Source organism: Girardinichthys multiradiatus, chromosome 1, assembly GCF_021462225.1.
Source record: "Girardinichthys multiradiatus isolate DD_20200921_A chromosome 1, DD_fGirMul_XY1, whole genome shotgun sequence".
In the NCBI taxonomy this organism is placed as follows: domain Eukaryota; kingdom Metazoa; phylum Chordata; class Actinopteri; order Cyprinodontiformes; family Goodeidae; genus Girardinichthys; species Girardinichthys multiradiatus.
The window spans coordinates 47,420,656-47,492,744 of NC_061794.1; the positions used below are offsets into that span (position 1 = coordinate 47,420,656).

The 72,089-nt window shown below is 39.9% G+C and overlaps 2 protein-coding genes and 1 long non-coding RNA gene across 13 annotated transcripts; 2 read left to right on the forward strand and 1 right to left on the reverse strand.

Annotated features, from left to right (window-relative positions):
- Nucleotides 1-9,265: 9,265 nt before the first annotated feature.
- LOC124871503 lies at nucleotides 9,266-9,727 on the reverse strand. The gene is made up of 2 exons (XR_007039034.1): nucleotides 9,624-9,727; nucleotides 9,266-9,485 (listed from the first exon to the last, which is right to left on the reverse strand). It is a non-coding gene; the product is annotated as an uncharacterized LOC124871503 (long non-coding RNA).
- On the forward strand, nucleotides 9,479-16,627 carry LOC124871480 (tripartite motif-containing protein 16-like). 7 transcript variants are annotated; one of them, XR_007039031.1, is made up of 4 exons: nucleotides 9,479-9,916; nucleotides 10,454-10,619; nucleotides 11,869-11,998; nucleotides 15,941-16,627. XR_007039031.1 is itself a non-coding variant. In XM_047370815.1 (3 exons), the coding sequence occupies exon 3, from the start codon at nucleotides 13,213-13,215 to the stop codon at nucleotides 14,878-14,880; it is 1,668 nt and encodes a 555-aa protein (XP_047226771.1). In that variant the 5' UTR covers nucleotides 10,403-10,619; nucleotides 11,869-11,998; nucleotides 13,180-13,212; the 3' UTR covers nucleotides 14,881-15,370. The 7 variants fall into 7 exon arrangements, 3 of the variants coding, with proteins under 3 accessions (XP_047226771.1, XP_047226790.1, XP_047226781.1); XR_007039032.1 differs by lacking the exon at nucleotides 15,941-16,627 and adding an exon at nucleotides 12,191-13,172; XR_007039033.1 differs by lacking the exon at nucleotides 11,869-11,998.
- An 8,271-nt stretch (nucleotides 16,628-24,898) lies between these two features.
- On the forward strand, nucleotides 24,899-52,665 carry LOC124875334 (tyrosine-protein phosphatase non-receptor type 7-like). Of its 5 annotated transcripts, XM_047377560.1 has the most exons (12): nucleotides 31,400-31,563; nucleotides 36,385-36,584; nucleotides 37,914-38,058; nucleotides 38,705-38,885; nucleotides 41,988-42,072; nucleotides 42,151-42,230; nucleotides 46,961-47,098; nucleotides 47,240-47,431; nucleotides 49,776-49,972; nucleotides 51,001-51,114; nucleotides 51,686-51,770; nucleotides 52,232-52,665. In XM_047377560.1, exons 3-12 carry the CDS (start codon nucleotides 37,964-37,966, stop codon nucleotides 52,325-52,327), a joined length of 1,263 nt encoding a protein of 420 aa, XP_047233516.1. In that variant the 5' UTR covers nucleotides 31,400-31,563; nucleotides 36,385-36,584; nucleotides 37,914-37,963; the 3' UTR covers nucleotides 52,328-52,665. The 5 variants fall into 5 exon arrangements, 4 of the variants coding, with proteins under 4 accessions (XP_047233597.1, XP_047233516.1, XP_047233438.1 ...); XM_047377641.1 differs by lacking the exons at nucleotides 31,400-31,563; nucleotides 36,385-36,584 and adding an exon at nucleotides 24,899-25,044; XR_007040042.1 differs by lacking the exon at nucleotides 31,400-31,563 and having other exon boundaries at nucleotides 36,312-36,584; nucleotides 51,006-51,114; nucleotides 52,232-52,288.
- Nucleotides 52,666-72,089: the final 19,424 nt, after the last annotated feature.

The window sequence follows — 72,089 nt, forward strand, 5'->3', positions numbered from 1 at the left end:
TTGAGAGAAGCAAGGTGTTACAAACTGTGTACGGCCTTCGTCTCGAAGTCATATGGGAGCATGAGTGGATTGAAATGAAAAAATCAGACCCAGGGGTGATCAGCTTTCTTGAGAAAGTTAATGCACCCGAACCGCTATCCCCCCGGGATGCGCTGTATGGTGGACGCACCTGTCCTATGAAGTTGAGGTACACAGCGGAACCGGATGAAACTGTACACTATGTGGATTACACATCTCTGTACCCTTATGTAAACGCCAACTGCGTTTTCCCCCTCGGACACCCCACCATCATTTACAAAGATTTTGATGACCCCAGCAGCTACTTCGGTATAATCAAAGCTGTGGTCTACCCACCACGTAACCTGTTGTTCCCTGTTTTACCTTACAGAACATCCCAAGGTAAACTTGTGTTCACTCTCTGCTGCACATGCGCTGAAATAAATAACCAGTCAGGTCCCTGCATGCATAATGATGAGGACCGAGCTCTGACGGGTGTTTGGGTGAGTGTAGAACTCTGTAAAGCGTTACAATGTGGGTATCGTCTTGCTAAAATCACAGAGGTGTGGCATTTTGAAAAGAGAAGTGATACAATTTTTAAAGGTTACATTCATTGCTTTTTAAAGGGTAAGCAGGAGGCTTCAGGCTATCCGTCTGAAGCAGTGGATCAGGAGAGTAAGTCAAAGTATATAAGCGACTACAAACTGCATCAGGGCATCCAATTAGACCCTGAGAAAATCGAGATGAATCCTGCCAAAAGGCAGGTTGCAAAATTGTGTTTAAACAGTTTTTGGGGGAAATTTGCACAAAGAAGTGATCTGTCTCAGACCACAGTCATCATTAACCCTGAAGACTTTTTCAGCTTCATGTTCTCGAGTAAATACAGGGTTAACTATTTTCATTTTTTCAACCCTGAAATGTGTGTAGTGCAGTGGAACTACAGCAAACGTGTCATATATCCACCAAGTAAGACAAATAATGTGTTTATAGCAGCATTCACCACCGCTTATGCACGTTTAAAACTTCTCAGCAGCATGGAGAAGTTACAGGACAGATTGATTTATATTGACACGGACAGTTTGATTTATGTGACAAAAAGTGGTGAAACTCCTCTGGAATTGGGGAATTATCTGGGTGATCTTACTGACGAGTTAGATGGTGACAGCATTTCGGAGTTTGCATCGACAGGACCCAAGAGTTATGCATACCAGACCAAAAACCGTAAAAATGTAATGATACGTGCTAAAGGCATCACTCAGACGCATGAATGCAGCGAGAGGGTCAATTTTGACAGCATCAAAGGGCTGGTCGAGGGCTACTTACAGGGGTCAAGTGAGGGTGTCATTGAAATCCCTCAACACACGATCAGGAGGGATAAAAAGAGATTCCGTTTGACAAACGCGACATTTCTTAAAAAGTTTCGACTGGTGTATGATAAGAGACGTCTTTTTTCTGACGGGACAACTCTGCCTTTCGGTTATTAGAGTTGAAGAAGAAATAAAATAAAAAGTCACATGGATTTACAGGAGATTGATTTTGATCCTAGATTTAGAGTCCCTTTCTCATGTATGATAGTTGGACCCAGCGGCTGCGGGAAAACTTTCTTTGTAAAAAGTATTTTACAAAACTGTAATCATGTCATGGATATTGTTCCAGAAAATATTGTATGGATTTACACATCTTTTCAACCCATGTATGCTGAATTGCAGAAGATGAATAAAAATATTACCTTTGTGGAAGGATTGCCTCATTCTTTTGAAGATGAAAACCTGTTTCCTCCTGATCAGAATCATTTGATCATTCTAGACGATGTTATCGCTCAAGCCTCAGATGATGAAAACGTGATGAAGGTCTTTACCCAGTTTCGTCACCATCGTAATATGAGTGTTATGATGTTGACTCAGAATGTTTTTCATCAGGGAAAGTTCAGTCGCACTATTAGTTTGAACTGTAATTATATGGTGTTGTTTAAGAACCCGAGAGATAAACTCCAGCTGAACATATTGGCCCGCCAAATGTTTCCATCTCAAAAGGGTCTCTTCTTGGAGAGTTTTGAAGACGCAACGAGAGAAGCTCATGGATATTTAATCATTGATTTTACGCCTACCTGCCCAGAACATTTCAGACTGAGAACGGGGATACTTCCTCAGCAGTGGCCTGCTGTGTACGTACCCAGAACAAAGTAAGTCATCATGTCAGCGCGTATAAAAAGGAATTTACCATTATTCAGAGCTTTGTACCAGGCCTGTCCACAGAAACGTAAAGATATTCTCGCACACTGCTCTCCCGACTTTATTCAGGCTCTGTGCGAGATTGCACTGAATATCCTAAAAGGTAACATTAAACTATCACCCTCTCAACACCAACAATTGAAGAAACAAAGAAATATCATCAGATTGTTGGGTGATAAAAGAACCGGGATAAAAACTAAACAGTTGGCTCTCAAAAAGCAACGAGGTGGTTTTATTCTCCCCATCTTAACGGCTCTTGCACCCTTGATCGGTGATCTAGTGGGTGGAATCATCAGGAGATAATGTCTCTCAGAACATCGCAGAAGATGTTTCTCATTTCACCTCATCAATTCAAGCGTCTGACCCAGTCAGACACGTCCATCAGACAGACGGCGGAGGAGAATTTGAATGCTGAAATGAGAGCGATATTAAACGAGCCGGGTTTGACTTCTTATGAAAAAATCAAGAGATACGATGCTCTTCTCCAGAGGTATCTGACTTTACTTAAGCAAGGTGTCAAAGAAGAAAAACAGCGAGTCAGTTTAACGCTGCAGCGTGACACAGAGGTTCCTGAACATGAGCGGTCCCAAGAAAAACAAGGCCCAGGGCAGGACGAGGCCCCTAAGGATCAGGTTCTTACGGAAGTACTGAAAAGCCTTCCTAAACACAATCGTAAAAATGCCGAGTACATTTTGAAGAAATTATCCGAAAGAAGTGAGAGTTGGACTTCGCGAGGTGAATTTGTATTTAAAGGAAATGTTATAAAAGGGTCCCACATGATTGATTTGTTGAAAAATCTCATGCTTCCGTTTAAAAAATCTGGAGCATCACAAACCCGAGGATGGTCTGATTTTCTACACTCCATGTCAGAAGTAAACATATCTATATCTTCAGTCATTAACCCTTATGCTCGTGAAGAATATAGACGTTTCAAAACAGAGGGTACATCGATTGAAAATGGGGGTACACCCCCCAGCGTTAAGCAGAGAAGAAAAAGAAGAAGAAGGCAGATAACTCATTCTCCCTACTGGTCGAGATCTGAGCTGGAAGATCCAAAAAATGCTGATGGGAGATCAAAAAGGTCTCTTCGTAAGACGACACTACCACCCCGATGGATTACATTTTCACCATAAACCGTTATAAGAAAAAATGAAACATGTAGCCTATTTCTTTTATTCAATAAAATATTTATTGATTATATTTTTCAAGTCTAACTTCGTTCTCTACTTCACACACTAACATATGATATCATTACACAAATATTAAATCATAAGAAGAAAAAAAACAAACAATGAAAAAAAAAATAAGACATTTTAAATTCCATAACAATCCAGAAACATCTCCAAAGAGCATGTTCCGTGAGTATAAAATGTACAACTTTGATTAATGACACATTTCTGATATTTTTTCACAAAGTTAGATACCATTAAATCATTCTTAATCACATCTCCGGTGTATTTCGACAACACTTGCTGCAGTGATAATCCGCACGCTATATGACATAGATAAAAAATGCAATGGTGACCGCACACAGTGGACAGAGTGTTTTGAAGCTGATTATTATGATACAATATTTTTGAGGATCTGTCTTCTAAAAATGTTACGATGCTTGACGGGTAGAACTCGAAATCCGGAGAGAATCCATAAGAGTCAAAAAAGCTGGCTTGACCATTCTCATCCAATGTCAGAGCTAGCCAGTGTTCTCCAGGCATGTGTGAAGGATGTGTATTCACAATAAAGTAGGCCGGCCCTGGGAATTTGTCAGCTAGCAGCGGCAGCTGGTCGCACGGCCACACACCGCAAAACAAATCTCCCAGCAGATGACGCATCAGGCTCTCAATTTCATGATTATTCATGCCTGATTAGATTAATAATAATCCACCAGCACACGCCTCTTTGAATCAATCTCTAAAATAGAATCATAACAAGCGTAGATGATCAGCGTGGTGGTATGAGGCAACGGGTTTCTGAAGCGCATTTCCAATCTTAAATTCCCACTGGAAACTGGAGATAGAGCATCTGTGTCCTCGCCCGGGTTAAGATTAAATGTGAATAGAGAGTATCCTTGATTAAATTCCTGACGTGTTATACTCAGCGGAAGATCTTTTAGATGTCGTCCTGTAGCCGTAAACAAGTTGTAATACTCTCTCACTGAATGACCTTGGTTAAAATTTGGCTGGAAGGCTTTAGCAGGAATTTGTCTGCCATCCTTACACAAAGCTAAATATTCCATATCAAAATGATTAAAGTCAAACGGATTGAGATCACGTGTTCCTGAAAAAGCATCATGATCCAGTAACGCAATCACCACATACTTGGGAAAGATACCTAAGAAAAGATTCTCTTGGTTGCATACCCTTGAATTTTCAGGGATGGAATATGTTTTTACATTCACACGTAAAAGTGGATACAGAGCATTTGCTTTCATTAAAGCTGAAGCGTGCCCCAGTCGTACAGCTGGAGAGACAGTAACTTTTTTGATAAAAAGAGATGCTCCTAATATCCTGAGTTTGTAAGTGGAGTCTCTTGCGGCCATGAGACAAAAGGCATCGTTGGCTCTTGTAAGTTTAATTTTAAGGTCAACAGAGTTTAAAAGAAGTCTCTCGCAGAAAATATGTCTGCATGCAGGGGGCCTAGGAGATGTACCTCCCTGGAATTTGCCGTAAAGCCTGCTCTGCTGTTAAGACCTTGGTTAGGGCCGTTAGTTGTAACAATAGAGTTCAGAGCACCTGCAGTGTCTTTATAAAAAAGACCAGAGCTAAACTGGGTTTTTAAAGAATCCTCAGAAAAGTTTAACAATGTCTCAATCATGGCTCTATATGGATGTGTAGCGCTGGATTGTGAAATCAATCGATCTCCGAGAGTGACGTCACACTGACTGAAGATGGTGTTTAACGGGTAATTGATGAGCCCTACAGGTGCATCATCTGGCAGGTTTGTTCCATTCTCGTTAGTAATTTTCACTCTGAGATGCAACAGCGTATCGTTGAGATCCAGATACTTTTCTCCGTCTCCCGGAATGAAAAACTCGATCGGCCCTCCATCAGTGATTGCTGATAAAGGCTGGATCTCGGTGTAAATTTTATCTTCGATCGATAGCTGTGTCATCGGGGCAGAAAATAAGTCCAACTCTGCCAGCGTGCACTCTGATGATTTGTTATGTAAAAGAGTCATTATTTAAATATATCAAAACTTGCGGATGACTTCCTTCCTCTTCGTTTGTCAGCTGCGACTGATCTCCTTTTTCGCGTTTGTCGTTGTTTTTTAACCGTCCTTAAACGATCACCAGGGGGTCTTGTTCTGGGTCTTTTGGATAAAACCATAATTCCTGAACCTTCTTGACCTTCGGTGTGTGCAGAACCACTCATTTTACTCACGGCTCTACCGATGACATCCGAAGCGATATTTGATGCAGCTGTTTTAAGATGGGGTTTTGCAATAGCAAATCCTTTTTTAACCAGAGGGGATACGAAGCGGAATAATTTTGAAAATAATGATCCGATTCCGCGTCCGTACATCACCGGGGCCCCATAAAACCCTGGTAGATTACCGCCTGATTGACTTACATAGTAATTTACAAAGCGATTTGGATCACGTCTCAGACTTAGCTGTGCCATGTTCTCTCTTGCCTGCTTGATGCAGTGTTGAAGGACCAGCGTAATATGAATGATAACCAATCAATCTTAGAGGTTATATACATATCTCTGGAATAGTTTATACAAATAAAATTTATCTCAGGCTACGTTGTGATATCACCGGTCTGAAGTGTAGTCTTATGACGGTCTTTCCATAGACGAAATTTACAGGAACGTTTTGGTCCGATTTAATTTCTATATTGATATTTTCAATATGTCTTCTGGAGACTGGAAGGTAGTGGGCGGGGTTAAACGTCTGAGTAATCATATCACTGAATTTGCCTTGTACTTTGATGGTCCGCAGTAAAGGTGCAAAAGTGTCGCCTACTATTTGTGGGCTGACCACGTCGCTGTAACAGTATAGGTGATAGAAACCAGCCTTTATATCCGCCGGAAAAGGAGCCAGTTTTGGTTCAGAAACATGAATCCATTCCCCTGGTTTCACGCCCATCATATAAGCTAGAGTGCTGAAGAAGCGTATTTCATACGGACTATTTGCTTGAAATGCAAATCTCTTTTGAACTTTGCTGAATTTAATGCGTAAACCCGATTTCAATTTTTTGAAAAACATTTCCATCTCTGTCTCGAGTTGAACAACGCTGTTATAGTAGCCACTTCTGATCCTTTGCGTATTGATCTCTACATCACCAGCCTTCCTCCATTCAAAGTAGGCATCATGATCCGGTAAATTATGCCATGTATGAGGGTATGAAATCTCGGCTAATGCAACCATCCATCGGCCTTCTAAATCAATATGTTGAGCTAAATTTACACGGAAACTTGAACTGGTATTATTTTTAAACACTTCCATGCTAGCTTTAGATGGAAGAGTAACGTAAAAGCCATCATCCTCTACCTGACGGTTCATGATGCTGTGTCAACTGTGAGGTTTAGTGCAAACCTTTTTTATACATTTCGAAGTTCATCAAACTTGATCCAACTGTTGAATTTCTCAGGCCAGTTTTTCCAGCTTACAAAAACCTGTTTGACTCCCTTGATGGTACGTCGTTTTAATATTTTTTCCACTTGATACATCTTGTCGTTAAATATTTTTACTTTTTGAAGTTCCTCAGCGTGAAAAGAACCCTCGATAGGTTCTCCATCCAAATCTTTGAGTTTGTATACAGGAGGAGAACGGGGTATCCGGTCATACACTGTAAACACTTCATCCGTAAAACTCTGTTCGTATTTTTTGTCAAACACTCCACGGACCTTGGATATTCTGACAAAATCCCCTTGTTTAAACGTTGTCACTGAGTCCTTGCAATATCTGTTGGACTTGACATCATACAGATTCTGAAACACTTGAAAGGCATTTTCTGGGGTCACTTCCATAGGGCTCATTTTAATGCTGGAATGGTAGGAATGGTTGTAGCTTCTAGCTAGGTTTTGCAGTACATCGACGTACCGCCGGGTATTGTTAGCTGTAAAATATCTCCACATCCTTGTTTTTAATGTGCGGTTAAATCTCTCAACCACTGAAGCTTTTGCTTCACTCGCTGTGGCAAAATGTTCAATACCGTGTTTCTCCATTAAAACCTTAAATTTCTTGTTAAACAATTCTTTACCGGCATCAATCTGAAGTTTTTTGGGGATCTGACTTTCTGTAAAAACTGATTCAAATGCCTTTACCACCTCAGCGGCTGTTTTCCTCTTCAAAACTCGTACATATGCCCTTTTTGAAAAGATGTCAATGACTGTTAATAAATAATTATAACCATCATTTTCCATGGCCAGAGCTTGCATGTCACAGAGATCAGCCTGGAACTGCCTCAATGGTCTGGTGACAAAAACTCTGTTTCTCGGGAACTTTATTCTTGCAGGTTTATGTAGAGTATAGGTATCTTCTCCTGATAAAAAATCTTTAACTTTTTCAACCGCAACCTTCTTTCCCGTTTCATCTTGCATAACCACTGGTAGTGCTAAGACTATTATACTAACATGACATAACTATCCTAGCCCTATTATGAAAATATATATTTTACTGATAGTTTATTGGTTTACTAAAACAATACTAACACTAATACTTTATTTAGACTGAAGATGATCCAGCTACTGATAGCGAAAGCCAAGTCCAGGAAGTCAGTGCCCTCTCTTCAAAAGTAGATGTTTTTACAAGACCAAAACCAGAAGACTTGGACTGTTTCTTGAGTCATCGTCCTCAGCAGAGAGCAGAGAAGGTTGTAGTGCAGAGAGCTTTTTCCAGCAAAGATGTTACAAATAGAAAATGGCTTTCATACTGTGAAGGCAGACAAGCACTCTTCTGCTTTCTTTGTATGTTCTTTGCTAAGCCTACAGATAGCAGTTTGTTCATCACTGGGATGACAGACCTGAAACACAGACATCGTGCAGAAGCATATTTCCTTAGGTCCTCAAAATGCGATGTCCAGCACCTTCTCATGGGACATCAGATGTCTCTTCGTAAAGCGCAGGTGCGCAAGAGACGTCAAGTGTTGGAGCGCATCATAGATGTGGTGAAGCTCATTGGAAAAAGAGGTCTGAGCTACAGAGGGTCACAGTCAGAGGCAGCATACATGCTTAATGATGACACAGTGGATCGTGGCAACTTGTTAGAAATGATTGTGTTGCTTTCAAAATATGATGTTTGCCTCAAGGAACACCTCACTATCTGCATAGAAAAGAGTAATGTCATTTAAATCCCATATTAAACAGGTTTCTGGGATTTCCTTCTTTCATCTCCAGAACATTGCCAAAATTAGAAATATCCTGTCCAGGAGTGACGCTGAAAAACTAGTCCATGCATTTGTTACTTCAAGGCTGGATTATTGTAATTCTTTACTATCAGGATGTCCACAAAATGCAGTTAAAAGCCTTCAGCTGATTCAAAATGCTGCAGCAAGAGTTCTGATGAAAATTAAAAAGAGAGATCATATTTCTCCTATTTTAGCTTCCCTTCATTGGCTCCCTGTTAAATCCAGAATATAATTTAAACTTCTCCTCCTCACATATAAAGCCCTTAATGATCTAGCTCCATCATACATCAGAGATCTGATTGGTCCATATGTTCCTAACAGAGCACTTCATGAATTGTTTTACTGGTATATTTTACATTTCCTTCTTTGCAATCAGTGGATTAAGCTGTGAAATCAGTTCCATTTTATCTAAAAAGTTTCCTTTATTCTGTGGCGTATCTGCCTCAAGGTGACCCCTTAGAGGGAGGTTTTGCACAGCTGTAAGGAGCAGCTTCAGCAACAGTTTTAATGTAGATGTGATTCTCATCAACCTTTTTTTGTACGTCTCGTCCAAAGCATCACGCACAGATGAATCTGTAAGAATTTCCTTTTTATGTTCTTCTCCAAGCATACATGGCATTTACATGAGCTTCAGATTCCTCATGGCTCTTAAACCCCATCTTTATACGTTGCCTTTTTCCAGTTTGAGTTCCCTTCATGTGATGTGAAAGGAGTCTCAGAAGCATTTGGAAGAGAAAAGTGTCTGCATGCAAAATAAAAGACAGAGTCCTGATTCTGTGAATATTCAAGCCATTTGTGCTGTGAATACCAGGTCTTGTTAAAGGTCCTCTTCTTGTCACCCAGCACTGATCGGGGAAATACCTTCAAGTGTGGCTGTCTAGGTCCATCTGCTGGATGTTGAGATATATCTAGGGAAGGACAGATTCAATCCATGAAGATTCAGTTGAATCTAAAACAACAATAATATAGATTATTTTCTGCACAATATTAGCTATAATTTCATTTTCACAGGTTTTTGATATGAATCTTAAATTGTAGTTAAATACCATGTGGATGGCTCTGTGTTGTATATGATGTTGGAGGAGAAGATGTCTCACATGGTTCCACATTCTTCTGATCTGGGTGATCATGATCAGGTGAAGAAGTTCCTGAGATGATTTAAGAATATTAAATTTAATTCAAACTAAAATATATATATTATTTTCTTTTTCTTTACAATTATGTACAACAATACATACCTTTGCTTGGTGAGAACTGAAGTGACTGGTCTTCATTTTCTTCCACAGTGGCATCCTCCCTTACAGATCCTGAGATGAATAATAAAGATGTCTTACTGCAAGTATATGACCAGCATCATCTTTCATTTCTATTTAAATGAACTGAGACTGAATAAATATCTACATTCCTGAATATTAGTATTGCTTCCCCCTGGTTATACATTCCTATAGGTTGACCCCATATGTAGCGTATAAACATCCCTTCCTGGTGTTTTCTTTGCTCATTCTCACATACCTTGATTTGCAGAACTCACTGTGGACAATGGCGACTGCTGCTCAGTCCACCTCTCCCTGACCATGTTCTCTGCTTCTGGTTGTACTTTACTCTTCTTAACACTGAACAATTTCTCAATATTTGGAGATCTTTTCATTCTTGCTATTCTCTTTCCCCATGTTTACTGGCTGGTTCTGATGAAAAAAGCTCATTTTTACATGGTTTACATGGTTGTATGTGGCTATAGGTTCCTATTTGTCTTAAATATCCTTTTCATCATTGTACACAATGTGTCAGTAAAATTTACATTACACATTATGAAGTACCGGTATACATAGAAACAATTAATGAGTTATATTTTTACTGAATGTTGCATGTTGTGCAGCTCAGCAACAAGACCGTGTCTGTGGTACCGCATTCGTGGTACGATGAAGGAATCACGCGGTGGCCCAATTACTCCACTGATGGGAGAATAAACAGGGCTGTAGGTTCTGGAGAACCCCCCAATCCCAACTGGACGCAACATCCAGTCCAACTTTGAAAGACCTGTGGTAAGTTTAACTAAAGACCTGGAGTCTGTGTTGTAACCTACTAATAAATCTTTTTGATACATCCCTGAGAACATCCTAAAATTAACCAGGTACTGGTGATCAATTGCTGGTGTGTACTTGGTATCATGGTGCTGAAATCTGTGTGATGAAGAGGAGTATCTGCTTCCTTGCTTCAGCAAACTGTATTTTCACCTTCAAACACAGTGGAAAAAACTGTAGTTGGGTTAACAGTGTAAATACAAGTATTTTGTCAGCATAGTATAACTAAAAACAAAAAGATTTAAAAAATCTTTACCAAATAGGGTTACTGGGTGTGACCAAATTAATATATACTGGTGTATTTAAAAAATACCAATAGTATCTCTTCCACTAGCCTGATATTTAAATTCTGCTGTGTAATGTGATATGGTTTATAATAATCCTATAAATGAGTAGAACTGTTCATGATATTTTAAACATGAGTAAAAGCAGCTAATACATGTTTGTAAAATATACATTGCTCCAAAAGTCAGTGCTCCTTAACTTTATGTGACGAGCATATTGTTGTGTCAAATGGCAGAACTGCCTAAAACTGTTGAATTATTCTTGATCCATTTTATTTACCTGGTTCAGACAGCAGGGGGCAGCACATGTGGCTTATGGCACTGATTGGGTTTTAAAAGCAGGTCTGCATCCTTTGTTTGAATCAATGCTGGAGAGAAGTGTAGACATGCACCGGTGAGTAAGAACCTTAGTTCTAGCAAAGTACATTTATTAAACTGCTTAGAACTTTGGAGAAGTTCTTTAAATTTAAGTTGGGTTTATGGTCAGAGGTGTTTGTAGTGCACAATAGGCTGTGTGTATTTAATAGGCCTGGTGAAGTCTGTGTTGATTTGATGCTGCTGTAAGTTGTTTGGTTCATTCTAATAGTGATTTTGTTTCAACATATGGGTTAAATGGATTAAAGCATTATTTTGCTGTATAAAATGTTAATGGGAGATTTAGCCGGCAGATAGTTCAGGTTTTGGTTTCATTGATTGTAATGAATATTTCTTTATTGAGATTCAATTTAGAACAAATGTAGCTTTGTTTGCTTGCAAGGTTTTCAACCTGCTGATGCTGCTGATAAATCTGCTGTTGCAAACCTCATCTTGAATTAAAGTAATAAAGGATGATAAGAAGAGTTGAACCCTGTCTACTTCCTTCTCGATCCCATCAAGTCGGATCAGCGTTGGTTTAAAAAGACTTGACACATATTGTCCTCTTTCAGATGACTTCATGGCAGCCTGGCAGTTTTTGAAGAAATCTCTAACATGTGAGACGTCTGAATTAGACTCGGGCGACAACAAAGATGCACATGAGCGCATGGAAAGAAAACCCAAACCAATGCAGGTGTTCAAGTATGTACTCTGTGTGTTAATTAGTGTGTACTTGTAAATAGTTAACTGACATCAATGAGCTGTTACATGAAAATGACATAAATAATACATATAACTATGTTCTGATGTTTCTTTCTACATGAACATGGAGCTCTACTATATGCAGGCCTGAGATGTTGTTTTAGAAGCTAACTCTGCTTTAAACTTCTCCAGAACTTTCTCCATGACCCGTCTGCTGTGTTCCTTGGTCTTCATGATGCTGTTTGTTCTCTCATGTTCTCTAACAAACCTCTGAGGCCAGAAACAGAACAGCTGCATTTCTACACAGATAACATGTCATACAAGTGGACACTAGAGCATCCTGAAAGTATTCACAGCGCTGCACTTTTTCCACATTTAGTTATGTAACAGCTTTATTCCAAACGGTATCAAATTCATCTGTTTCCTCAAAACTCTCCACACAATACCCCATTATGACAATGTGAACTAAGTTTGATTGAGATTCATTTATTACAAATAGAAAACTAAGAAATCACATTTACGTAAGTATTTACAGCCTTTGCCATGAAGCTCAAAATTGAGCTGAAGTGTTTTCTGTTTCCACTGATCATCCTTGAGATGTTTCTACAGCTTAAATAGAGAACAAAAAACCCAACACCTAGACCTGCAGACGGCTTCTATAAACATCTGTGAAAGAATGGGTCGCTCTCAGGAGCTCAGTGAATTCCAGCTTGGTACCGTGACAGGATGCCACTGGGCACTGGGTCCAGTCATTACATTTCAATCATGTTTCCTTTTCTATGCTTAGTTCTCATGAACTGTAGTCCCCATTCAAATCCATAAAGATAGCTTTTAGGTCAGACCTTGGCAGGATTACTTCAACCTGACCTGACTTAGGTGCTCCTCTTCAGACATGATTGTAGTTCACCAAAACCAACTAAGTTCTGCTGATGAGGACTGCTGAATCCCAGCTACCTGTTCTTATCCAGGACTGCTCTATTCTACTTCAGTGAAACAGACTCCTGCATTTAAACGCAGCGGCTCCTGTATGTCCCCAGATTTCCTTGTTCCCTCCCCTTCAGATCTGCAGCTTAAAGCTGGGTGTAGCCAACGCTCCCTGAAGGTGAAAGCTGATTGGCTGCAGCCTCTCTGCACTGACACGTGATTCATAGATCAGAGCTCAAAGTTGTTTCTGTTTTCAGGAAGTGAAACTCTCACAGTCACTGAGACGAGAAATGGAGCAGAATCAGCTGGACCGAGAAACCTTCTCCTGTTCGATCTGTCTGGATCTACTGAAGGATCCAGTGGCTATTCCCTGTGGACACAGTTACTGTATGAACTGTATTAGAAGCTTCTGGGATGAGAAGGAGGAGAAGAAAAGCTACCACTGTCCTCAGTGCAGGCAGGCCTTCATACCGAGGCCTGTCCTCCAGAAAAACACCATGTTAGCAGCTTTAGTGGAGCAGCTGAAGAAGACTGGACTCCAAGCTGCTCCTGCTGATCACTGCTATGCTGGACCTGAAGATGTGGCCTGTGATTTCTGCACTGGAAGAAAACTGAAAGCCATCAAGTCCTGTTTATTCTGTCTGGCCTCTTACTGTGAGAAACACCTTCAGCCTCATTATGATTCAGCTCCATTTAAGAAACACAAGCTGGTGGAGCCCTCCAAGAACCTCCAGGAGAACATCTGCTCTCGTCATGATGAGGTGATGAAGATGTTCTGTCGTACTGATCAGAAGTGTATCTGTTATCTCTGCTCTGTGGATGAACATAAAGGTCACGACACAGTCTCAGCTGCAGCAGAAAGGACTGAGAGGCAGAGAGAGCTGGAGGTGAGACGAGAAGAAATCCAGCAGAGAATCCAGGACAGAGAGAAAGATGTGAAGCTGCTTCAACAGGAGGTGGAGGCCATCAATCACTCTGCTGATAAAACAGTGGAGGACAGTGAGAAGATCTTCACTGAGCTGATCCGTCTCATCCAGAAAAGAAGCTCTGATGTGAAGCAGCAGATCAGATCCCAGCAGGAAACTGAAGTGAGTCGAGTCAAAGAGCTTCAGGAGAAGCTGGAGCAGGAGATCACTGAGCTGAAGAGGAAAGACGCTGAGCTGAAGCAGCTCTCAAACACAGAAGATCACAACCAGTTTCTCCACAACTACCCCTCACTGTCAGCACTCAGTGAGTCTACACACTCATCCAGCATCAATATCCGTCCTCTGAGATACTTTGAGGATGTGACAGCAGCTGTGTCAGAGCTCAGAGATAAACTACAGGACATCCTGAGAGACACATGGACAAACATCTCACTGACCCTCACTGAGGTGGAGGTTTTACTGTCAGAACCAGAACCAAAGAGCAGAGCTGGATTCTTAAAATATTCATGTGAAATCACACTGGATCCAAACACAGCAAACACAGGGCTGTTACTATCAGAGGAGAACAGGAAGGTGACATGGATGGATCAACATCAGTCTTATTCTAGTCATCCAGACAGATTCACTGATTGTTCTCAGGTTCTGAGTAGAGAGAGTCTGACTGGACGTTGTTACTGGGAGGTGGAGTGGAGAGGGTTTCTAGTTTATGTAGCAGTCGCATACAAGAACATCAGCAGAGCAGGAAGTGGGAATGAATGTAGATTTGGATTTAATGACAAATCTTGGTCATTAGATTGTTCCCAAGAAGGTTATAAATTTGGTCACAACAAGATCTGGACCTCCATCTCAGGTCCTGGTTCCTCCAGAGTAGGAGTGTACCTGGATCACAGAGCAGGTCTTCTGTCCTTCTACAGCGTCTCTGAAACCATGACTCTCCTCCACAGAGTCCAGACCACATTCACTCAGCCGCTACATGCTGGACTTTCGGTTTACTGGGGCGGAGGTTCTGCAGAGTTGTATAAACCCAAATAGATGTTCTGTCTTGTTTCTGATTGTTGATCAGGGTTCATGGTTCTGATGTCTCTGCTCTGCTGTTCTGTTCTTCTTCATTGTTCTTGTTTAAATGTAGTTCTCTGTGTCTGTGTTCCAGGAACCAGAAAGGATTTCACTGCTGATGTTTTCTTTCATTCTTATTTGACACAGAAATATTTCTCCACATGAAAATCTAAACTTCTCTGGGCTCTAATGGTTCTGGTTTCATATTTGTATTGATGTATTTGGATCTTCTGGTTTCTCTTCCACTGTTCTGCAGAACAAATGTTGTTCTTGTTTAAATCAGTTGAGATTGAAGTGAACTGAACTTGCTTCTGGTTTCTTTATTGTGATCTAAAGAAGAAAACTGAAACTAACATCAACTTAGAACTGATGCTGTTTTCTTCTGAATCCTTTAGATTTAGATCAGAAAAATATATGTCTGCTGTTCTGTCTCTTTGGATTTCTTCAATAAAACAACTTGATTCCAGAGAAATGTGGAAAGTTTTCTTTTCATTCTAACAATAAATTGTGAGTTTTGTCGTCTAAAGAGCAGAAACATTTCCTTCAGAGTGTCTCATGTGATGCTGGATCAGATCAGATGTTTGGTTTCACCTTCATTCATCAAGAACATCCTCTGCTTCCACCACTGCTGCAGAGAGATTACAGAAAGAAAGCATTTATTACAGGAACTGATCAGTTCACCTGTCAATACAAACAAATATCAATTCAATTAGTGATTTTTATCCAGAGATAATTGGCTCATCATACTTATTCTGATTTAGTTCATAATTTATGTTAAAATATTAAAAGTCAGACTAAATATTTGATCAGTGTGAAGTTTGAGGGTTTTTAAGCTGTGATGTGGAAACAAGAACTTCAGAGAATAAAGTCAGTAAATATTTAACTGTTGATTGTAAATGAGGAGACAAAGGTTAGATTTCCAGCTCTGCTTCTTATTCTGCAGGCTGTAAAAACTTGATAATCCTCCCTCTTCTTCCTGCTCTCAAACACAGCAGCTCCTCTCTGACCACAGATGTCCTTGTTCCCTCCCCTTCAGATCTGAAAACAGACACACACCTCTAACACACCTAATGTCTACAGGGACAACAGGAGCAACAATCTGACCTGAGGTCAGTGGATTACATTTAGCTTTAAGATGCTGCAGATCGTCATGGTTTCCAGTCAGGATGAAATATTCTGGGATGGAAACACACATGCTTTAGTAAACCAAGCCCCCAGATCTGTAGATAGAAGTCTGCTCTTTGAAACAAACCAAAAGCTGCAAAATCTTTGTAAAATTCCTCCAGTTGTGAGGATTTTATTTGGCCAGACTCATCATCCTTTCAAAGAGCCACACAGACTGCTGCAGCCGCTGGATTAACACTAATGACTCATCCCAGTTTTAATGGAGGAACAAATGCAATCTGGTAACTAATCTAGATAAGTTGTTAACTTTGTTTCTGGAGCAGTTTAATAAATCAGCTGCTCCTCTAATCACCTGCCAGGCCTTTCTGACCTTTAGACCTTTGATACCTCAGATTGGCAGCTGTGGCTCAGTGGGGAAGAGCAGTCGTCTGGTTGTGGGTTTGATTCCAGCTTCCTCCACCACACGTCAAAGTGTCAGATCTGTGTTAGTGTGTGATGTGTGTGTGGATGGGTGAATGTAACTAGTGTTAAAGAGCTTTGAGTTGTCAGTATGACATTATATAAGCTCAGTCCGTTTAGATGCTGACCTGCAGGATGAAGAGGAAAAGTGAGAGGAAGTTCTCCTGTTCCTGTGCTGCAAACCTCCATGCAGATACACAACCCTGCAAACCCTGTCAAAGCACACAGAAACCTCTACAAGCAGCAGCTTCTGCAGCAGAGACGCTCATTTTAAAGATTCATTGGATATTCTCAACTATGTTGGCAGCGTTGGACAAAACCAAATAAATGGAGGCAGAAAACTTTAATGAGTTAATAACATGTTTGAGATCAGCTTCTATCCTCTTATTTTCTGTATTTTCTGTGATTTGATGAACAAACAATAAAACTACTGAGAAAAGAATAACAGTCTGTGAAACATCAGAAAATAGTTTTAATGTCCAGAACATAGCAGAAAATATATGTTTCTTTCTGGCTTTGTTGAAATAAAACATGTTAATTACAAAGAGATCAGGTTGTTTTTGATCAGTGAGATAAAGATCATATTCCTCCGTCTCTCATTCCAAGGAAAAACAGCTAAAGAAGTGAAGCTCATCATTTCTCCTGTCACTGAGCAGCATCAGGGTTACAGGTTGGGTTTCATGTTAACAAACTCTTCTTCAACACTAGAGGGCGCCATCATCCTGGTAAAAGTCATCAAGAGAAGTTCCTCAGTGTGTCAGCATGATGGAGATTGTGGATTAAACCTGGGAGAAATGTTGTAGACGTGTCATAAAATGATAGTTTAGCTTTCAACAATGTAATAAACAGGAAGAAGTGTGTGACTGAGCTTCATCTGGAGACCAAAAAGGATTTAACAAGCTGCTGGTGAGTTGGAGTCTTGAACTAGAGTCTCCATCTCTGCTTTCCAACAAGTTACAAAGTGTTTTCATTTCAGTATTTTTGTTAAACTTTAGTTGTTAAAGACCCACAGTGAACTTAAAGTGAAAAATATGATGGAGTAACTGGGCTTCTCTTGTGTTGCCTCTTGAACCAAAGCCTAAAACTACCAACCAGACACTGGGAACCATAGGAGAGGAGAGTAGAGAAACTTTGTTAACTTGGACTTCCAGCTGACAATAAAACACAAAACAATCAACCACCACCTGAGAAACACAGGTTGCTTTTATAGAGATAAGATGTAACGACCATGGTTCAAATACTTTTATATTTTCATTAGTTTTTATTTAGTTTTGACTTCTGATTTTCATTCTATTTTAGTTTTAATTCGTTTGTAGTATTTGAAAATGCTCAGTTTCAGTTAAGTTTTTATTAGTTTTATTTAAGTTTTTATTAGTTTCATTTAAGGTTTTAGTCTTTTATGTAATACGACTTACATACCAGGCCCAAGACTGAAAATAAATTAAATAATAGAAATAGTTGTGTTTAACAAAATCCCAGAAAATGATGATAGATTTTACAAAAATGTCTTATTTTTGGCAGATGAACAACCAAACATACCAGACAAATATGAAAGATATGGCAGAGTAACTTTCAGAGGTTATGTAAACGAAGTAATAGCACCTTCAAGGTAGGTATTGTAGATTAACAGAAGTTAGCCATTTTGAAGTCATTTGCTAATTTCATTTTGAATGTTATGAAGCTCAACATTAAATTCAGGTGTTACAGTTCTGAAAAAACAAACAGTGAAACTGACTGACAACACCATAACAAAAGCCAAGCCATCGTGATACAATAAGGCTTTGGATACTTTCTGCAAGTATTCTGGTAGTTTACACCACAGCTGCTGGAAGTTGGTGGGATTTGATTTTTGTAGTGTTAAGATATCCCTTAATGAAACATTGTTGAAACAGAAAAGTACCAAACTGAACTGTGAGTGTGGATGGGTGAAAAGGAGACATACATCAGTCAAGTCAGATATTTTTGTTGATCTTAAGGGAAACCTGTTGCTCCAGAGATGTGGTTGTTCTGTTTCTTAGTCCAGATGTTAGCAGTCCACACACAGAAAAGATGTGTTCAACAAATGCTTGTGAAGCAGGGACACTAACAAGATCCAAAGCTGCTGGGAAAGTTTTAGATCAACAACCTGCCTTGATTTCCAGAAATGCAGCGTTGTCTCATTGACCTCATCCTGTTTGACCTCAGTGATTCACTTCTCAACCTCAGTTAACAGAACGTCTTCATTTACAGATGAGAAGTTGCCCTCTATACGAGATGCAAGGAAGCCGTATTTCTGAAGAACAGTAAAAAGGACACCTGGGACAGTTTTGGTGGGATCTGCTGTGTCCTCGTCCTTAGTAGTAGTGGCTGGGTTCTACTGAGCTGCCAGGTTCTGCACAAAGGACGGTGCTGCTTTCATCGGTGATGCTGAATCTGGTGACTGAAGAATCAGTGAAACATTTGGGTCCAACAGACAGGCTCCTGCTGCTGTACCATCAAACTGTGTGGAATCAGGATGAAGAATACCAGCAAACCGCTCTCTTAAAGACTTCAGCAGGACCTGAGCTAAGGGATTCCTCAAAGGGCTCGTCAGCAGGTGGGCCTCAAGGTTGAGCAGACATGGCACTACTTGTGAGAGTGACTGACTGTCACTCTGAAGCTGGTCTGTATGGATGGCAAAGGGTTCAAACAGCTTGACAGGGTTCTCCATCTTGGCCCAATCACTTGTGAGGAGTGTGTCCATCCCTAACTCCTCAAGAAGTTGCTTTAGTTCAGCTCTGGTTTCTAGCAGTCGTCTCAACATGTCAAAAGTACTGTTCCACCGAGTGGTACAATCCTGGATCAGAGTTTTGTTCAACTTTTTCATCATGTCTTCATTTGCCACAGATGATTTCCTTGCAGCATGAACCAATTTTCTTCTATTGTTCTGACTGAATCAGCAGTTGGGTGTTTCATGGCATCCTTCATGGTGAGCTGGAGTGTATGTGCAAGGCATGGCATCCTGTGGAGCTTGCTGCTCTCCCCATCTTCTTGAAGCTCAAGGTCTTCAAAAGAAAACAGGCAAATTTTGTTCTATTTCCACTTAAGGTACGCATTTAATTTAATACAAAAATATTTCAGAAACTATAGGAATTAGCTCCATATGATTTCAGGTTATGCTGCAGGTCTCTCAAATAAGGCTGGACAATAAATCAATTTTATTGATTATTTCAAATTTGCTTCATATGAAGATTTTCTTGTTGGAAAATCTAAATTTTTGTTCAATGCACTCCTTAGTATTTAGTTCAGAGAGACAAAAACACGCCTGATTCCCACAGAAAAACAGAAAATTGCAGCTAGCAAAGTACAGCTTGTTCACAAAAAAGGTTATTTTACAATCATGTTTTACAGCTTGTATTTAGTCCCTCTTAATTCAGCTCAACTGCCTAAAAGATGACAAGTTTTTAAAAATAATCTGTCGTTTGTAAATAGTTTTTATCAGGGTCATAGAAAGAGAGAGTTACGACACTCCCATTGACCTCTATAGAAAGAAGGAAAGTCACGTAGGTCATGGAGCTGCTAATAGGTCCAAACACCAGCAGCTCCAACATTGGACGTAGTTCATTCTCGGTGTTTCGGAAGAATGTTTTACGATAAGTTGATGAAAATACAACATTATATTGCTATTGTGAAGCTTTAGTTGACTATTTTGTATCGCAGATTAACAATAATATTTTATATCGCCAGGTTTAGTTAATTAAGCATGTTAACTCACTTGTTGTATTTTAACTGCAGTAGTTCATTGTAAGCATGGCGGGTTTTAGACGAGTTTATCTCATTGTGTCTGATTCAGCATTTTAAAATGTCCATTACAGCTTACATTCTTAACGTTGATCATTTTCTAATTTTTATTGTATTTCCAGCTACTGAACTAGCACATCTTGAAAAATACTGTGATATTGGGATGGTTAATTTAGTTAAAGTTATAGATTGTTTGTCAACGACGGCAACATAAATAGGGACATTATCATTAAACGTGATTGTGAAGATGAGTCATTTTTTATTATTCTTTTCCAGGTAAACCACACGAGAATGGCTTAAAGGAACTGCTGAACCTTGTTGCAAACAAAGCACCACAAAGGTAACAAGATCTCATTTTTCTGTCCTTAAAAATAATAAGAGCTGAATCAAGATGTTTGAACAAAATGATTTAAAGACCTTAACAAAGTTGGTATTTACAGCAGGATTGTTACTTAACATTTATTTTATGTTATTAGTTTTGCATTTGCTAGTCATGGGTGAAGTTGAAGTAGATATTAGAATCTATCTCAAGACAGAACAAGAGATTGTGAATTATTACTGGAACATATCAGCATTAATACACAGTAGAACAGTAAGAAAAATACTTTTAAAAAATCAAAGATAGATAGATAGATAGATAGATAGATAGATAGATAGATAGATAGATAGATAGATAGATAGATAGATAGATAGATAGATAGATAGATAGATAGATAGATAGATAGATAGATAGATAGATAGATAGATAGATAGATAGATAGATAGATAGATAGATAGATAGATAGATAGATAGATAGATAGATAGATAGATAGATAGATAGATAGATAGATAGATAGATAGATAGATAGATAGATAGATAGATAGATAGATAGATAGATAGATAGATAGATAGATAGATAGATAGATAGATAGATAGATAGATAAATGAAGTAACTAAAAAGTTGTGTGTGTGGAGGGGGGAGGGGAAGGGGCTGTTGAAAATATAACATGTTCTTCAAAGGTACTTTTAAGTTGCAGAAATATTTAACTGAAGCCGGACGTTATTGTGTCTGAATGCTTCAAAAAAGTTTTGGATCTCCGACAACACATCAACAGAAATGTAATCTACAACACCACCACCAGAGGGCAATGTTGCATCAGGTTTTACTTCTTGCAACATCAGACGATAGAAGCTTCCTGTATCTTCATCTAGAGAATTGTGTCCCTACATGTTTGTGACATCGATCTGTTACATTTAAGCCTAAAATTATTCACACCCCTGGCAGATTCAGATTAAAGTAGGTTAAAGGTTTGCTCTGACTGGAGGTAACACCAATGTTTTATAGCGGCCCAGCCAGAGTCCTGACTTGAATCTGATAGAGAATCTATCTGTACAGGGAGTTAAAGATTAGGATGATGGCCAAGAGGCCTTCCTACCTCAAAGACTTAGAGGTCATCACAAAAGAAAAATCTAAATCTAAAGGGTTTGATTATTGCAAAACCAGTAAAGATGCTTCCACTGACTACTGAAAAGGGCATAAATTATTTTGCAAAATGCCATTATATATATTTATAAATATATATATATATATATATATATATATATATATATATTTATAAATATATATATATATATATATATATATATATATATATATTTATAAATATATATATATATATATATATATTTATATATATATATATATTTATATTGAGCTGGTTGTTCAATACACAAGTTAAAATCCTGTCTCATTTTATCGTCTTACTTCATCAGTCTCCATAACTTTTTTACATTGTCCTTTGTCTCCATCTTTAATCTGTTCTAATTTTCATCTTTGCATTTTGTAACTTTTTCCTTTCTCTGTACCAACTCCTCCTTTCTTTTTCTGCATCTCTAATTTAGTTCTTACATTTCTTGCCGTTCTGTCATAAGTAAATCCTCCTTGGGCCATTAATGTCAGGAGGAAAGTATTTCACTTGTGGCTCCACGGTGAACCGTTCTGCAGCACGACGCTAACTGCTGTAGAAACTAATGAAACAGCTTCACCAGTCTGCCACGCTGAGATTCATCAACACTCCCCTGTCTGGTTCTTTCAGTCGTTCTGCTCTTATGGTTGCTGAGGGAAATTTGCTTTGCAGAATCTGGATTAAGCCATTCACAGAAAACACGAGTGATAATCACCTAGCTTCTCATAAGTGTTGGTAAGGAGCAGACAGGGACTGCAGAGCAATAATAACTGGGATGTAAAAGGCTTCATCATTTTACATCCAAATGGAGGGAAGTAATTGCAGAGGGGATTAAAAACACCTCAGGTTGTTTTACTGAACCAGCTGCATGTTTCCAGTCGCTTTCAAGCCTCTAAGACAGAGCTGGGACATGGTATTTAGAGCTGTGGAAATAAATCCGACCTCTGACCCACGTTTAGTCCCAACCTCCAATGCAGGACGCAGGCAGATCGAACCGAAGGAGTAAAAACAGCTGAAGGCAGAAGTGAAATGTTGCTTCGTCACAGATGTTTCTAAAAAGATTTACATATACGCTGTTATTTAATATCTCCCTGATGAAAAATAACATAATTTCTTTTTTTATATAATTTCCTTTAAATATGTCTAATGAACATCTAGATAGATTCCTTGATGTGTGTTGATATTTTTATTCCAGGCCTTTTAAATGAACGGTTAACTACCATCAGGGTACATAATTTGACTTCCATTCAATGCTTCATCAGGCACTGCAAGCTGCAGGGTCTGCACATGACTGGTCTTAAAGGTCACAATGAGGTCATTGTCATCTCATCTGAAATAGAAAGTCTTTTGTTCTCAAGGCTCTTTGCAGACCAAGTACCACATGCCTGACCAGCTTCTCTTCCAAACATGAAGGCAACTTCACTCTGTACAAAGACCCTGCTGCGTAGGTCAGAGCATGAGTGGTCTTGGCAGGGTTATGATGAAATCCCAAAGGACTATAACAAAAGCAGTGGGGTCCTCATCAAACCACAGAAGCTAGGATGGGTGGAGATACCACATGTCATACCACACTAACCAAGATCATTATGCACATCTGAAAGGGAATGTGAAATGACTACTGATTCAAGGTCGCAAAGTGGACTGACTTCAGCTTTTCAGTTTTTCCACAACAGCCGATGACAGACTTGAGTGGTTTCTTCAGGCCTCAGATCCCCTCAATGACTGAAGATGTTTATGTAGGGTTTTAAACATTCACAAAATGTCTGTTGAAGTTCTGGAGGTTTGTAAATTTGGTGGATAATTTTATGGCTTTCTTCTTGCAGCTCCTCCAGAGTTTCCATGGGTATCTTGGTGACATCCATGTCTTGGTAGGTCTGTTGCTGGTCCATCCTCTGCCAGGGGTCAGATCATGGACTTCAACAGATTTCTGTGAGATCTGCAAAGCTTGGGATATTGTTTTAGAACCTAACCCTGCATTAAACTTCTCTACAATGTTCTCCCTGACCTGTCTGCTGTATTCCTTAGTCTTCATGATGCTGTTTGTTCACTAATGTTCACTAAAACCTCTGAGGCCTTCATGGAATATCTGGATTTATACTCAGATTAAGTTACACACAGCTGCACTCTGATTAGCTCATATCTGAAGTCATTATAAATGCAAAACACATAAAATCCTAGTAATACACAGTTATGTTTGTGGTTGTAACATGACAAAATGTGGAAAAGTTCAAGTCTAAACGGACCCTTAGAAGTGACAGAGAAAATGAGTATGCCAACATTGTCTCTACACAAAAGGAAAATCAACCTGGAGAACTGAAAGATTTAATCAACGACAAAACGCACTAATGACAGAAATACAACAGATATCATAGCATTGGGGAAAAACTACAAATCTGCTATTTTGTTTTTAGATCCATGAAAAGGTGCAGAAAATGTTAGCCTTGTCTGCTAGCGATGGTATGCTAACTGATCATTACTGTTAAGCTAGCTGTAGCTATTAGCCATCTATGATTTTTTATTTCATATTTTAGGTAACCAGAATAAATGATTGAGACTGAGAGTTAATAATGTTATTCAGATGATCATATTTAATATGAATTTAATTTATATTATTTTTATCTTTAAGCCTTTTCCCTTTCATTTCTTCCTGTTTGGAACTAGCTCCCAATGTTGAATTTCTTCGTTTAACATTTTGTTAAATTAGAAGATTGTTCTATTTTTAGTATTTTAATCCTAATGTTTTAAAGTCTGTAGACAGCTACTGTCTTTAAAATGTAAATCAATTGATCTTCTAATGAATCAGGTTTGTGACACAAACTGCAGCAGAACAGAAAGATATTGCATCTGCTGAAAATAGAAGATTTATGACTGTAAACGTGATGAAGCACTGCATGGTAAACTGTAAAGCCTGCTTTTCTCACTTTATTTCCTTTTTAGCTCTGATAACAGGTCAGGCTATCATACTTTGAACTTTCTCCTGCTGCTGTTCATATAACAGCTGGAGAGGAAAGAAGCTGTGGAACATCAGCTCATACAGGCTTCACTGTGGGATGCTGCTGTGGGCTTCAAAAACAGGCAGATAAACAACGCTGAAGCCTGTGGCTTGCAGTCTGAAGGGGACCCATAACCTTGGATGGGGGGAACAAAAAATGTGTGTGTGTGTTTGTGTGGTAATGAGTGAGTGGGTGGTGGAGGAAAGGAAGTGGTGGAGAAGGTAGACGTAAAAACAGAACAACAGAAAGCAACAGATGAGAAAAAGGAGGAAGACGGAGTCGGAGTTGAGAATCAGAAGCAAAAGAGAAGGAGAAGAGGAGGACGGCGAAAAGGAGGAGGAAGAGAACGAGGAAAAGGTAAGCAACAAAGAGATGAAAACTTGGTCATCTGAATGTTTTTCTTTGAACGGAGAAGTGATGAATGAACGCATGAACACTGTAAAAATTCATATTTATCACATATTTGTAGATATGCATCTTTTACAGTGTAAAGTGTTTTATTTGTATTGTCATGACCAACAATTACAGATCAAATTAATCAGAGTTCACTGTAAAATAAAGCCAAAAATATAAAGTCGATCTGTTCAAACAACTCTGGAAGCACCGATGTACATTCAGGTTATGTTTTATAAGGTATTTATGTATTTTAGGATGTGAATTACATTGTAAGGAGTCCACACCATACATTATAACAGCAGACTGCAGCTGAACAACAACAGAGATTCTAGTATTCAATCACTGAAAAGTGGTTTAGACATTTTTAACCTGATTGTGTAGCTTACTACCATACTAACAGATGGATTTAAAACAGTTCTTAAAATGGCTCCAGTTTTGCCTCGGAGTTGATTCCAATGTTCTGTTGAACCCAGCTGGTCCAACAGAGCATTACTCTTCCCAGACTGACTGGTTCTGCTGGGCTGGACGCAAGTCTTCAGAGCATTCTGGAAACTCTTGATGGACTCATGATCATCACTGGATTCTTAATAAACCTCAGTCTGGTTTCTGGAAAGTCCACTTCAATTAAACAACTTAGTACTGTAGGTCCAGTGACATCGTGGTGACTGCAGGGATGTTATATGTTTCTGGTTTATTTTACAGAGCCTTGTGAAAGTATTCAGCCCCCTTGAACTTTTTAACCTCTTGCCACATTTCAGGCTTCAAACATAAAGATATAAAATTCTATTTTTTTGTGAAGAATCAACAAGTGGGACACAATCGTGAAGTGGAATGAAATTTATTGGATGAGTCAAACTTTTTTAACAAATAAAAAACTAAAAAGTGTGGCGTGCAATTTTATTCAGCCCCTTTACTTTCAGTGCAGCAAACTCTCTCCAGAAGTTCAGTGAGGATCTCTGAATGATCCAATGTTGTCCCAAATGACTGATGATGATAAATAGAATCCACCTGTGTGTAATCAAGTCTCCGTATAAATGCACCTGCTCTGTGATAGTCTCAGGGTTCTGTTTAAAGCGCAGAGAGCATCATGAAGACCAAGGAACACACCAGGCAGGTCTGAGATACTGTTGTGGAGAAGTTTAAAGGCGGATTTGGATACAAAAAGATTTCCCAAGCTTTAAACATCTCAAGGAGCTCTGTGCAAGCAATCATATTGAAATGGAAGGAGTATCAGACCACTGCAAATCTACCAAGACCCGGCCGTCCCTCTAAACTTTCTTCTGGAACAAGGAGAAGACTGATCAGAGATGCAGCCAAGAGGTCCATGATCACTCTGGATGAACTGCAGAGATCTACAGCTGAGGTGGGAGAGTCTGTCCATACGACAACAATCAGTCGTACACGGCACTAATCTGGCCTTTATGGAAGAGTGGCAAGAAGAAAGCCATTTCTCAAAGATATCCATAAAAAGTCTCGTTTAAAGTTTGCCACAAGCCACCTGGGAGACACACCAAACATGTGGAAGAAGGTGCTCTGGTCAGATGAAACCAAAATCAAACTGTTTGACCACAATGCAAAACGATATGTTTGGTGTAAAAGCAACACAGCTCATCACCCTGAACACACCATCCCCACTGTCAAACATGGTGGTGGCAGCATCATGGTTTGGGCCTGCTTTTCATCAGCAGGGACAGAGAAGATGGTCAAAATTGATGGGAAGATGGATGGGTCCAAATACAGGACCATTCTGGAAGAAAACCTGTTGGAGTCTGCAAGAGACCTGAGACTGGGACGGAGATTTATCTTCCAACAAGACAATGATCCAAAACATAAAGCCAAATCTACAATGGAATGGTTCACAGATAAATGTATCCAGGTGTTGGAATGGCCTAGTCAAAGTCCAGACCTGAATCCAATGGAGAATCTGTAGAAAGAGCTGAAGACTGATGTTCATGAACGCTCTCCATCCAACCTCACTGAGCTCCAGCTGTTTTACAAGGAAGAATGGGCAAGAATTTCAGTCTCTCGATGTGAAAACTGATAGAGACAAACTCCAAGAGACTTGCAGCTGTAATTGCAGCAAAGGGTGGAGCTACAAAGTATTAATGCAAGGGGGCTGAATAATATTGCACGCCCCAATTTTCAGTTTTTATTTGTTAAAAAAGTTTGACACATCCAATAAATTTCATTCCACTTCACGATTGTGTCCCACTTGTTGTTGATTCTTCACAAAAAATTAGAATTTTATATCTTTATGTTTGAAGCCTGAAATGTGGCAAGAGGTTGAAAAGTTCAAGGGGGCTGAATACTTTGACAAGGCTCTGTAGATGTCACTTTAATGGGTTTGGAGATTCAAGAGGCATTTCGGGACCTTTCTAGATTAAATCATGTTTCTAACAGGAGTTTAAATACACCACATCATGCCTGACTGTACTATCATATGGACTTCCTCAGGGTTCTGCTTTGGACCCAATCCTGTTCTGGCTTCATGAACTTCTCTTATGAATCTTCTACTACCTAAGTGGAGATGACATTTAGGTTCTAGTGGAACACAGTGATGTAGTTGGGTGTACTGTTGCCCCAAAGTAGAGAAAAAAAACTAAAGTGCATTGTGTCAAAATAACTTACAAGCAAAACAAAAGACATTTAACTGCACTTTAGCACCAGTAATGCAGAGTGGTTGAGCGGTTTCTTGGGTTTATCAGCCAAAGGTTGCGAGGTAGCGCCATGGGTGGTCATCTCCGTGATCCACAGCCAAAACAGATGTGCTCATCAGCTGGCAGACTTTTTCCATGTCTTCTTCATCACCGCAAACAGAACCACTAGTTATTGCTGTAACATACCCACCAATCCACCTGTAATCATTGCGAGAGCGAAGTTCTTCTTCTCTTGTTCACATGTCGATTCCACATAAATAAAACCTTTCATGATAAATTCCAGTCATATTTTAATTTGTAGAGTAACAATGTCTCATATTTTTAAGTAAAAGTACAATTTTTATGTTTCTAATGTAACGAAATAAAAGTAAAATACTCAGTAAAGTACAGATCCTCAAAAAATGTACTTAAGTACTGTAATAAGGTAAATGTACTTAGTTACTATACACCTCTGGTATTTTCTGACCTGTTTTAAACCTTGAGGGATCGTTCAGTTATTATTTCCTGTGTTTTGTTTTAGTTGACTGTTTTAATGCTGTTTGAAAGGTGAAGATTTATATTCAGACAAGCTTTTAGTTTCAAATTTTAATATTATAAATTATTTGATTGATTTTCATTTTGGTTTGTCTTACATGTCTTCTAGTTTTATTTTATTGTATTTTGTAAATTAAACTCTTGTTTATATTATTTCATAGTGAAACACACATCTATAACTTGTAAAATGGGCTTTATAAATAATACTATTTCTCTTGCTTATTTACTCACTGAAAGAGATTACTCTAATCTATTTAAATTTAAATTACTCCCTCATCAAAAGAAAATGTAAAAGCTGATTAGGTTGAGCTTTATTTCTCTGTGCTGCAGGTAATGGCTGACTTGCAGCCATCAATCGGCGCAGATGTTCACAGATTTTTAGCTTTTTTACATTTACCCTGAACTCACAGATGAATTTGGATTGTAAATGGATGCGTTCCGGTTTGCTAGGGTGTGACTTTGATTGATAGGCACCATTAATTAGTCAGACTGGAGGAATAGTGACAATTAAGGGGTGACAGTGGCAACGGTGGTAAGGGTTTATTCTGCAATTAGTGGGATGCTGGGTCAAACACCCACTCCGTCCGTCTCAGTCATTGTGTCCTTGGGCAAGACACTTGACCCGCCTTGGCTGCTGATGGTGTGAGTGTGTGTGTGTATGGATGGGTGGATGACTGAATGTGGTGTAACGCGCCATGAGGTCCTCAGACTTGATAAAGTGCTATACAAGTGCAGGCCTTTTGCAAAAGGCACTGATTTGCGACAAGCACAGAACGCTGTGCCCAGAGGAGAATCTTTAGGTAACCAATTAGAGACCAGCATGAAGTCACATGGAAACCAAGGTTTAAGAAAAGACAGACACATTAATTTGACTGGCTCTCCTCGCTATTGAAACATCTTTATTCAGACCTACACACAATAAAAGCAAAATGTAATGGGAACGCTAAAAAATGTAAGTCATTTTGTGAGTGAATAGATGTAATAATTACTTTTTATTTCCTAATTTATGTTTACTGTGTCAATATTTTTCTCCATCAATTTTAATGGGGGCAGCCTCCTAGCGCCCCCATTAACAAACCCCCACTGTTCAGATATCAGCCAATTAGGTACCCAGAGTCCATCTGTGTGTAATTTAATCTGAGCCTAGCTGCAAATGTTCTGTTTCTGGCCTCAGAGGTTTGTTAGAGAACATCAGAGAACAACCAGTACAAGGAACACAGCAGACGGGTCAGGGAGAACGTTGTGAAAAAGGTTTCAATCCGGGTTAGGTTCTACAACAACGTCCCAAACTTTGAACATTTTCCAAAGTTCTGTTCAATCCATCATCTGAACATGGAGAGAGGATGGACCAACTGCGGACCTACCAAGACATGGAGGTCCACCTAAACTCACAGACTGGGCTAGGAGAGCATTAATCAGAGAAGCAGCCAAGAGGTCAATGGTTACTCTGGAGGAGGTCCAGGTGCAAGAATCTATTAGCTGTGCTATCCACACATCGGGTCTTTACCGAAGTGTGGCAAGAAGAAAGCCATTGTTGAAAGAAAGTCATAAGAAGTCCTGTTTGCAGTTTGCCACAAGAACTTTAGAAGATGCAACAAATGTTATGGAAGGAAGTGCTCGAGAACTGAACTTTTTACCCGACTTGCATAATGCTTCATGTGGAGCAAACCTAACAGTTCACATCACTCTGATCCCACCATCTGTATGGTGAAACATGGAGCTGGCCGCATCATTCTGTGGGGTACAGCTTTTTCAGTAGATACTGACAGTCTGCTCAGAGTTGTTGGGAAGATGGATGGAGCTAATCCTGAATAATCCTGGAGAAAAACTTCTAAAGGCTTCAGAAGACTGGAGACTGGGATGGAGATTTACCTTCCAGCAGGAGAACCAGCCTAAACATACAGCCAGACATACAATGGATGGCTCAGACCAAAGCATATCTATGTATTAGAATGGCCTAGTCAAAGTCACGGTTGATGAGCGATTTCATAAGAAACTACTGTGTATTGGCTTCATCACCGAGGCAGTATGGTGCAAACTTGATAGGATCATGCTGCCTCTGCATCCTGATCTGGTCCAGCAGAGTTGTGCCAGATCACAGCCAGACCAGGTGAAGGTGCTGCTGATGTATGGAGCAGGTACAGGAGAGCATCTCCGGATCTGGAAAACAGTAGGAACATCCGGTTTGGGGAGAACTGAGCATGTCAGTCTGAAGGTGGTTTACCAAATTCACCACAATCCAGACACATCTGCGAACTGCTGTTTAATGTGATACGACGTTTATATGGACAATATAACACCAACGTGTCTCCACCTGAACCAAATGAACCAACAGCTGAGGCTCAGAAAGCTGACTGAGCTCCGGTCATCTTCTTCATTCATCTCCTTTGCAATGCTGGCAGCAGTGGAGGGAGGTGCTGAAAACATTCCCAGTTCTTTCTTTTTGTGTTTGTGTTTTTATCAGAGCTACAAAGTCCAACCTGCTGTCAAACATGACCAGGACTTAGAACAACATGAGCTTGTGAATCTGTTGGGCTTTCAAATTGCTGTTTTTCCTGTTAATGTCGTTAGTTTGGGGTTAAAAGGATCAAACTTTCAGTTTTGGGCTGATAAATGAAAAACAGAGCGGAGGTGTGAAGCTGATTCACCATTTGTTAGGTTTTATCTGTTTGTTTTTCACTCTGTCATAAACAGTCTGAAGTGTGACAAAATGCAGGGTCAGGTCGCCGCTTATTATTTCTGCTGGGATGTGTGCAGTCACATCCCAGCACATTAGTGCACATTAGTGCACATGTTTGTGTTGCATTTGACATGAATGATTCACGAGATGCTGCTGTCATTGTGTTAATAATCAACACCCAGAGCATCCATCTCCTCCTCTCCTTCGCTCTCTGACTCACGCTCCCTTTCTCCTCCCTCAGATCTCTACACCTGAACACCGAGAATCAGGGTAAAACCGGCCAGAAAAACAAGACAAGTCTAATCCTGCAGCCGTTTTTTTTCTTTCACTTGATATTCTCTCCTTCAGGAGCTTACTATCACTTTCTCCCACTTCACTTGTTTCTTCTTGCCCCTGGTTTCACAGTATGTTTCACTCCAGGAAGGGTGGAAAGAAGCAGCCAACTCTCGTCTGCTTGGCTGCCGGTTAGTTAGTCAGTTCAGTTAGTGCGTTGGTTGGTTAGTTAGCAGGTCAGGTCTTAGTTCAGCGAGGTTAGTCATGTTGGTGTTGCAACTGATCTGGAGGCAGTCAGGAGGATAAATGAGATAAAAACAGAACATGGAGTCACTGGTAAGATTGACCAATAAGTTTATTCTAACGTCTTTCCTTCTGCTCCTTTACTTGATCTCCTATGGATTTATGACATAGCACATAAACGTCTGTAGCTATTTAAACATAGTAAAATTATTATGAATGTTATTTACCTGTAAATAAAGCCTGTAGCTCCCCTAGTGGCCACAGCATTAAACACAGCCATGATTTTATTTGGATTCAGATTCAGATGAGCAACACCCTCATTGTTTAACTTCTGAGGTAATATATTTTGGTGTGTGTGTGTGTGTGTGTGTGTACCTGTAAAAGCCTGAAACTCTGAATCTAGGCAGTGTTTCTCTCCCACATCAGATGCTGTTTGCTATTCAGGCTTATTTTTCCATTTATGTGAAAAATGTTTGGTATAATGTTGGTTTACTGCCACATTAGTGGCTGTGGACTGATTGGAGTCCCACACTAAATATCTAATGTAGGGAGAACAGGGTTTATTGTCACACTTTTTACTTTCATTTAAATTCCCAAACAATGCTGTGCTTAGTCAGGCCCATTTCAATGTGTGCTGGAAGCTTAATGTGTCTGGTCGGAGTAGAGTAACCTTATCCTTCTCAAGAGAAATTTGTTCACAAGGTACACACTGCCACTAATGCATTTGAGTCAACGTCACACACTACGGGATTGGTCGTCCCGATTATATTTCAATGAGAACAGAATAAGAAAGAAGGCTTTTGAAAAATATAACTTTTTAATAAAATCTTTCATTTTACAATGTTTAATTTCATATCATAGTTGAAACAATGTCTTGTAGAGGCATCTAATTCAACCATAGCCTGACAAAACAAATATTTATGCTAGGCTACTTGACAGAAATCATTATTAAAAACCAAAATCAATTATCTATAACAGAACAGAATTGGGCCAAACCAAATCTCTGATATTCTATTTACTCACTTTCACATATCTCTTCATCTCTGGATTTAGTTTTGTCAGCTGAAAAGATTATTTTTTCATCCCCACCAGTGATTTATTGCTAGCAGTTGTTCTGGCACGCCCATGCTATATTCTAGCAAAGAAAAATCTATTCTAACTACAGCTCTTCTTCTGTACCTTTAAGTGGTAATAAGTGTTTAATTCTAAATATATTGTGTAAAAACCATGGAAAGAAAAAAATTACACTATGATGTGAAAACACTTTAAGTCCTCTCAGCTGAAATGAAAATTTAACTGGTCTGTGACAAATATTTTGGAAATTTACAAACAAACATTTAGTAGCAGCGCCCTCTAAAGGGAGAAATTTGGCGACAGTGGCTCGCCGTCTTGTGTGTCTCTAAGAAGGACAGATGACCTGTCCAGGATGATTCCCTGCTGTGATAAGCTCTGACCCGCTCCCAACAACTCCAACATTGATGAAGCAGCAATAAAACATGGATGGCGTGGTTATGGTGGACCAGTGGTCTTCTGGTCATTGCAGCCACCCAAAGCACTTTGTATGCCACAAGACGCTATACAGCGGCGTTTGGATTTAATGTGGACATTGTAGAACTAAGCAGGTTCGAGCTGACAAACGTTTTATTTTCAGTCAGGTGTGTCGCTGATGTCATTCAAGGATTTGGTTTGCTGTAATTCACCACAAACATCCCTCATGATGTGTAAACACAGACTCTATTAGCATTTTTCAGCCGAAAGGAACCGGTCAGACTGTAACAGCACCGTTGCCATGGTTATTTAGACAGGTGATGGGCAACTTCTGGTTATTTATACCACTTTGCATATGTATTTAGGGGCAGGGACCGGGCGGTCCAAGTGCCACGTGCAGCTACGTCAAATCCACTGCAAATTGGGTTGTATGAAGGCTACGTTTGCGGTGATATGTCTTCGAACGGTTTTGAACATCTGAATGTTTTTGTGTGCAGCAAGTTTCTGAATTGTTCCCTGCCGCAAACTTTTAGTATGAAAGCTGATCATTCTTCAGGACATGAGGCTTCCCATTTTACTAATCACCTCCCATCAGGTATTTGTCAGCCAGTTTCCTTCACTCTTTGTCAGTTCCTCTGGTTATCAGCCAAGCCTGTTTCCATGTCATCAGTCATCCTGGCTGCTATTCTCCAAGGTTCCTGATTATTTGAGTTTTTCCCTTCGTGTCTAAGTGTTTTTATCAATAAGTGTTTAAAGATTTTTTCATAGCTAATTAAACATGTTTGTTGCTTTAACACTGCCTGCCTGCATCACTTTATTTAGGTCCTCTCTAAATATTCTCCGCTGTACTTCTCTTTGCAATGAACTCCATGTTGTTCATGAAACCCTCTCCTACATGCTACTCTCTACTTCTTTAGTTTTCCATCATAGTTCAGCTGGTATTTGGTAATTAGATTGTCTAGTAGCTTGTAATCAATGAATGCTAACATTTCTCCTGAGTAGCACAGTTAAGAACCTTGGTTGCGTTGCACTTTTTTTTCCTTCTGTTTCTAATTGACTGAGGAAAAGCAAGCTGTGACCAAACAAACCAAAAAAATCTGAATTGTAACAAGAAGTGAAAACAATGAGTCAGGGTCACAAGGTCTAAAAATAACAAACTCCACTTAACCTTTACTATGACAAAGCAAAAAGCATGACAAATGAAACTCATCCTGGACTACCACAGTGAATGTACAGAGACAGGAGTGTAATTAGTCCGTGAGGCAGACACCCTGTCTACTTTTAAGGCTAGGCTGAAAACTTTCCTTTTTGATAAAGCTTACAGTTAGAGTGGCTTAGTTTATCCTGAGCTATCTCTGTAGTTATGCTGCTAAAGGCTTAGGCTGCTGGAGGACATAATGACAACTTTCACCCTCTTCGCTACATTCTCATACTACTCTCCAATTCTGCATTATTTGCTGTTATTTCAGCTTTTAACTTTATATTCTCTCTTTTCTCTTCCTAGAAGCTACACCTGGCCTGACTCTGTGTCTACCTGTGACACCTTTCTGGAGAGGGGAATCGTTCAAGCTTCTGCTGGCAACAACTTAATGCTCACCTTCCACAGATGATCCACATGGCCCTGTCTTTCAGTGTTTAACCCTTTCTCTTTCCTAGATATGGCTACTGACTGAGCTTCTACTGTGACTAACTCTATGTTCTCTCTTTCATCCTCTAGACTTGAAAACTGGCTCAGAGTTTATCTGTTCTTTCTTTCTAGATGAAACGACTAAAGGAGCTACATTCATTAACATTTACTTTTCCTTCCCATAGAAAGTACTCCTGGATCAGTGCTTCTTTGTTCTCTTTGTGTCTCTGCTCTGTTCTCTCAAACCTCCAGTCGGTCGTGGCAGATGGCCGCTCACAATGAGCCTGGTTCTGGTTCTGCTGGAGGTTTCTTCCAGTTAAAAGGGAGTTTTTCCTCTCCACTGTCGCTACATGCATGCTCAGTATGAGGGATTGCTGCAAAGTCAACACCAGTGACTGTCCACTGTCTCTACATGCTCATCCAGGAGGAGTGAATGCTGCCAAGTCACTGACTGGATGCAATCTGCTGGGTTTCCTTAGATAGAAAAACTTTTTTTCCAATTTGAATAAATAACTGAATCTGACTGCACTGTTCAATGGTTACGATTAACTGGAATGTATGAACCTGACTTTATGAAGAGCTTTGAGACGACATGTGTTGTTAATTGGCGCTATAGAAATAAAACTGAATTGAATTGAATTGAATTAATTGGCTCTATGAGTTACAGCTTATAAATTCCAACAAAACTGTCTGCACAACAAAAATCCTTTCAACTGAAACTATAATATGGCAAAGTTCGGTCCATCAACACACATCCATTACTAAAGAGAAAGGAAATCATTCTGCCTTAGAGCCTCTGCTGACCAACTGAGTTTACATATTCACTGTTTTTAAGAGGTCCCAGCAGAGACTGTATTCCTCAGAAGAACAACCTTCCATAGAAGCTGCTTGTAATCTTTTACTCTGACCTCATTCAGTGTGTCCTGTCTTCATCCATCTCCGTGTGGTTTGGCTGATCCACGAAAAAGGACAGGTCCAGACTGCAGCCAACAATCAGGTCTGCAGAGAGTATCATCAGGGCTGACCTTCTCTCAGTCCAGGACTTATACAGGTCTAGGGTCATAAAAAGGGCAGCTAACATCTCTGCAGACCCCACACACCCTGCACACAAACTGTTTAGACCTTTACCTTTAAGTAGTGCTAGAGAGCGCTGTTAGCAGAGACGAGCCACCACAGAGACAGTTTCTCCCAATGGCTGTTTCTCTGATGGACACTGAACCGTCTGACTGCCCAGATCCATACCAGGAATATTTACACTAATTCAACCTTGTCATCCTCTTAAAAAAACACAGTTTAAATACATATTTACCAAAAAAATTAAAAACCTTTATTTTAATTTCCCTTCCTATATACTTATATTAAAAATGTCTTTTTTGTAGGAGAAAGTAGAACCGAAGTCAAATTCCTTGTTTGTGTCACAAACTTGATGGAAAAATCTGAAATGATTTTGATTCTGCCTCCTCAGCAGAATAACTCAGATGAATGGTTGTGTTACCCGGCTGCCATTATCAGAAAATATTGGCACTCCTTCATTTTTCTCTGTTATATGTTCAGTATTGCACCTTTAGAATCCAGAATAGCAACATATCAGTTTGGACTTCGTGTTTAACCGTATCAACTGTGGTGTTTGTGTTCTGTATGACTGTGTGTTGAGTAAGCGTGGGCGTGCTGACTTCCTGCTCTGAGGAAACTCTCTTCCGACAGAAACAAACTGAAACGTTTCAGATCTGTAGTGATGTGGAAACACACAGACATCTAACACACACAGGTCAGTTTCACCGGTCTCTGCTTCATCACAGTGATGCAGGGAGTTCTGCCTCCTCATCGCAGCAGTAACTGATTTATCAAACACTGACTCCAAGACGATTGGGTTTCTGTCAGAGGCAACTGGAGTCTGAAGCTCATCAGGAAGCTCATTAATGACAAAAACACGTCAGAAGTTTAACTTGGAGTGAACCTGAAAAGCAAGACAAGAGGAAGATCTGTAGAGATCACAATGGTGAGTGTGATCAGGTTTAATTTAGTAAAAGAAGCTCAAAGTTCAACATGTAGAAGGTTTGTGCCTTGCACCTCTTCTAATATTTTGCTGGGATGATGCAATAAAAGGGTAAAACGTTCTGTTGTATTGCATTCAATAATTCTATAATTTAAATATAGGGTCAGAACCAGGTGAACATTAAAGAAAATTGCTTTGCATGGAACCCACAAACAGAACATTTCAATGTGTGTTTTCTGTTTGTTGTTCTACTCAGAGCTCTCGGTTTTTCATGTTAATAACGTGCTCATTAAGAAGCATAGAGTCTAAATTTATTTTTGCATTCTAGGACTGGCTGAAGAAAATATCATGGAAACAATACCTTTATGTTGTGAATAAAACAAGCAAAACTATGTAGAAGTATTTAAATGAAAACAACAATAATGAAAATATAACATGTAAAGAAAATGAAAGAAAACTTTATTGAAATTTGTTGTTCCCCCTGTGGTGACCAAGGTGCTCCTCAGCTCTCTGCAGAGAAGGATGGCAAAGTTCAGGCTTGAAGTTCAGCTGTTTCACGTTGTTTTTCACAATCAGTACAAAGTTTATGTTTTGGGATCTTTTCAAGGCACCGTGAAGTATCAGAAATGCTGCTGGGTCTGCTGTTTGGCTGCATAAAACATAACCAATCACGATGCTACATCTCTGGTGCAATCTGCTAATGTTGCGACTTTCGTGCAGCACTTTGTTTGCGCTCAGTTTAAACTTTCACCTTCAAAATGTTATTGTCTGGAAAATGGAAAAAAAAAACAAATGCTCTATGGTGCTAATGCATACAATTGTAACAAGTGGCTCAGCACTAAATGAAGAACCCTGAGAAATGGTCCAGTTTCGGATCCGGGAGCCATTTTGTGCCTTTTTTGTTTTAAAGTTTAAATGATTTTTAGTCCTGAGAAAAGTTCCATCACATTAAATATGATGTTAAATAAAGCATCTAATTTATTTAAACACCTTGCACCAGTTTGGATTTACTCCAAAATATTTATAAAATTAAATCTGCAACTATTCAGACCCACCTGGTGACTGTTTTCCAAGAGTCCCAAGCTCAAGGTAAATGATAAGTGTTAGAATTGTGAAATAATGGACAGAACAATATCTATTTTGAACATATTTAGGGTGTTTTTAAATCACATTGTCTCTCACACGTCACTAGTCCTCCATACATCATCCATTACAATGACATGCTGGTGGCCAATTATGTAAAGTAAGTGAATGACATTTAGTGATTTCTTTAACCTTTTTGGACTCCGTTAGCAGCTTTCTTGACCAAGAGTCCCACTGTTTATTCTGCAGCATGGTGTTGAGGTGAACACCTGAGTCCAGCTCAGACAAAAACACTCATAATGAGCTCAACCAGCTTCATTCCTGCTGAGGAACCATTGACTCCCCCACCACTGACCACGCCCCCTCGCAAACCCTCGGTCCGCCTCCAGGAGAGGTAAGGACCAACTAGGGAACAATAATTTGAACTGAAGAGAAGTGTGGCTCTTTGGCTTCCTTAGCTGGACAGTTTGTAAACAATCGTACACATTAAATATTTTTACATACTCCTATTTACATTATAATCACTTCAATTCAATTCTGGTTAGAACTCCATTGAATTAGAATAGGTGTAGATGTAGTGGAATTTAAAAATAATTTGATCTGCTTTGGACCAAGTCAGATTGGAGCTAAACTAAAGTATTTCTGTTTGAAATTAAATTGGATTTTAAGTGGATTGAATTCAAATGGAGTTGATAGAAATGCAGTGTGAATTTAGGACTTTATGAAGCATTTATACAATTGTGTAAATTTATAACCACTTCATCTCTTTACACAAAACAAGCATTTTTTTATTTAAATACATAACTTTAATTGTCACATTGCACTCCCCTTTCATGTTTTAATCATAGCAGACAGAATGGGGGCTCGTCCAGGATGGAAAGTGTCACAATCGAACCAGCAATATCAAGTTTATTTCAATTAATTTCTGTTGCATTTCTGTTGCTTACAAAACATTGGTAGTATGTAAAGATTTATGTTTGAGTTTTCATAAATGTTTCAAAACTGTTAAACTTATTTAAACTTTTTCTTATTTTCACAAGGCGGGGCTCCAACTTGTCGCTGCTATTGGATGTGAGCAATCTGGGGGTGGAGTCGGTTTGTTCTGTGACTACACCCAAGGAGGTGTGGCTTCAGCTACTACATACATCCTCCCGAGCGCTCACACATGCTCAGTTGCAGGAAGCTGCAGCAGACATAAACGCTCTGAACACAGAGTACCAGGTACAGTTCCTCAAACAGTAAGCAGTCTGCTTCTTGATTCAGAGATCCAGAGCGACATTCAAGGCTGAAGAAACGCTTTGTGCTTAAAATGTTTAATTTTCCCTGAGCTTGGCCAGATAAAGTTTCTAACAGATGTTAGCTAGTGTGAACATTGTATCTAACTTAGCCGTAACAGAGCGTGTTTACTGTTAACAGCAACATGCCAAAGCTAATATGGCATCACAACTTCTGAACAAAACCTAAACATACATTGTTTTAAGAAACAGTAAAGGCTTCCAAATAAAGAACATGTAATAAATGACTAGATTTAAGGAGGCCAAATATTGCAGTTTTTATGCGGATCTAATTATTGGGCAGTCCTAATACCAAAAAAAGCACTGAAAAAGCTAACATAAATCTGAAGTTAAAACATAAATCTGAAAGCGGGACTTAAAGAATCTCTTTCCAGTGCTGGTTTTATTGGTGTTTTGGATTTGAACAAGAGATGATGAAATGATGATGAAATGCTGTGAAAACAGCAACAAAGCAAATTCAACCATAAAGTCATTAGTTGGTACCTAACAGGCGTGCAAAATGCCTGGTTATATTTTACATCTATACTTAATTTCCTCACATATTTTCTGAATTTGGTGCCAATAACAGAAGTTATTAATCCAAACTAGAACAAGCAAAGCTCATGTAATGTTTTTGATAAAAAAAATAATCCTAATGCATGGAGGCAGGATTGTGGATAAGTAAGTTCTTCATAAAACAAATAGAAACTCACATCAACTTTAGCCACAACCCAAAATGAAGATGACAAAATGGCAAATATATAACATGAACCCGAGCCCACAGGCATGGAGAACAGGAGCAACGGCTGAGTGAATCTATGGTTTAGGTGCTGGGAGGAAGAATTACTGGATGGAAACAGGTGAGTGATTAATGAAGGACTGCAGCTGCAAAGGAACAGGAGGCTACAGGCAGCTACCGACTGGACAGGTGGAACATTACAGCATAAACAAAATATCATTTATGGTGAGTTTAAAGCAGGACCAAACTGAAGACAAGAGCTCAGATCAGCATGGTAGAAAGTTTAATAATAAAAATAACTTTAGAGTTAAAGATACATTTAGAGAATGTGTAAGAGAACAGGACATGGAGCATTGGAGGCGTAACAAAACCTGTGACCTTATACTGACCTGGACACTGGAAACAAGTAAGACAGCTACACACAAAGAAATGAGCCTATATGGAAAGACCCTAATGACAATAATGAACAAAGAAAAAAAATCCAAACTCAAAAAAAATCTAAACACAAAAACAAATGAAAATCCAAATCCCAGACTCCCAAGGATCATAACACAAAAACAACCTCACTAAACATCACTAAACACCAGAATCCACTAAAATCAGAATCAACTTTATTGCCAAGTTCGTACATACAAACAAGGAATTTGACTCCGGTACACTTTGCTCTTTTGTTTTGTTTTTGTATTACAGAATATACATATTTACAATGTACAATATACACATATATAATAAAAGGTGCATTTGCAACATCTGTATGCTGTTGTTTTATACTCTATTAAATGTTCAACAGAGAAACAGCTTGGGGGAAGAAACTGTCTCTGTAGCGGCTGGTTTTAGTAAACAGTGCTCTGTAGCGCCACCTGAAGGTAGAGCTCTGAACAGTTTATGTGCAGGGTGTGTGGGGTCTGCAGAGATTTTAGCAGCTCTTTTCCTGACCCTTGACCTGTATACGTCCTGGATGGAGGGAAGGTCAGTCCTGATTATTCGTTGCAGTCTGGACCTGTCCTGTTTTGTGGATGATCCAAACCACACTGAGATGGATGAAGACAGGACAGATTGAATGATGGCAGTGGAGAAGATGACCAGCAGCTCCTGTGGAAGGTTGAACTTCTTGAGTTGCCTCAGGAAGTACAGTCTCTGCTGGACCTTCTTCTGAACAGTGTCTATGTGTGAAGACCATCTCAGGTCCTCAGAGATGGTTCCTAAGAACCTGAAGTGGTCCACGGCCGATACAGTGTTGTTGAGGATGGTGAGGGGGGTGTATGGGGGTGGTGTTCTCCGAATGTCCACCACCATTTCCACAGTCTTGAGTGGGTTCAGTTCAAGGTAGTTCTGACCGCACCAGTGGACCAGCCTATCCACCTGCTGTCTGTATGCAGACTCATCACCGTCCTGGATCAGTCCAATGACAGTGGTGTCGTCTGCAAACTTCAGGAGTTTCACGGACGAGTCCGATGAGGTGCAGTCATTTGTGTACAGAGAGAAGAGGAGTGGGGATAGAACACACCCCTGGGGGGCACCAGTACTTATTGATCTGGATCGGGAGAAGATGCTCCCCAGTCTCACCTGCTGCTGTCGGTCCATCAGGAAGCTGTTGATCCACTGACAGGTGGAGGCTGGGACGTTGAGCTGGGTGAGCTTCTGGTGGAGGATGTCTGGTATGATGGTGTTGAAGGCCGAGCTGAAGTCTACAAACAGGATCCTGGCGTACGTCCCTGGAAGGTCGAGGTGTTGCAGGATGAAGTGTAGACCTAAGTTAACAGCATCATCTGCCGACCTGTTTGCTCGGTAAGCAAACTGCAGGAGGTCCAGCAGGGGGCCTGTGATGTCTTTCAGGTGCTTCAACACCAGCCGCTCAAAGGATTTCATGACCACAGACGTCAGGGCTACAGGCCTGTAGTCATTTAATCCTACGATGGTGGGTTTCTTGGGAACCGGGATGATGGTGGATCGTTTGAGGCAGGAGGGGACCTCACATTTCTCCAGTGACTTGTTGAAGATCCTTGTGAAGATCGGAGCGAGTTGATTTGCACAGGCTTTCAGACATGATGGGGAGACGTTATCAGGTCATCCAGCTTTCTTTGTTTTCATGCGCTGAAAGAAATACAAAACTACTAAAACTTGCACAAAAATGACAAACCCAAAGCTGAAAGGACCAAAGTCCATCCAGGACCCTGAATGGCAGCATGGGACCATTCAGGGTCCTGAATGCTTTTATAATAAAACTGTTCCAGCTGTTTCATTTCAGATCAGTAACAGAGATTATGTCAATATGTTTTAACATCCAGTTTCTTCTGCTTTCATCTACAGAAGATTCCTCCGAACTTCGTGAGCGCAGCCGAGCTCGATGTTTCGGGACACATGATGAAAGACAGATACAAAACCATCCTCCCCAGTAAGACTCTCATCAGAAGCTCTGTTAATGTTATCTTCACTTCCATTTATTCACTGGGGTTTGTTGTTTGCTTCTTAGACCCTGAGAGTCGGGTGATCTTGAAGAACCTGGAGGAAGAACTGGGTCCAGATCGCTACATCAACGCCAACTATATCAGGGTCAGTTTCACTTTGTTTCCTGCTGATTAAAGTCAACCTGCAGTTTGAAACGTCCTCCTGTCAGAAAGTGCTTGTTTCTACGCTTAAATAGTAAAAGACAGCAGATCAAACCTTAAATTTAAACTGAAATCTGAGACAGATGAAAATGGTAAAAAGAATGTTTTTACTGTGGTGGAAAACGTCTGCAAGAATGAAAATGAAAAGAACTATTAGGGTTTCAGTTTGGTTAAAATGGAAAATAATTAGTCATTTTTTCTTTTTAGCTTAACATGTTGTTAGATTTTAACTTTAGCTCTTCTGTGGAATCTTTTCTGGTGTTTTTTTCATTTAAGCCGTTAGTTAACGGAGGTTTGTTTCAGGTAAAACTAACATCTTACAGTTTTAACTATCACTTGGTGGCCTCCGTCAGGAAATTGAAAATGGGACTTCAGTCATCACTGAAGTGGTTAAGCAGACACAACTTCAACGTTCTTCCATGTTCACCTCAGTCCCCAGACCTTAGTCCTGAAGAAAACCTGAGGGTTGAGCTGAAGCAAGGAGAGCATCAGGGAGGACCCAGGACTCTGCATCTGGATCTAGAACAGTGGTGTCCAAAGTCAGCCATGAATGTCCGGTGTCCTGCAAGTTTTAGACATTGCCCTGATTTAAGACACCTGAATGAAATGAGTGGTTCATTAGAAGGCTTCTGCAGTGGAAGGTGAGATGCTTGGGAGGTCATTCAACCATTCGAATCAGCTTTGTTGGAGGAAGACACCACCATCAGGACGGTGGCCCGTAGTCTCTAGAGCTGGACACCTCTGATCTGGAAAGATTGTACAAAGAGGAATGCTCAAAGATTTCTCTCTTTTGAATGCTCCAACATTGTGAAATGTTATTGAAGACCAAATGCTGCCGGGTTGTTCAAAGTATCAACAGCAGGGGTACAAATCAGAAGGGCACCTGTGATTTTAATTAAAACATTTAATTATACACAAATTTAATGCTTTTTTCATTCATTTATAAAGGAATAAAAAGTGAATAATAAATAAATATTCAACTGTTTGACATTAAAGGTTCCAAAGTTATATATGAAATCAGGTAGGAGGAGTAAAAACTAAATAATCTTATCTCAGTTCTACTTCTTCACCAGGGAGGGAGGCCAAAATCAGGAGGGAACTGGACATTTTTCTTAAAGGTTTTACCTACTTAACAAAAAATAGGGACAGCTCTGGGAATGTTGGTAAGGTAAAAACATTTATCATCTGCATTTACTATAAGTTCACCCATTCAGGATGAGTGCAGCTGCTGCATTAGTATTACTACTACTACTACTACAACTACTACTACTACTATTACTAGTATTACTAGCGACAGGCGCAGATCTCAATCATTCACAGTAATATACGACAGCTTGACCTCTTAACTGGCTTTTAACCAAATGAAATTAGAGTAAACCACATTTTTCTTGTGCTGAGGTGCAAAGACTTCATTAGCTAATCAATGCCATGTTATAAGTTATTTTTGGATAGAAGCAGCAGCTTTGTGAAGTGCCTTGAGACGACATGTGTTGTGAATTGGAGCTAAAATAAAACTGAAATGAATTGAATTAAGCTGAAAGTCAGAAAGTCATCGTCTTCATGGACGTATGGATTATAATGCTACATTTTCAGAATCTTAGTTCTTGAGCTGAAATAATGTTCTACTTTGTGTTCCTCAGTGAATTTAGTATTTCCCAAACACACAGATGTTGCATTTCACTGGAATTATTTATGCAAATAGTGAAGAAGGCATCAGAGGAAGATGAGACGGGGAAGAAGACTTGGGGTTTCCATAAAAAACAGTGTTGAGAGATCCAGGGATTTTAAAAATCAGAAACAGCAACAAGAAATGTCCAAGAATGTGAGAATGAACGTGGGCTTGACTGTTGTAGTGAATCTGTATCAGTCACTATGGGCAAAGGAAACATGACCAAGAAAAACTGTAGTGAGAGGAGACAATGGTTGCGACATCTTTGATGGTATCTTATTTCCAGTTAGATTTCAGCATCACAGATACTGTTCTTGGTTAGTTTTAGCAGCCTGACATTTCCAAATAAAACATCAAACTTGTTCCTAAACCTTTCCTTTATGACTTTTACTGATCACTGTGTTATCTGAGACTTCTCAACTCACAGGCTGACATAAAGGGTTACTAACTTTTAAAAGTCAGTGGTTCCGGTCTGAGGCTTAATGTTAGACCAAACCCAAACAAAGACTAGAGGTCCGAGCCCTCATGTGGTTCTCCTGCTAAAATAAAGTGCTGCTTTGAATTGGATATTCCCTAAATACTAAATCATTATGTTATGGGGAGAATTTAGAGCCTTGCAGGATTAAGTCTTACTTAAGCAGATTTGTCAGACTGCAACCAGTATATGCAGAATGTGGCTAAAAGACAAATAATGAAAAGAAACTCAATGTCTATTATTTCCAGTGCAAATAAAAGGGGAATGTTGTGCATTTTATTTGCATGCTAATATTCAGGATGTGAACATGTCTGCTTTTGTCAAGTGGTTTTCTTAGTAAGGTGTCACATCTGTGTTTAATTAGGTTTAGCGACAGCATTTTGTCTTCTGGGTTTTATTAAAAAGAAAGGAAGCTGGTAGAGTGTGTGACAGCTCTGCCACTCAGCGTGGGCGTCTTCTTGTTTATCTGTTACTATAGACAAACATGTATTAATGTGTGTGTGTGTGTGTGTGTGTGTGTGTGTGTGTCCAATGGCAATGCAAAAAAAAACTGAAGTACCAGCCATCACTTTGTCAACGTGGGAGTCTGACAATCAGGAAAACCACAGGAAGTGAGGGAGGAAGTGACTTTTCCCTGACTCACCCCCTCCTCTTGTGCCACCCACGCATCCCTCACACTCTGCTTCTTCGGGAGTGTGTGTGTATTAACAGTTTTTATGAAGCTGACACCTGCTGTACCGGCAAATGTGTACCATCTTAAAAGAAGCTTCATTTTTGTCTCACCTGGTGACTCATTACTCGCAGTCTGAAAGCTTGAGTAAAACTGTCTTAATCATTAACTTCCTGTTTAATGAAGTCAAGGAAGTGGGTTGGTTTCAGAAGCTGAGGGGATGTGAAGAAGTCAGTGTCTTGATGCACCTTCACAAGTTTAGGTACAATAAACCAGCAGTTTTCACATTGAAATACAAGTTACTGTGTGGAGAACTAAAGGTGATCTTTTGGCAGAAATGGAGCATTATTAACTGTTTCTAATGTACAAAGGACTGAACAATCGATATCAAGTCGTGGCTAGAACCAACGTCCACAATAGATGCTTCCACAAGATTTATGACAGATAGTAGAGGTACTTTCACTGGTGGATGGATAAAAGCAGGAGTTTTGTTGGTTTGCAACTGTTGACCATTCAGGTGAATATTAATACAACACCAAGATGGAAAGAGGTCCACAATAACCTTAGCGAAGCAACTCTTCCTACCCATCAATCTGGGAAGGGTTAAAAGGCCGTTTCCAAACTAAATCCATGATTCTGCTGAGAAAAGGATTCAGGAGAGGAAAACATCTAACAATCTTCTTGGGGTTGGACATCCAAGCAAATTCGCTCCAAGATCAGAGCATGCAATGATCTGAGAAATGATAGAAAACCCCAGTGCTCCATCTTAAACTATAGGTCTCAGTTTGCAGCTTGAAGGTTAAAGTTCATGACAGGACAAAAAAACACTGAACAAGCTGTTTGGAAGGGTTGAAGGAGAAACCTTCTTTTCTTTAAAAATACAGAAGCACAGTTTAGGTTTGCAAAGCTGCACCTGAATAGGCCATAAGACTTCTGAAACAATCCCCTTGGAACAGATGAGACCATAGTAGAGCTGTCGCTATTATGCACCATGTGCAAAGCTTTTTAGCGCAGATACACAATGCCAACTGTCAAGCACGGTGGTGGAGGACTGATGATTTGGGCTTGCTATGCACCCACCTGGAAAGCTTGCAGCCATTAGTTGGACCACGAACTCTTCTGTAAACCAATGTTTTATATGGGCAAATGTGAGCCCATCTGTCAGAAAGCGGACGTTTGGGTCTTCAGTGGGACAATGATCCCAAACACAGCAGCAGATCTTCAACAGAAGGCTGAAAAAGGAAGCAAGGTGAAATAACAGTCTAGATGTTACATTTCTATAGCCTGACCTCAGCCAGGGTTGGCTAACTCAACTTCCTTTTTTCAAGTAACTGCTCAGAAAGGTAGCTTTCTATGCAATATCTGCTGTAATAAAACCACAGACAGAGTGATAGTTGACCAACTTGTGTTTTAAGATGAAGCACAAGATCCTTTAAAACAGATCCTGGAAGAGTTAGAAAGGTTCTGACGTGTCAGAACAGCCAGTTTCAAGTACTCCGCTCACATTTTTGTAAATATTTTATTAAAATATTTTTATTATATCTTTCCACTGAAACAATGTAAAGTAGTCCGTGTACAGCTTGTATAACAGTATATATAGGTCGGAATATAATAATAATTGGCGTCTCTGGGGACCTGATAAAGCGCTAAAAATGTACAGGCCATTTACCATTTAGTACCACAATTTAATACAGATACCAATAAATATAACTGCTGTACAATGTCTCAGCTGCAAAGTAGCATCAAAGATGACTTTATGAGCTCTGTTTTCTGCATCACCTCTGCTGTTCTCAGAAGTTTCCTGATTACCAGCCATGCAGATATGATGTGCGATCATCTGATCATCTCTATGTCCTGCAGGGCTACAAAGGAACTCCGAAGGCCTTCATCGCCACCCAGGGGCCGATGCTGCACACCGTTGGAGACTTCTGGGACATGGTGTGGCAGGAGAGGAGCAGTGTGATCGTCATGGTTACCAAACTGAAGGAGAACAATGAGGTTAGATGTTTGCTTCTCTCTGATCCTAACTCCTGCCTGCTGAAGTTCAGATGAAAATATTATCAGATGACAGAGAAGTGGAACCCAGAAATCCAGCAAATGTAGCCTCTTTTGTCATTTAACCTCTAACTATCTGCTCAGAAATGTGAGCCGTATTGGCCCCAGCTGAGGGAAAGAAAAAAGGTAAAGGAAGAAGATGAGAACCAGGAGGAAAAGATTCAGAGGGAGGAAGATGAAGAAGAGGGAGAAACGAGTCAATTCGGCAGATTCTTGCTTACAGTTAAAGACAGCTGGGAAAAAGATGGCTTCACCATCACAGATATTGAGATCCAGGTGAGTTGATCCCTGAGTTTGTCCTCAAGAGGACAGGTGTACCTGATATGGAGAATGTATTGGACGTCTGGACTGCACAGAATGTAACACATTATGTAAAAATATGAAATAGTGTGAATTATGGCTGCTATTTACAGACTGAAAAAGAACTAGTTGTCCACATAAAGCTTTTATCTTTGCCACTTTTCTCTGGAACACGGAGCTCGTAGGTCGTGTCCGTTTTTAGGTTTTACATGTCTGAATACCAGTCATGACCAACTGGCATTTAATGCTTCAGCTCTGATCCAAACCCTCATCAGTGAGGACATTAATCCTAGACAGCTGCCTGGTGATCGACCAAAACTCAGCTGAAACAAAGATGGAAAAATGACAGTTTCCTGCTGAGGTTCAGGCAAACTCCTCAGGTTTTCTGAAGCTAAACCTGTCTGTCATCGTCTGAGGGCTTCATATTTTTTGTTAGGTTTTATTTCTGGTTTCATCACATTTTTTCTGCTCTTATAGAGTTTTTTGTTTGCTTCTGCTTCATACTCTTTCTGAATTCTGTGAATTTTATCTTTCCAGTTCTGTGTCTTTGGGTTCAGTTTTCTGTATTACTTCTAAAAGCCTCTAGATGTCGCTGTTGACCCCACCTTCAGGTCACCCCTGGACAACTCTTCTCCCAGACTTACATAATCCTTTATGTTAATGTTTTAGTTCCTGATCCTCGTGTCAGTTTTGTATCTGGTTTTAAATCTCAGGTTCTGTTCGTTCCCCTCTTTTATTATTACTAAATAAATAAAGCTATTCTTCTTTGCCTCCTGACAGCGTCCAAAAGATTGTAAGGTCTAACAGCCCCATACATCTGTGTAAAAAAAAAACTTCATCAATCTGAGCTTTTCTGTACTCCCAGTTTCATTTTCTGATTCTAAATTCAGGCTGCACGGTGGTGCATTTGGTAGCACCATTGCCTTGCAGCAAAAAGGTCCTGGGTTTAAATCCCAGCTGGGGGTCTTTCTGCATGTTCTTCCCGTGCAGGCGTGGGTTCTCTCCGGGTACTCCAGCTTCCTCGGATAGTCCAAAAACATGATTGGCAGGTTAAATGGTCTCTGTACATTGCCGTTAGGTAATGGGTGTGTGCATGGTTGTTTGTTGTTCAGTGCCTGCTGTTCTTAAGTGCTTTATAAATAAAGTTGGCCTGGCTTGGTTTGTCCTTTGTGTCTCTGTGTTGCCCTGTGATGGACTGGTGACCTGTCCAGGGTGTACCCCGCCTGGAGAAAGGCACCAGCTCCCCTGTGACTCTGTACAGAAGAAACAAGCATAAAAACTAAATGGGTGGACAATTCCAGATTCTCTTTAAGCAAACTCCAACTCCTTCTGCAAACACTCATATAAAATCATAAAAAAATCAAAACACTGAGGAAAATATTCCTCTGACAGAAATCTTTACTTTAATCTTTAAAAAAAGTCACATTGTTTCAGTCTCCTATAAAAATAAATCCAAGCAAACAAAAGGGCATTTTCAAGATAACGTGTAACACTTTATGAGATTGAGTTAGAGAGCCAATCAAAGCTGGTCCAAATTTGTTTTCTGTAAACGGTGAAGTTATAAGCTGCAGTTCAACAAGAAATGACTCCTTACCTTAAACCTCTCTGTTTTATAATGGATGCATTGAGTCAAGTCAAGTTTATTTATAAAGCGCTTTTCAGCAACAAGGCACTCAAGGTGCTGTACATAAGGAAAAACATTACAATGATACAGACAATCAAACAACAGAGGTAATTATAAAAAGAGAAGAATTGAGAAGAATGAACACCAGATTCCCAACAGCTGATCATTTTAAATCAAAGCTTGAAACCAGTTTATGTCAAGTAGCTAACACCTAACACAAATAGTTCCTCCAGTAAGTCCTGAGTCTTCCCAGTCTGTCTTCCCAGTGGGATGTCTTTGGAAAACCTTCGAAGGGAATAGGATATGAAGAACCACCTCAGCTGAGATTGGAGAAGCAGCTGGTCTTCTCCAATCTCCTGGGTGATGGAGAGCCTTTTCTTATCTCTAAGCTAGAGCCATCCCAACTTATGGGGGAAGCTCATTTAACTGCTTCTATCTAGGTGAAAATGGGGAGCAGGTGTCCTGATCCATATCTCCTGACCGTATGTGAAGGTAGGAATGTAGATGGAGCAGCAAATCCAGGGATGCAGACAAAGCTCGGACGAGCTTATCAGTCTCCCACTCCCTCCTACTATCACCCAGGAACATGACTCCAAGCAGAGACTAAGCTCAGACCCTGAGAGAACATCTCACCTCCATTTATCTCAGTCATGTTCTTTTCACTGTTTATGTGATTCTGTCTCCTTTGTGCTTCAGCTAAACTCTGAGCGTCGTCCAGTCAGACACTACTGGTTCAGCTCCTGGCCCGACCACCACATCCCACAATGCATTGTTTCTCTGCTGAAATTGGTGGAGGAGGTTGAGATGTACAGGAAGTCACTTCAACCATCTACCAGCTCTCCCCCAAACGCAGACACTGTCCCTGACCCTGGACCAATCATTGTCCACTGCAGGTTGGTGTTTAAGAAAAAAACTGTTTAAACCTCCAGTTTATTACAGTTTTTTTCCACAGATTATGCAGGGAAGCAATATCAACACATTTCACTTTCTGTTTAACGGCAATTTAAAGCACATTTTAAAATTCTCAAGAAGAAAAGGTTGATTTGCAATATTAAAGATTAAATGAAAAGGACACTAACAGCCTCAGTGCTGCAGATGTTGCTCCCAAACAGATGTCAGATATGGCTTTTTACTTAGCTTTCTATTGGTTTCCTTCCAGATCTGCACAGGAACATCATTCCCCAGGAAGCAGTTAGAACAAGGTCTGTAGACATAATTGGTCCAAACCAGGGGAGCTCAAGCCTAGTCCTCCAGAACTACTACCCTGCAACCCTGCATTCCTTCAACACACCTCAATCAAACCAGGCCCCTGCAGGTGGTTGGAGGAGGGATGCAGGATAGTAACTGGAGGACTGAACATGTACCTCTGGTCTAAACGTTTAGATCAGTTACCAGTACATCCAGAAAGTATTCACAGCATTGTAGTTTTCCATATTTAGTTCTGTTTCAGTCTTGTTCCAAATGGGATCAATTTAATCTCTTTACTCTAAGCTCTACACACAATACCCCATTATGACAACGTGGAAGAAGTTTGTTTGAGACTGATGCAAAAACTAAGCAGCAGTTACAGCCTCAAGCTCACCTATCTTTAGGCAGTTTCACCCATTCTACTATGCAGAACATCTCAAGCTCCAACAGGCTGGATGGGAGATGTCTGTGCACAACCATGTTCAGATCTCTCCAGAAATGTTCAACCGGGTTCAAGTCTGGACACACACACACACACAGAGTCCAATACCTGAACGTTCTTCACCATTTCCCTCTGACTATGAATACTTCAGACATTAACAGGCTCAGGGGATGAACCAGTGTTTGGTCCAGGCAAACAGCTCATCTAAGGACACACTTTAAACTGGATCGTCAGGCTCTTTGTTACTAGCAGTGTGATTCTCTCAGACCTCCTCTCATGTTGTGTCCGCAGCGCAGGTATCGGGAGGACGGGTTGTTTCATAGCCAGCAGCATCGGCTGTCAGCATCTCAGAGAAACCGGACACGTGGACATTCTGGAGACAGTTTGTCAGCTCCGACTTGACAGGTGAGGTTGTCCTGCTACAGTTTATGCAAATTTTGTCTCTGTGGTTTACTGAAGAACCTTAAACACATATCATGGGCGATTTCAAGCAAATCCATCAAATGTCTGCTCAGAGTGAATCTTTCCTCTGTTGCTTCTTTATAACTTCTGTAATTCTGACCTGCTCGGTATTAAAGTCTAGACAGAATTGTGACTGATGGTGACCCATTCTAGTTTCCTTAGAGCCCAGAGTCAATCCTAGGTTGTTGGCTCCTTTTTCTCCACCTAGTTTTAGAGGTCCCACGGTAGCTCATACCTTTTCTTCTCAAGATATTCCAAACAAGCAGGAGTTGAATTCATCTGAGAAAAGAACTTGGAACTACATAGTAACATTTTACCAGTTTGAATAATAAACTGAATTTGACTGCATTGTTTGATAGTTAGGATCAGCTGGAATGTATCTGAATGATTTGACTGAATTGACTTTCTAAAGAGAATTGAGACGACGTGTTTTATGAATTAGTGCTATAGATATAAACTGAATTGAATTGACCTTGGTTGAAATGTGATGTTTTACCTCTTCTGTCCTGTGTAGGGGTGGGATGATCCAGACCACAGAGCAGTACCAATTCCTGTACTGCACACTAGCCCAGTACAGCCGCCAACTGCAGCAGAACCAGGTACATAACTTCACACAGCTGAGCCTGACGGAGCTGAACCAAGAACATTTTTAGAGGAGTGGTTTTGGTGTCGGTCATACCCACCTGCTGCCAATGTTCAGGAAGCTCTCCACTGGTGGCAACTTGTTTCTGTAGATTCTGGATTGATTCAGGTTTAGTTCTGTATCAGTGATAAAGAACATGTTGGACCCGAACACAGTTTGGAGAATTTTCATTTGTTTGTTTTAGCCTTTGAATGAGTAACAGTGGCCTTTATTGTGGCATGTTTCAGTTAAATATGTGAAAACTTATAGTCTCATTTACAATCAGATAAACAGTAAACAGCAGTTAGGTTGAGTGTTGTTGCCTCAGACTAACGTCCAACAGATCCTGAACGTCTCAACCAAACCCAGACCTCAGAAATCCGGGTCCAGTGTCTCAGTGGAAAAACTGCCAGTTTAAATGTGTTTTCTCTCCATCAGGACCAGAACCAGATCACCACAGTCACACAGAACCAGCAGAACCCTGAGGACCAGGTCAGCGTACAACTGGAGAACGTTCGGCTACAGAACAACTGAAAAAATCCAGTCATGAAGAGCAATGCCCTCTAAGAAATCTGAGAATATCAGCACAGCAGTGGAGAACCAGGAGGAGTAGAAGAGGAGAACCCAAAAGCAGCCTTATGGACACCAGCAGCATACGGGACTGACAGGGAACTGGATCAGTCAGGGTAACACAGCAGAACCAGGAGAACTGGATGTTCTGTTTGGAATCCACTGAAAATATGGAGAACCAAGATGTTTATTCTGGACTGAAAATATTAGACAAAAAGTCAGATCAGTAAAATTAAATAAATATATTGTTTACCTCTTTGTGTTTTATCTGAAATTAATAAATTTAGGTTTGTTTTAAATTATATTCGTGCTTCATTATGTTTCCGAACAAAGATAAGTATCTGTTGTCAGACAGTTTTCAAGATAAATTAAATAAATCATTTTGATCATATTTTTACCTGAATGGTGGAGGTTATTAGGACAAGAAGCAAAAAAAAAAAAAAAAAACCAAGACAGCTAAAACTGCATTTTCCAATAAATGTAGTTTTGGTTTATTAACAGCTTGTTTTACTCACAACACATGAAAATAGACTGGAAGTTTTTTGAAGTAAATGAAGGCAATAGGGAATTTTAAAGTGCAGTACCACTAACGAACACTAGATGTCCGCTGCAAAGCATCCTCCTGACATATGATTTATGAACATTAACAACTCTAAAACTATGTAATGACTGGCAGTTGTCACAAAAAACGCAGACATCACCATCCTAAGGACTGCCTGGATGCAACATTCAGTAAGCTGGTATATTTCAGTAAAACTCCACCTGCCAACAATATAGTTGTCATCTTTGTTGAGAAATAGGACCCAAACGCAGGCAGGAAGGAAGCAGGATCATGCTGAAAGTTAATTTTAGTAAAAAAGATAAAGGAGAACAAACTTATGAATTGCTCAACACACAGGAAGGAACAACAAGGACCAGAGCAGAGAGACGTGAGCAGAGAAATAGGCCTAGTGAAAGGAGATTCTGACAAATAATCAGTTGACTGGAATGGGAACAGGTGAGGCTGATTTACATGTAAACTAAGAGAGGTGGAAAGAGAAATGATAAAAGCCACTACATTACTGAAACAAAACAAGTACACTTAAAAAAGAAGCATGACCAACACCTGAAAAACCTAAAGTTCAGAACCAAACTCCAAATTGAACATGAAGTTCTTCATTTGTGACAATATTTGTCTGGCTAGCTGAACTTTCAGAGCACTTGATGCCAGAATCTGATTTACATTTTAGTAACTAAAGCTCATGGAGAGTGGTGGAGTCATCCTGATGATGGAAAACACAGAGGAAGAATAGCTTGTTCTTATGATGTCATGACTAATGTCTGACTAAAACTGTCCCATAGGTTCATAGTTCAAACAGCTGCAGCAAAAAATAATGCAAGTCTCAGTTGAAAATCAATAATTAAATTATATTTAACAACTGAGAGGCTTTTTTGATGTCTGATGGGGCTGATCTTCATTGTGTTATCATGAAAGTGATTGACACTAATCTGCTTTATTTTTGTTTCATTCTCTTTAGTCTTACATTTCCAAATGTTCCTGTTTTGTTGTTACTCAGCTGAGCTAAGAATCAGAAATCTGTTTCTGCATTAATACTGCCATCACAGAAGTGGAAGTAAACTTTGCCAAATTCACTGATACAATGATACAACCCCTTACCATGATACAACACCTTACCACGATACAACACCTTACCACGATACAACACCTTACCATGATATAACCTCTTACCATGATACAACACCTTACCATGATACAACACCTTACCACGATACAACACCTTACCATGATATAACCTCTTACCATGATACAACACCTTACCATGATACAACACCTTACCACGATACAACACCTTACCACGATACAACACCTTACCACGATACAACACCTTACCATGATATAACCTCTTACCATGATCCAACCCCTTACCATGATACAACACCTTACCACGATACAACACCTTACCATGATATAACCTCTTACCGTGATACAACACCTTACCATGATACAACACCTTACCATGATACAACACCTTACCATGATATAACCTCTTACCATGATATAACCTCTTAAAAGGATATAACCTCTTACCATGATACAACCCCTTACCATGATACAACACCTTACCATGATACAACACCTTACCATGATATAACCTCTTACCATGATACAACACCTTACCACGATACAACACCTTACCATGATACAACACCTTACCATGATACAACACCTTACCACGATATAACCTCTTACCACGATACAACACCTTACCACGATACAACACCTTACCACGATATAACCTCTTACCACGATACAACCCCTTACCATGATACAACACCTTACCATGATATAACCTCTTACCATGATACAACACCTTACCACGATACAACACCTTACCACGATATAACCTCTTACCACGATACAACCCCTTACCATGATACAACACCTTACCACGATACAACACCTTACCACGATACAACACCTTACCATGATACAACACCTTACCATGATACAACACCTTACCATGATATAACCTCTTACCATGATATAACCTCTTACCATGATACAACCCCTTACCACGATACAACACCTTACCACGATATAACCTCTTACCACGATACAACCCCTTACCATGATACAACACCTTACCATGATATAACCTCTTACCATGATACAACACCTTACCATGATACAACACCTTACCATGATACAACACCTTACCATGATATAACCTCTTACCATGATACAACACCTTACCACGATACAACACCTTACCATGATACAACACCTTACCATGATATAACCTCTTACCGTGATACAACACCTTACCATGATACAACACCTTACCATGATACAACACCTTACCATGATACAACACCTTACCATGATACAACACCTTACCATGATATAACCTCTTACCACGATACAACCCCTTACCATGATACAACACCTTACCACGATACAACACCTTACCACGATACAACACCTTACCATGATATAACCTCTTACCATGATACAACACCTTACCATGATACAACACCTTACCATGATACAACACCTTACCATGATATAACCTCTTACCGTGATACAACACCTTACCATGATACAACACCTTACCATGATACAACACCTTACCATGATATAACCTCTTACCATGATGCAACTCCTTACCACAATACAACACCTTACCATGATATAACCTCTTACCATGATACAACCCCTTACCATGATACAACACCTTACCACAATACAACACCTTACCACGATACAACACCTTACCACAATACAACACCTTACCACGATACAACACCTTACCATGATACAACCCCTTACCATGATACAACACTTTACCACAATACAACACCTTACCACAATACAACACCTTACCATGATATAACCTCTTACCATGATACAACCCCTTACCATGATACAACCCCTTACCACAATACAACACCTTACCATGATATAACCTCTTACCATGATACAACCCCTTACCATGATATAACCTCTTACCATGATATAACCTCTTACCATGATACAACCCCTTACCATGATACAACACCTTACCACAATACAACACCTTACCATGATATAACCTCTTACCATGATACAACTCCTTGCCACGATAAAACACCTTACCATGATATAACCTCTTACCATGATACAACACCTTACCACGATACAACACCTTACCATGATATAACCTCTTACCATGATACAACTCCTTACCACGATACAACACCTTACCATGATATAACCTCTTACCATGATACAACTCCTTACCACGATACAACACCTTACCATGATATAACCTCTTACCATGATACAACCCCTTACCACGATACAACACCTTACCATGATATAACCTCTTACCATGATACAACTCCTTACCACGATACAACACCTTAACATGATATAACCTCTTACCATGATACAACACCTTACCACGATACAACACCTTACCATGATATAACCTCTTACCATGATACAACTCCTTGCCACGATAAAACACCTTACCATGATATAACCTCTTACCATGATACAACACCTTACCATGATACAACACCTTACCATGATATAACCTCTTACCATGATATAACCTCTTACCATGATACAACCCCTTACCATGATACAACACCTTACCATGATACAACCTCTTACCATGATACAACTCCTTACCATGATACAACACCTTACCATGATATAACCTCTTACCATGATACAACTCCTTACCATGATACAACCCCTTACCATGATACAACACCTTACCACGATACAACACCTTACCACGATACAACACCTTACCATGATATAACCTCTTACCATGATACAACTCCTTACCACGATACAACACCTTACCATGATATAACCTCTTACCATGATACAACCCCTTACCATGATACAACACCTTACCATGATATAACCTCTTACCATGATATAACCTCTTACCATGATACAACCCCTTACCACGATACAACACCTTACCACGATATAACCTCTTACCACGATACAACCCCTTACCATGATACAACACCTTACCACGATACAACACCTTACCACGATACAACACCTTACCATGATACAACACCTTACCATGATACAACACCTTACCATGATATAACCTATTACCATGATATAACCTCTTACCATGATACAACCCCTTACCACGATACAACACCTTACCACGATATAACCTCTTACCACGATACAACCCCTTACCATGATACAACACCTTACCACGATACAACACCTTACCACGATACAACACCTTACCATGATATAACCTCTTACCATGATACAACACCTTACCATGATACAACACCTTACCATGATACAACACCTTACCATGATATAACCTCTTACCGTGATACAACACCTTACCATGATACAACACCTTACCATGATACAACACCTTACCATGATACAACACCTTACCATGATACAACACCTTACCATGATATAACCTCTTACCACGATACAACCCCTTACCATGATACAACACCTTACCACGATACAACACCTTACCACGATACAACACCTTACCATGATATAACCTCTTACCATGATACAACACCTTACCATGATACAACACCTTACCATGATACAACACCTTACCATGATATAACCTCTTACCGTGATACAACACCTTACCATGATACAACACCTTACCATGATACAACACCTTACCATGATATAACCTCTTACCATGATACAACCCCTTACCATGATACAACACCTTACCACAATACAACACCTTACCACGATACAACACCTTACCACAATACAACACCTTACCACGATACAACACCTTACCATGATACAACCCCTTACCATGATACAACACCTTACCACAATACAACACCTTATCACAATACAACACCTTACCATGATATAACCTCTTACCATGATACAACCCCTTACCATGATACAACCCCTTACCACAATACAACACCTTACCATGATATAACCTCTTACCATGATACAACCCCTTACCATGATATAACCTCTTACCATGATATAACCTCTTACCATGATACAACCCCTTACCATGATACAACACCTTACCACAATACAACACCTTACCATGATATAACCTCTTACCATGATACAACTCCTTACCACGATACAACACCTTAACATGATATAACCTCTTACCATGATACAACACCTTACCACGATACAACACCTTACCATGATATAACCTCTTACCATGATACAACTCCTTGCCACGATAAAACACCTTACCATGATATAACCTCTTACCATGATACAACACCTTACCACGATACAACACCTTACCATGATATAACCTCTTACCATGATACAACTCCTTACCACGATACAACACCTTACCATGATATAACCTCTTACCATGATACAACTCCTTACCACGATACAACACCTTACCATGATATAACCTCTTACCATGATACAACCCCTTACCACGATACAACACCTTACCATGATATAACCTCTTACCATGATACAACTCCTTACCACGATACAACACCTTAACATGATATAACCTCTTACCATGATACAACACCTTACCACGATACAACACCTTACCATGATATAACCTCTTACCATGATACAACTCCTTGCCACGATAAAACACCTTACCATGATATAACCTCTTACCATGATACAACACCTTACCATGATACAACACCTTACCATGATATAACCTCTTACCATGATATAACCTCTTACCATGATACAACCTCTTACCATGATACAACACCTTACCATGATACAACCTCTTACCATGATACAACTCCTTACCATGATACAACACCTTACCATGATATAACCTCTTACCATGATACAACTCCTTACCATGATACAACCCCTTACCATGATACAACACCTTACCACGATACAACACCTTACCACGATACAACACCTTACCATGATATAACCTCTTACCATGATACAACTCCTTACCACGATACAACACCTTACCATGATATAACCTCTTACCATGATACAACCCCTTACCATGATACAACACCTTACCATGATATAACCTCTTACCATGATATAACCTCTTACCATGATACAACCCCTTACCATGATATAACCTCTTACCATGATATAACCTCTTACCATGATACAACCCCTTACCATGATATAACCTCTTACCATGATATAACCTCTTACCATGATACAACCCCTTACCATGATACAACACCTTACCACAATACAACACCTTACCACGATACAACACCTTACCATGATACAACCCCTTACCACGATACAACACCTTACCATGATATAACCTCTTACCATGATATAACCTCTTACCATGATACAACTCCTTACCACGATACAACACCTTACCACAATACAACACCTTACCATGATACAACACCTTACCATGATACAACCCCTTACCATGATACAACACCTTACCACAATACAACACCTTACCACGATACAACACCTTACCATGATACAACCCCTTACCATGATACAACACCTTACCACAATACAACACCTTACCACGATACAACACCTTACCACGATACAACCCCTTACCATGATACAACACCTTACCACAATACAACACCTTACCACGATACAACACCTTACCATGATATAACCTCTTACCATGATACAACCCCTTACCATGATACCCCCTTACCACAATACAACACCTTACCACGATACAACACCTTACCATGATACAACCCCTTACCATGATACAACACCTTACCATGATATAACCTCTTACCATGATACAACCTCTTACCATGATACAACCCCTTACCATGATACAACACCTTACCACAATACAACACCTTACCACGATACAACACCTTACCATGATACAACACCTTACCATGATACAACACCTTACCACAATACAACACCTTACCACGATACAACACCTTACCATGATACAACCCCTTACCATGATACAACACCTTACCACAATACAACACCTTACCACAATACAACACCTTACCACAATACAACACCTTACCATGATACAACACCTTACCATGATACAACACCTTACCATGATATAACCTCTTACCATGATACAACACCTTACCACGATACAACACCTTACCATGATACAACACCTTACCATGATATAACCTCTTACCATGATACAACACCTTACCACGATACAACACCTTACCATGATACAACTCCTTACCACGATACAACCCCTTACCATGATATAACCTCTTACCATGATATAACCTCTTACCATGATACAACCCCTTACCATGATACAACACCTTACCACAATACAACACCTTACCACGATACAACACCTTACCATGATATAACCTCTTACCATGATACAACTCCTTACCACGATACAACACCTTACCACAATACAACACCTTACCACAATACAACACCTTACCATGATACAACACCTTACCATGATATAACCTCTTACCATGATATAACCTCTTACCATGATACAACCCCTTACCACGATACAACACCTTACCATGATATAACCTCTTACCATGATACAACTCCTTACCACGATACAACACCTTACCACAATACAACACCTTACCACAATACAACACCTTACCATGATACAACACCTTACCATGATATAACCTCTTACCATGATATAACCTCTTACCATGATACAACCCCTTACCACGATACAACACCTTACCATGATATAACCTCTTACCATGATACAACTCCTTACCACGATACAACACCTTACCACAATACAACACCTTACCACAATACAACACCTTACCATGATACAACACCTTACCATGATATAACCTCTTACCATGATATAACACCTTACCATGATACAACCCCTTACCATGATACAACACCTTACCACAATACAACACCTTACCACAATACAACACCTTACCATGATATAACCTCTTACCATGATACAACCCCTTACCATGATACAACCCCTTACCACAATACAACACCTTACCATGATATAACCTCTTACCATGATACAACCCCTTACCATGATATAACCTCTTACCATGATATAACCTCTTACCATGATACAACCCCTTACCATGATACAACACCTTACCACAATACAACACCTTACCATGATATAACCTCTTACCATGATACAACTCCTTACCACGATACAACACCTTAACATGATATAACCTCTTACCATGATACAACACCTTACCACGATACAACACCTTACCATGATATAACCTCTTACCATGATACAACTCCTTGCCACGATAAAACACCTTACCATGATATAACCTCTTACCATGATACAACACCTTACCATGATACAACCCCTTACCACGATACAACACCTTACCATGATATAACCTCTTACCATGATACAACTCCTTACCACGATACAACACCTTAACATGATATAACCTCTTACCATGATACAACACCTTACCACGATACAACACCTTACCATGATATAACCTCTTACCATGATACAACTCCTTGCCACGATAAAACACCTTACCATGATATAACCTCTTACCATGATACAACACCTTACCATGATACAACCCCTTACCATGATACAACACCTTACCATGATACAACACCTTACCATGATATAACCTCTTACCATGATATAACCTCTTACCATGATACAACCCCTTACCATGATACAACACCTTACCATGATACAACCTCTTACCATGATACAACTCCTTACCATGATTGTTAGGGTTAATTAATGATTATATATGTTTTAACTTTAATAGAAGTGAAGCTTGCTGTTCAGAGTGATTATATCTTATATGTACAAGAGCTGCAAGATAGAGACAGGATGTTCTAGAACATTCTGTCAGTGCAGCTGTTTCTAATCAATATGAGTGTGCATCTCTCCCTGTTTTGTGCTTGGAACATTTTGTAACCAGGGCCTCTTCTCTTATGAATAAAAGGCAGAGAGAGCAGGGGCTGTCTCAGAGTGTGTTTGGAGGATTGTAATTGAGCAGCCTCTGAGACACTCTCACCTGCAGGTTAAAATGAACTAACTTCTCTGTGTCTTTCTTTGTGCAGAATTGTGAAAGTGTTTGGTGTTTAAACCTAACATAAATGGTCCTTCGAGCCGGAGACCAAGACGCTTGACGATCCCAGTGGGTGAGTGAGATTCCAGACAAATCTGTGGCCACAGTACTAATACCCTTTCCGGGACTGGTCCCTCCCTGACAGGCTGGGGTCTGACGGCTGACGGTACTCCCGAGGACACAGAGAACCAGTGAGTAGGTCTTTCATTTAAAAGGAATGAGTGATGAAATGCAAATGACCTAAAATAGTACAGTATAGAGAAACCCTGACAATTCTAGACACTATCAGGTGAACTAAAATAGACAGTTAAATTCCGCAGGAGGGTAGACTCCCTTAGTTGAAATAGACTAATTAAACTCTACACAGGACGGCGGAGTCCTCTGTTGAACTAAAATAGACAGTTAAATTCCGCAGGAGGGTAGACTCCCTTAGTTGAAATAGACTAATTAAACTCTACACAGGACGGCGGAGTCCTCTGTTATGTTTTTGTGAAAGTAATTACAGTAAGAGTAAAACGCGTAAAAAAAGTGTGACTGAAAAACGTGTGGAAGAGTGAATGGAATCGTAATGACCATTAGGTCCTTACTTTTCATATAAACTGAAAACAGATAGTAAATGGTGAGCCTTTGTGGATGCTTGTAGGCAAGAAAATCCCACCTGAACAGGGTTGAAGTGGATTTTACCACAACTGACTTCTTGATCACCATCCTGTTTTCAAATACATAAATCCAGTATTTAGAATACACCAGGTATTAAAAAACATACTGGATCTAAATTTAGTTCAAAATGGGAAAGGGGCAAAGTAAAGAGAAACAAAAGTTACTTGATAACCTTACATGCAAAGATTGGAAAGCGGTAGAAAAAGAAAATCAAGATGCAGTAGAACCCCTATGTTATTGGATAAAAACCTATAATTATAATGGAAAGCTGTCTACAAGTGCCCTAACAGAATTACAGAATAAAATAAAAATTAAATGCAAAAATAATGAAAAACAAATGAGAAAGGAAGGTTATGCACAGACTCAAGTCTGGGTTAAAATAGCAAAACAACGTGAGGAAGGAGAAAGACTGGCAAAACAGGAAAGAGAGGAAAGGAAGCGACAAAATAAAGAAAAAAAAAAAGCAAGTGAAGAAGAGCAAAAGAGAGAAAAAGAGGAAGCAAAATGGAAAGAAGCAGGACATGAGAACATAATGTTTCACAGAAGGGAAGATAATGAATATTCTGGTCCCTACTTAGCGTTGCAACAGCAGTTACTGCAGCAACAGGGAGGGGCAGTGGGGAGAAATGATATAGATGCACCCACTGCTCCACCACCACCATCACCACCTGGATATACACCACGAACACCAATTGCTACTCGAAGCACTGGTGCAGTGGGTAAATGGTCTGCAACATTGGGACATTTATTATCTCCATTACCTAGGGTTAGTCCCATGACCCTAGATGAAGGAGGGGATGTGCAAACTTTTCCCCTCATTGAACTCCCTAACCCACGAGCAGGCGCAGAAGGCCAATCAGACATAATTAGAGTTTATCGAACTTGGACCCAAGATGATGTTAAAAAGGCTGTAGAAGGAATCCCACACCCTAGAGAGGATGTGGATGAGAGTGTGAGGCAGATGGAGGATCTTAGGAAAGCCTACCATCTGAATGGAATAGAAGTCCAACAAGCATGGATGTGCAAACTTGGCCCTGACTGGTATCACGTGAAGGGAGGTTATAATCCATCAACTACATTAGGAGCACCTCTTGCAGCTGGTAGCGGAGAGCTAACAACCCAGTTAGTTCCTCTCCTGGAAAGAATAAAAGGAAAATATAAAAAGAGAGCAAACTATACTGAAATAGGGAGATGTAAACAAAAACCAGACGAACCTTTTGATGAATATAGAGTAAGAATGGCAAAAGTTTTTAAAGTTCACAGTGGACTGGAACCAAGCGAGGATGAAAATGGTGCTTATCAGCAGCAACTAAAAAATGCACTCCACTCAGGCTCAACACCCGACATACATGGCTGGGTGAACCGGCACTACATAGGAATGAGTGGGGGCTCGCTTGCAGACTACATAAATCATGCGCTGCATGCTGAAAAAGTTATAAAAAGTAAAAAGGGTAAAAAGGACACAGTCAGAGACGCAGTGTTTTACCAAGAGGAGGACAACACTGTGTACTATCAACAGTCACAGGGCAGGGGAAGAGGCAGAGGCCGAGGTAGAGGAAGAGGTAGAGGACACTTTGGAGCACAAAATCTTAGAGCATGTTGGTCCTGCGGTAAAGAAGGACATCTAGCCAGGGATTGTAGGGGAGGTCCTCCCCCACAAACTAAAAATGCATGACTAGATCGTGAGACAAACGGGACAGAATTGGATCAAAATTTAATACAAGAGAAAACCACCTCAGAAGATGAGGAAATACTAAATTTAGATGACCTATTCTATGTTGAAAAAATAAGACCTGAAATAACCCTGCTGGTACAAGGCACACCTATCACGTTTCTTTGTGATAGTGGAGCTTGCAGGACAACAATTAGAGAACAATTACCATATGTGAGACCCAGTGGGAAATGTACCACAGTTCAGGCCGCACAAGGTAAAATCAAACAAGTAAATGAAACAGAACCCTTATGGATCAGAGATCCAGAAGGAAAAACATGTCAGTTATCAGTTTTGATGTTACCAGAATGTCCAGTGAACCTATTAGGAAGAGATGGCTTAATAGCCCTCTGCCTAAGCCTAACACCAACCCCAGAGGGTTTGAGAGTGGTCAGAGGCAAACCTGAGGAAGTCTATGTAGTACAAGGGACGGGAACACCAAATTATTACTACACTTTAGACATCCCTAACAAACCGCCAACTGCAACAGGGGCATCGTTAGTGGATGAAGGCAAACAATCAATGCGGAGCCCACAAGATGTTATGTCACCAGATGAATTACATGTGACAATGTGGTATACTGCAAAGCCAGACACCAAGTACATGAGTGAACTGAACAGGATGACCCCAACAAAGATAACAGTCTCATATGTGTACTCAGATGTAGAAGCAAATGCAGCAGCTGCAGTAATATTGCCAGAAACTGTCAAACCACTGTTCAGACAACTTTCTGGGCCACACATATCCTTATGCAAAGACAAAAAGGAAGAATGGAAAAACTTAGCAAAACTAGTGGACAGAGGTGAAAGAGCAAGGGATTGGGTGGTAACCGGCATGAACACATGGTATAGCCAGTCCACTGAAATGACCAAAAAGGCATTGTTCTGGACAGTAACTGTCCAGGCTGGAGTGCACCTAGACCCAAAACAAAAATGACACATCTTTTTCACAAAAGAAGAAGAGGAACTACTTAAACAAGTTCCTGAGAGACTATGGTCACAAGGACCTACTGATGTTGGCCTGGTAAAAGGAGCACTTCCTGTTGTGATAAGACCAAAAACAGAGTACAGACCCAGAGTTAAACAATATCCTCTAAAACCAGATGCAATGGTGGGAATAGAACCTGTTATTGAAGATTTAAAGAAGGCTGGAGTATTAATTGAGTGTGCTGAATCACCCTGTAACACACCAATATTCCCTGTAAAAAAGGCACCCCCATCTGTGGGATGGAGGATGGTTCAAGATTTACAAGCGGTAAATAATGCAGTAATACAAAGATCTCCGTGTGTAGCAGATCCACACACGTTATTAAACTCTTTGAACCCAAAAGCAAAATACTTCACTGTGGTGGACATAAGCAATGCATTCTTTTCTGTACCACTACACAAAGACAGTCAATACTGGTTTGCTTTCACCTTTAAAGGGAAAAGATACACTTATACCAGATTACCACAAGGATATTGTGAAAGCCCCACCATCTACTCCCAAGTTCTTACATCCAGCTTGGCCACTTTTGACCCACCACAACAGAGCCAATTGCTCACGTATGTGGATGACATACTAGTTGCATCTGAAACCGAAGAAAAATGCAAAAAAGACTCCATAGCACTCCTGAAACATTTGGCTAAAGAAGGCCACAAAGTCAGCAAAAACAAATTACAGTTTTGTAAGGAAAGTGTGAAATATCTGGGCCATCAGCTCAGTTCAGGGGGAAAAACAATAATGGAAGAAAGGAAAACTGCAATTCTGCAAGCACCAAAACCATTGACAAAGAAACAAATGATGTCTTTTTTAGGACTCACTAATTACTGTAGAAGTTGGGTGCCAAATTATGCAGAGCTAACAGCACCCTTGCAAAGCCTGATGTACAAAGAGGAACTTAAAATGTCTGACTACCTAAAATGGAGTTCTGAAGCAGAAGATGCACTCTGTAAATTGAAACAAACTATGGTGGGAAGTTGTGTGTTAGCATTACCAGATTACAACAAAGACTTTGTACAAATGGTAGACTGCAAAGGAAATTTCATGACCTCCGTGTTGACACAGCTACATGGAAGTAAATATAAACCAGTAGCCTACTATTCAACCAAAATGGATGCAGTGGCGTGTGCCCTTCCACATTGCGTTAGAGCAGTGGTGGCTGCTTCCCTAGCAGTCACGTCTAGCGCAGATGTTGTACTATTCCATCCACTCACTTTGAAAGTACCCCATGCAGTTTCAGCACTGCTTTTGCAAACTAAAATGAGTTTTCTGTCACCTGCAAGACATCTTTCCTGTATGTCTATCCTGCTGTCACAACCACATCTCAAAATAGAACGGTGTACAGCACTAAACCCAGCAACATTAATCCCCACAGAGGAGGATGGAGAAACTCATGATTGTGAAACATTATCTGAGGAAATAGCAAAAAGCAGAAAAGACTTAAAAGATACTCCTTTGACAGAAGGAGAAATATTATTTGTAGACGGGTCTTCCAAAAAGGATGAGAAAGGTAAAACAAAAACCGGATATGCTGTAGTGACTCTTAATAAAGTACTAAAAGCAGAAGCACTCCCTTCACACTACTCAGCGCAAGCTGCTGAGTTAGTAGCCTTAACTGAAGCATGCAAATTAATGACAGGAAAAAGTGCAACAATATACACTGATAGCCAGTATGCATATGCAACAACGCATACTTTTGCACAACATTGGAAAAATAGGGGTATGATTACCTCCACTGGAAAACCTGTAACACATGCAGCACTATTAACAGAGCTATTGCAAGCAGTCCAACTGCCAAAAAAGCTTGCAATATGCAAATGTGCAGCACACACCACAGGAACAGACACTGTGACTAAAGGCAACGCCTTTGCTGATAAAACTGCTAAAGCAGCTGCAGAACAACAACCAAGTAGTCTTCTCCTAGTAACAATGGAACTAAAAGATGAAACATTACTGGAAATGCAACAACAATCACCCCAAAATGAAATACAAACCTGGCTAAAAAAGGGAGCTCAACTTAAAGAAGGAATATACACCTGACCAGAAAATAAACCTATCCTACCAAAAAACCTATACAAATGGGCAGCAATATCGAGTCATGGAGTTTCTCATGTCTCGAGAGGAGGAATGGTAGGATTAGTGAACAAAATATACACAACATATGGATTTAACTCTTATTCAAAAAATTTTTGTAGAACATGTTTGATCTGTGCCAAACACAATGCACAAGGGAACTTCAGACCAAAAAGGGGACAGTTCCCCAAAGCAAAATATCCTTTCCAACACATACATATGGATTTCATAGAATTAAATAAAAGTGAAGGAAAAAAGTACTGTTTAGTAATAATAGACTCTTTTTCTAAATGGATAGAGTTATTTCCTACACAAAATCCTGATGCATTGACCGTAGCAAAAGCACTATGTAAAGATATCATACCTAGATATGGAATTCCAGAAAAAATATATAGTGATAATGGAACTCATTTCGTCAATCAAATGATAGAAAAAATAGGAGAAGCCCTACAAATGGATCTTAGACATCACTGCGCTTATCACCCTCAAAGCGCTGGTCTAGTAGAACGAATGAATGGAACAATAAAAAATCGATTAAAAAAGTGCATGGAAGAAACAGGAAGACCATGGACTAAATGTTTAGACTTAGTAAAGCTCTACATAAACATCACAAGCACAGGAGGACTAACACCCTATGAAACCCTGTTTGGGAGGCCATATAGATTACCATTCTTTAAAAATAAATGGGAAACTGATGATGAAAGCACACTAGCAGATTACATGAGAAAAATGTTACAGCAAAAACAACAAACAGATGAACACGCAAGTGACCATGAGCCTTTTGTGTCTACACAGGAAAAACCATTAGTTGAACCTGGAGACTGGGTCCTGATAAAAAGCATAAAGAAGAAGCATTGGCATTCACCTAAGTGGGAAGGTCCCTATCAGGTGTTGTTGACCACTGGAACTGCAATTAAGATTGCAGAAAGAAACTCATGGATCCATCTGACACATTGTAAAAGAATAATAGAACATGACTAAAATAAGTTTCTTAATAGCAGTGTATATTCTAACCATCATAATTTGTGTTGTGGTCATAGCATTGTGGTATCTGCTGTAGCATTGTGACTTTTCAACAAACCTACAGAGAAAAGTCCGGCTACAAAGGGAATTGTAATTATAGTTTACAATTGTCTCAAACCGGTGAAGATCTCCACAACTCTGTTTAAAGGTGCTTAGGAAAGGTTCCAATCTATAAGTAAGATGTACACCCCCACACACAAGAAAATAGTGCTAGTAGCTGGAATAATCTCAGTGGTAATTGTAGGAGCTATTTTACTATGGGAACGTTTTTACGAAGAAAGAAAAGATTTGAGTAAAAGACAAATAAATGTTAATTCCTGCCCAAATGATGTAAGCATCAGAACCACAAAACTATGTGTACCAGTACAGAAAACCACTACAGTAAAAATACCCTGGGGAACGCTTGGAACAGCACGTGATGGCGCAAACAAACATGCCGCATTGTATAAGAAGTGGGAGTGGTATTTGACCTATGGAGATGTGCAATGGTGGAGTTGGAAATACTTAGTAGCAGAAACAGGACAGGACTGGTCTGATTGGTCCACAGGTCCAGCAATTAAATGGAGAAGACAATTGACCCTGATAAAAGATGGAGGAGGTCTAACCTTGACTGTGATCTCCCCCAACAACACGGGATGTACAGACTTTGTGGCGGCACCATATGTAGATTCTAGCCAAGGCCAATATTACTGGCAGATTCAAATATGCGTTAAAAACATTACTGAGCCACTTGCGGTAATACGGCATGATGCAGCCACACCTGAAAACAAAACAAACAAATGGCATATGGGGCTAAAACTATTAGTGGAGTTCAAGACAGAACCAGTAACCCCAGATGACTGGTTCAAAATATCTACAGGAATATCTAAAATAGATAACAACTGGCTTTTAATGGCAGAACAGGCTGCCCAGGCAGCAAAAACAGATTGTGTAGTATGCATGGGAGCCAGACCACTGTTACAGGTGGTCCCCTCAACGTTGACAGAAAAATGCTTAGTAGAAGTAATGAACAGCACAAGACTCTCAACAAACTGTACTATGTGGGATAAGATTTATCCTTTGACTACCGCCGAAAAACAAAAACCGATGTTTTCAAATAAGGTTGCTCCAGGAAATTTTTCCTGTATAAACCGAACAGGTGTGGGATCAAACATAAGCAGACTCAATAAAGATCAATGTCACTCCATCATAGCAGTAGGTGTCAGCTTTAAACCTAAAGCACGCAGCGACATCTGGTGGTGGTGTGGAGACGATAAACTGTATGACAGGTTGCCATACAACACAACTGGATTGTGTGCATCAGTGTCATTAATATTTCCCGTGTCTGTTATTCCACTCTCAGTAGCAGAGTTGTTGGGTACAGTAGCCAGCATATTTCCACACACCTGGAAAAATAGAGAAAAAAGATCAGGATGGAGTAAAGACGACCCTACTTATATAGATAGCATAGGAATACCAAGAGGAGTTCCTGATGAATATAAGTTAGCAGATCAAGTAGCAGCAGGTTTTGAATCCACCATATGCTGGTGGTGCACAATAAATAAAAATGTTGACAGAATAAATTACATCCATTACAATGTGCAACGACTAGGAAATAAAACTGAAGAAGGATTCTCAGCCATCCATGAACAATTGTCAGCTACCTCTTTAATGGCTTTCCAAAATAGAATTGCTGTCGATATGCTCTTAGCTGAAAAAGGTGGAGTATGTTCAATATTTGGGCATCAATGTTGTACATTTATTCCAAATAACACCGCAGCTGATGGGAGCCTCACCAAGGCCCTGGAGGGCCTTAGGTCACTTAACAGCAAAATGAAAGATCATTCTGGAGTTGACACCACAATGTGGGATGGGTTTGGAGAAATGTTTGGTAAATATAAACAATTAGTGTTGTCTATCCTTATGTCAATAGCAGTCTTTGCAGCTATTCTCACATTGTGTGGATGTTGCTGTATTCCGTGTATAAGAGCTTTGTGCACTCGCATAATAACCTCTGCTATTCAGCCAGTCAAAACAGAAATGTCAGAGATGTATGCCCTCCTGAGACCTGAGGAGACAGAAGGAGCCAGTGATGATGATGATGATGACCAGGAAGAAGAAGAGACTTCTCTGCATTTCCCTGATCTGTATCTTGACCCTGACGACAATTAGTTGTATACAGTAAACTTAAAAGACCTCCTGCTACTTTTTTAATGACATGTACAGATAAAACACACCATGATGTCTTAACTGAAAATCTGAGAAGAAAAGGTTAATGATTGATGTATCAAGTGTTTAAAACATTTATAAAGAGGAGGAAAATGTTAGGGTTAATTAATGATTATATATGTTTTAACTTTAATAGAAGTGAAGCTTGCTGTTCAGAGTGATTATATCTTATATGTACAAGAGCTGCAAGATAGAGACAGGATGTTCTAGAACATTCTGTCAGTGCAGCTGTTTCTAATCAATATGAGTGTGCATCTCTCCCTGTTTTGTGCTTGGAACATTTTGTAACCAGGGCCTCTTCTCTTATGAATAAAAGGCAGAGAGAGCAGGGGCTGTCTCAGAGTGTGTTTGGAGGATTGTAATTGAGCAGCCTCTGAGACACTCTCACCTGCAGGTTAAAATGAACTAACTTCTCTGTGTCTTTCTTTGTGCAGAATTGTGAAAGTGTTTGGTGTTTAAACCTAACAATGATACAACACCTTACCATGATATAACCTCTTACCATGATACAACTCCTTACCATGATACAACCCCTTACCATGATACAACACCTTACCACGATACAACACCTTACCACGATACAACACCTTACCATGATATAACCTCTTACCATGATACAACTCCTTACCACGATACAACACCTTACCATGATATAACCTCTTACCATGATACAACCCCTTACCATGATACAACACCTTACCATGATATAACCTCTTACCATGATATAACCTCTTACCATGATACAACCCCTTACCATGATATAACCTCTTACCATGATATAACCTCTTACCATGATACAACCCCTTACCATGATATAACCTCTTACCATGATATAACCTCTTACCATGATACAACCCCTTACCATGATACAACACCTTACCACAATACAACACCTTACCACGATACAACACCTTACCATGATACAACCCCTTACCACGATACAACACCTTACCATGATATAACCTCTTACCATGATATAACCTCTTACCATGATACAACTCCTTACCACGATACAACACCTTACCACAATACAACACCTTACCATGATATAACACCTTACCATGATACAACCCCTTACCATGATACAACACCTTACCACAATACAACACCTTACCACGATACAACACCTTACCATGATACAACCCCTTACCATGATACAACACCTTACCACAATACAACACCTTACCACGATACAACACCTTACCATGATACAACCCCTTACCATGATACAACACCTTACCATGATACAACCCCTTACCATGATACAACACCTTACCATGATATAACCTCTTACCATGATACAACCTCTTACCATGATACAACCCCTTACCATGATACAACACCTTACCACAATACAACACCTTACCACGATACAACACCTTACCATGATACAACACCTTACCATGATACACCTTACCACAATACAACACCTTTCCACAATACAACACCTTACCATGATACAACCCCTTACCATGATACAACACCTTACCACAATACAACACCTTACCACAATACAACACCTTACCACAATACAACACCTTACCATGATACAAC

What these genes read in the sequence shown, in the direction of transcription:
- LOC124871480 (XM_047370815.1), top strand. Translation starts at nt 13,213, where the DNA reads ATGGAGCAGAATCAGCTGGACCGAGAAACCTTCTCCTGTTCGATCTGT.
- LOC124875334 (XM_047377641.1), top strand. Translation starts at nt 37,964, where the DNA reads ATGAGCTCAACCAGCTTCATTCCTGCTGAGGAACCATTGACTCCCCCA. An exon ending in AACTGAAGGAGAACAATGAG is followed by an intron (nt 47,099 to 47,239) that starts GTTAGATGTTTG and finishes CTATCTGCTCAG; the next exon opens with AAATGTGAGCCGTATTGGCC. An exon ending in GCCAACTGCAGCAGAACCAG is followed by an intron (nt 51,771 to 52,231) that starts GTACATAACTTC and finishes TCTCTCCATCAG; the next exon opens with GACCAGAACCAGATCACCAC.